This window comes from Hakea prostrata, chromosome 5 (genome assembly GCF_041222555.1).
Source record: "Hakea prostrata isolate BN-2017 chromosome 5, UWA_Hpros_2, whole genome shotgun sequence".
In the NCBI taxonomy this organism is placed as follows: domain Eukaryota; kingdom Viridiplantae; phylum Streptophyta; class Magnoliopsida; order Proteales; family Proteaceae; genus Hakea; species Hakea prostrata.
In genome coordinates this window covers 49,302,148-49,374,236 of record NC_142604.1, presented here as the reverse complement: position 1 = coordinate 49,374,236, position 72,089 = coordinate 49,302,148, and the positions used below count along the sequence as shown (strand labels likewise).

Here is a 72,089-nt window from a genome sequence, read left to right as displayed (position 1 = left end):
TATTTTAGATAAAATTACAATCAGATTGAAGTGTGCATATGATTGTGATAATTAAATTTATTCTAATCCGCAAATTATATATCTCTATTCAAAGTGAAAAGACAATTGGCTTCGTTGTTTCTTGGTTGAAATTGTCATGCTTCCCCATGTCCTCAACATCTCCATGAGTCCCTCCTTTGCTTCCCTTTATACTATACAACTTTCTCCGTTCCCAAGCAAACTTTCCTTCCCATCCTCCTCCTTTTGTTTGTAGTAAGTTCAAAGGTGGAAACATAAGTTATTGACTCAAGTAGGCCATGAACTCCTCATCAAATTGGTTGGATCAACTATGGCTACATATGTTGGGTCCATAATCCATTTCTCTCTCCCTTGTGGTGTGCTTGATAAAATCAAGAAGGATTTATATAATTTTTATTGGGTGGGCCCAATGAAGGCATGAAATGCATTGGCTTTCATGCACAAGATTGTGTAAATCTAAGGAACAAGGTGCGTTGTGCTTTTGAGACCTCCATTTGCATAATCAAGCATTATTTGTAAAGGGGGCTGGAGACTTTGGGAAATTCCTAGTGGTTATTGGGCCAATTTCATTAAGTCAATTTATTTCCCCAACTGGGCCTAATTACGAGAATAGCCAATGTGTTATTCAGTTGCCAAAGGTGTTCAATGCTTAGACTTGGGAAAGCAATTGGGTACCGATTTGCTCTGACTTGAGATGATAACAACGGGTGATGTGAGTTTGAAGGATGTTATTTTTGAGTTTGATTGTCTTCAGTTGGTAATCTCCTTTGCGAGGCTCTGAGCATAGGGCAAATTACGTATAGACCCCTTGTGTTTGCAAACAATTACATTTACCACCCCTAAAATAAAATCAATTACAAATACCCCCTACTATTAAGGATTGTAAGTTATAAATGGACAGCTCTGTTGTAGCAGCAAAGGGATATTTGTAATTGATTTTTGTCAGAGTAGTAAATGTAATTGATTGCAAACACAAGGGGTCTATATCTAATTTCCCTTGAGGTGGTGGCTGTTGTGGAGGATTGTAAGGCTTTTCTTTAGTATTCTTCGTGTTGGTCAGTTTCATATATTTCTATAGAATCCAATGGCATTGCTGATTCTTTAGCTAGGTAGACCTGTCTTTTGGAAAGTAAGACAAATTGGCCTTCTGTCACTCTATGGCTTGTTGATGCTTTTGATTTGCTCTCTTGCAGTTCTTTGCAATGAATTTTCTTTCAACTGGAAAACGAAAAATGAAAAAGGAAATTGTAATCATTTTTCGGCGCCTCAAGATGTTAAGTCATGCATCTTGTAACAACCCCCATTTTCTAACCCGAACCGAGCAGATCCAGACCCGGTCTACAATAATTTTGTGGTGTCCGAAGAGTCCATGATCCATATCCACCCTGGATCGGATTCTCTTGTTGAGATCCCTCTAGGAGTTGATCTCGTTGGCGGGTGTTGGAGGTCGATGGGTCTCCCCCTGTTTTCGGTGGTGGGTTCACCCCTTGGCCCCCTGTTTCTGGGGCTTGCGTGGTTTTCCCCCCCTCCCCCTTCGGTCCCTTTTTCCCCTTCGTTTTCTCCCTCCCCTTTCGCTTTTTGTTCGTTGTTTTTGGGCGTGCCGCGCGGTCGTCTTTGTCCCTTTTCTTCTTTCTTGGTGTTCATTGGTTTCTCCTCTTCTTTCTCTTCTTTTACCTCTTTGTATGACCCACCCCCTTTGTTGTGTTCTCTTGTTTGTTGTTCTCCCTTTTCTGTTCTTGTGGTCCTGTCCCTCCCCGCTTTGTTTTGGTGGTCCCTCGGGTGTTTGGGTTTCTTTGTTATTTTGGTTTCTTGTTCCCCCTTGTTCTGCCTATTGCTTGTTCGGCTGTCATCCCCGGTTGTCGGTGTGTCGTTTCGGGTTGCCGGCGGTCCTTGTGGGGTCGCTTCCCCGCGGTTTCCGCGTGTGGTTTGTTTTTGTTGTTTTGCTCTTGCTCTTATACTTCTTGTGACCCTATGCCTGGTGTTCTCTGTTTCTGTCTTATTGTTTTTGGATTGCGTTGGGACTTCTACTTTCGTGGCATGCTTCTTATTTATATGCTTACTTACTGTGATTCGCTGTTCTATTTACTATTCTTTGATCATGTACTTGGTTTGTTGCATGTGTCTTATTGTATCTTGCTGTTAGTGGTGTTCTTTGATGTCTTCATCTTTTTGTATTGCCCTGTTCTGGTATGTGGTGTTGTGTGTGTTGTGTGGGGGGTTTCCTTTGGGATATCTTGCTTGGGATATCGGGGTGTGGTGGGCCTGCTGCTGTGTCTCCACTATCATGATTCTTGGATGATATCTTGGGTGTCTGTTGCATGGCTGGTCCCCCTGCTTTCCCTTTCGGCGGGGGTTGCCGGGTGACCCGTGACTGGTGCGTGCTATGTTTCATCCACGGTCCGTCCGTGCGGGCTCGGTGGTCCCTTTGGTCTGTTGGTGGGTTGCATTGTTGGGTTGGGCTCATGGCGTCGGACGGACCGGGTGTCGTGGGGTCATGAGGCATCCGCCCCTTTGTGGATGACCATGGGTTGGGTGGAGTCCACGGCGGTGCCAATCCGTGAGGGTTCTCACTCCTGGTTCAGGATCTGACCGGTTGGTTGGTGCCATGGGGGTATCTGACTCCTTGTTGTTACCATTATGACCTTGCATTGGTTGCCCCGCTGCGCTGTACTCATTGCCAATGGTCGTGGTGGGGTGTTGCTTACCCCCGACCATGGTTTGGGCCGTGTGGACTTCCCCTTTGCCCGGTCCCTGGGTACCGTCCTTGCCGGTCGGTGATGGACTTACCCAAGGGGGCTGGTGTATCTCTTGCATGTCGTGTTAGGCTTGCTGTTAGTCTTAGTGCATTCATATTTCGCATATCATCCATATCATTTCATTGTGCATTCGTGGATTGTATTGCATATATTGAGTTGCTTGTTCCTTCGGTTCGTTGGAACTCATTCCTTTCTTGTTGTATTATTCGTCGGTGGTTGCACTGTCGGGTTGGAGTGATTCATATGGAGCCTTCTCGTTGGCGTGTGGCCGCGTGATCTGCTTGCGGCTGAGCCTCCGAGTGGTTATTTAGTTATTCTTTGCTTCCGCTGATCTCGTATTACTTTTGTTCTTGATCTTCCTTCTTTCGTTCGTTCTTGGATATTTTTGGGTATTTGGACTCTGTAACCTTTTATTGATTATTGTACTATTCTTGCTCTTGTTCATGTTTTGTATTTATTATTATTGATAGACTAAACCTGGTCCGTGCGGTCGCACCCACGGGTCGTCGGGCGGGTAACCGGGCCCGGCGGGCGGGGTGTGACACATCTGCCCCTATCCCTAAGATTTAGTTTTTCTCTTTTTGTTTTATTAAAAGTAGAATATATAAAAGATTCATTCAATGCAATTCCAGAGCTTAGAATCAAGCTGAATTGTTAATGGACTGTAGAACCCACATCAGGAAAAAGGCAGAACCAATATCTATAATTGAACTTCCTAATAAGTTCATCATACGCAACACTACCAATAATAATTATAAAACCCAAAAGATATTTTTGAAATCCATTAACTATTGCATAGAAAACAACGGGGATTACTTCACAATGTTTAAGGTTCTAATCGGATGCGTGATTAGTTTTCTTTTGTGGTACATTCTTGTAGCATATTCCTTCTTGATATGGTACACACCCCCATGCAAGGCTAGCTGTTTTTTTTTCCCCCTACTCAATCTTTCTCTCTTACGAGTTGAGATCAAGGATTATGATTACCACACATTCTTAAGTTCAAATCCACATGTTTATGGGTGAGATCCACCCTGCCCACCAATATTAGGGGATCACAATCTTCTACCACGACGCGTTAAGGATCCCAACTCTTCTTAAAGGCATAATGTTTTAAGTCCAAGGGGAATTTTTCTCTTTCTATTCACCCACTACTACTGATGAACTTATGCACAATAACAATGTGCTATTTATTCTTTGATTCGATCTTTCAAGAACTACTAGCAGCTAGCACTGAGAGCTCTTGTCTCAATGGTGTGGGCTCTTTTTCTCTCTGCTTCTAAAAAATCGAGAGAGCTTCAAAGAGCTACAAAAGAGTTGGATAGGGTAGTTGGGAGAGAAAGAGGTTGAAGAGAAAGACATCCCCAATCTACCATAGGTAACATCTCACCAGGCTCAAGAAGATCGCAATGTTACTTGTTATAATATTAGAACCGGAGATAGGGTACAAGTTAGCCAATGGACTATAGGGAAGGACCCGACACTACGGGAAACACCAAAGAATTCCACCCGAGGCGTTGGATAATAAGCAATTGACATAAAGGGGCATGATTTTGAGCTCTTTACCTTTGGATCAGGGAGGAGGATGTGCTTTGGCTATGGTCTTGGACGGTGGACTAAGATGATTCAATCATACTTGGCGAACCTCGTACTTGGGTTCCTTTAGAACTGCCAAGTGATATGCAACCCCGGAGTTGGACATGAATGACGTTTATGGTATCTCTACACTTAAAAGGATACCTCTTGTCACCATGGCTGAACCTCGACTTCCATGATTCCATCTCATCTCTAATGTAGTTGATATTATTTCAATTCCTATAACCTGCTGCCCATGTAAATTTAGACAACCACTTATAAAAATGTTCTCGTGCTAGCTATAATACAATAAGGTAGCTAGTGTCGTAAACTTCACCACCTTCATCCCCTCACCAACTTGGCTTTTGTGCAGGTTGATCGCAACGATGTTCTTGGTGTTCCAGGCATAGTTTGGTTCTTATCTTTCATCAAGAGCAGAGGCACAAGGCCTTACGAGTCTAGATTGATAATTTCCCACACCAAATTTCACTATTCAATTAGGATTTGAGAACTATGTAATAGAACCAGTGGATGAAAGACGACTGATTATAGTCACTGAGGACAGAAGTGAAGACGAACTCTTTGACCTTCTCCTTGGTTTTCAACTTTCTTCATAACCATCATCTTCTCAACAAAGGAGATGGAACACTCCACATTGGCACTCCATGCCATTTTAGACATATACTAGTTTTTTATGTTTCCTTTAATCAGAATAAATTGCTCCTCCTAACATTGACGTCTTAAGCCTTTGTTTCACATTGCAGAGCCACCTCAAACAACATTCTCAACTAGAATACACCGCATCTGCGGTACCACATTAAGTTTTCTTATACCTTTAAAAGATCACAATGATAGGTGATGTCCTTCTGCATATATCACATGGGGCAGCAATTAGGGTAAAGTTGGGTTCCAGCTTTTAAACACCATAACCTTGATACTAAGTATTGTAGCATTACCTTAAGCCTAACTAGGCCAACACAAAATCAAGCACTCAACCCTAACCACTCCTACTTGATCCAAGACCACCCTCAATCAACCTTGACCCATCCTTGAGCAAATTTTTTTTAGCCCAAACCTTGTTCAAGCTTAGGATAGCCCAATGTGGGTTTAATCCATCAAGGCCAAACATCCACCCCTACAATCAACAGTGTGCGTTAGATGGTCTCACGTCGCAAGACGAAGCAAACCAACAAGAATTCTTTAAAGGCTAGCAGCAAAATTTTAAAAATAAATAAATACATAAAAATTAGACCCACATCAATAGCTACAAAATGAGAGGGAGCGGCAAGTTCTAATACTATCAGTATAGAGATCACCAAAAAATCAGCCAGCAATGAAATTAGAAACTAATCTCCCAAGAATAAAATCTCAATAAAATTGATCTGAGGCCCCACAAATCTTCTATAGGATATTACCACTGAATCAAATCCGGGGCTGTGATACCGTTTCATGTGGCCAGTTTTTTGGGCCTATTTTTGGCCCTTTAAGAAGACTACTGGGTTGACCAGGTTGGCTTCAGCTGGCCTAGTCCAATGCTGGTCCATTTGATCATGGTTCAAATGACTTCTGTCTAGCCTTTGATTCTAAATCACTACCAAAAGGCTGATAAAGTACAAACATCTCACCTGGAGCACAGTAATACAACTGGCATGCTAAATCCATCTAGCACCATACAACCTGAACTGAAATTCAAAGTGTTGGTGCAAGAAATATGATCTTGTCCAAACGGTTCGCTCTTGATCCAGCCCCTACTCCTGAGACCAAAGGAAAGTGAAAGTGGGCCGCCTCTGAGGATGGGAAGCCACCTCCGACGATCGTGTTAGTCCAGGCCAAATAATCAGAGACTCCATGAGGAGTGAAGACCCCAAGAGATGGCAAAGATCATGATCTTGAAGGATTCGAAAGCTAAAGAAAGAGGTGACTGGAGTGTGTAGAGCTTACCCCATTCAAGCATGGTGAGGGATTATATAATTGAGCCATACCTAAAAAGATAGCATGGTTCATAGCCTTTGGATGTTGATTTGATCAGATGGAAGGTGGAGATGGCTTTTGCGGTTTAAGGGCTCCAGGCATGAGTAAGGGAGTCGTCATAGCCGCCAGAAGAGTTCCATCGAGGGCTACGTCTTAGTGACCTCTCAATTTGATGTGGTGGAAACCCACGAAAGGAGTTGGGTACGCTGCCATCCCAAAGCTCAAGAAGATTTTTACGTGTGTCAAGCTTCTGACAGGGGCAACTAGCTGTAGGATAACGGACAATGATTCTTGCCACGTAAGACGCTCTTGCCCTGCTAGGAGAGAAAATCGAGTTTGGGCCGAAAGGCCACTTCTCAGGAGGAGAAGCATTGGTGCTGCCGCTATTCATAGAGGAGCCCAGGCCCAGCAAACGGTTCTGGATTGGCCCATGAACTAGTTCTTTGGACCGAGGGAGTATGACAATAACATAAGCCCCCTAATCTTTATGACGGACCATTGTTGTGAAGATTATATACTTCCCGCTTTGATGTGCTTCTAATGCCTGAAAGAAACTTCTCGGGAGGACGAAACGATCCTCCACTAAGTTGCATTCTCTTTTAGTGAGTTTCAAAAAGTAGGTAATCACAGAATTTAATTCTGGCCAAAACCGCTGGTTGCTCCAACAACTCAGGTTGTCTTCGACGACGTGCACATTTTCCCAAGATCTTTGCCCAATCGCTTGGTGTTCATCTCCCATCATCAGAAACAAAGCATCGGAATGATGAGGTACGAATGTTCAGAAAATCCAGAACGTCGCTTTTGGCTCCAAAAAGGTGGGTTTATAAATCGGACGCCTACAACCCTTCCTTGTCACTGTTCATTCTGCAACCGTCATCATCATTTTCTGAAACTCTAGCGAACAAGATTGAGCAAATCCATTGCTCCCTGGGTAGGTCTATCTACTTCTTTTTGGGCGAAATAGGAAAGAAGAGTGCAAGAAGGATCAAACCCTACTCCAGTGCACCAAAAACCCACCGGAGCCTTCAATCAAAAAGGAGGAAGAAGAAGGAGAAGAAGAAGCCCTCACCCCGAAAACAAGTGGCCCCTCTTCAGGAGTTCCAATGGCTTCCCAACAGAATGCTCATGTCGATCATGCTGGTATGGTTGCTGAAGCCTACCTTCAACTTCTTTCTTTTATAGAGCGTCGTTCTACCGAACCCAAATTAGGACCTTTGGACTACCCCAACCTTCTTCATCCGTCCCATTTGACATTGATGAAGATTGTCTTTAGAATCCCTAAGGATTTTCAGGTGAGACTTCCCGGTCCCTATGAGAGGGCGAACCTACTCGCAAAAGGAGAGATCCCTCTATATTTTGATTCTTTACTGGGTGGCCTGAGATTTCCTCTCTGCCCTTTTGTCAAATAGACTTTGGAATTTTACGGGCTTAACCCTGGATGCTAGCACCCAACGGGTGGAGATACCTTTTCGGCTTCATGGGTGTTGCCATTGCTTCGGCGTAGAATGCAGCTTGGACCTCTTTAGATGTCTTTCTTCAGTCAGGGTTGTTGGCGGAGTTGGGTGGTACAGCTTTAGTAAGCGTGGTACTACCACTCGTAAGTTCATGGTCTTGGAAGAAGGAACTCTGCCACAGACCCACAAGAGATGGAAGGAGAGATACATAGCCTGCAAAGTCCCCTTAGGCTATATCTCATGCTCCTGGCCATCTATCTCCCCTTAAGATATTAGGAGGTTGGATGACAAATCCTCTTTAGGAAAGAAAGAGGAGCGTTTTTTCAATATTTTTCTGAAAGGAAAGGGGGGCCCCATTCATGGTTGTGAGATGGATTATGAAACTTCCCTCATTCGTGGGGGAGTGATGCCTGGTGAGCCCCCTTATCCTGCTTCTTTCCCAAAATAGATTTGAGGCCAAATATCCGCTTTCTGAGAAGTCTTTGTCCTTTGCAACTTCCAGCGTACAAGTTGATAGGGAGACTCTCTTTCAATGGTACAACCTTTCTCGTACAGCAGCCAGACTAGAGCAAGACAAATCTAAAGGATTGAAAAATGATTCTCCCACTCCTTCCTAAGTGCTCCCGCAACCAGTATCAAAGATTCCCGCTAACTCAGAACTGAAGACCCTAAAAGAGATTCTTCAAGAAGTGAAGAAAGAGACCGGTCTGCCGACCGCATGGGAAGAAGAGGACCCTATCAAAGTGACAGCAGACAACCTTCCTCTGCATATGTTATCCTCCAGATTGGCTGAGTAAGACCTCTGTTACTTTCAATTTTTAACCTCTCTCTCTCTCTCTCTCTCTCTCTCTCTCTCTCTCTCTCTCTTTCTTTATATATTTATTTTTATTTTTTATACCATTGCTCTCACATGTTTTTCTCTTTGCCCTTCAGGATTGCTTATGAGAATGCTTTCCTTACCGAGGGCATAATTTGCCGAAGCAACTTTCTGTCCTCTTAGATGAAGAACTTATTAGATCTCCAACATAAACACGCCACTCTAAAGGTCGAACATGCTACCGTCGTTGAAGAAAGAGATGTGCTTTTGAGGAAGTTTAACAATGTTAAGGAGCAAGTCCAGCAACTGATTAGTAGCAATGCCCTTTGCATAAAGTAGAGAGACAAGGCCGTGAAAGAAAAGGACGTAGCAGACAAGGTCAGTCAGCAATTGGTTGGAGAGAAGCTTTCTATTCAATCAGAGAGATTTAGGCTTCAAATGCGGAACCAAGAATTGGAGAGTCTTAAGGCCACCTTCCAGAGAGAAAGAGAAACCCTGACGACCAAGCTTTCCATCAACGAGAATCAGAACCCTGTTCTTCTAGCCGAAATCACGAAGTTGGTCAAAAGGCTGAAAGATGGAGGAAGAGAAGTTGTGGCGGCTTTTAAAAAGTCAGAGGAGTACTAGAGGGAGCTGACAGATACTGCAGTGCCGGGCTTTGAGCATGGTCTTAACCATGCCTTTAAGCTAATGACCGAAAAGCTCCCGAAGACATGCTTGAGGGAAGTCTGCAAAGATTCTCCTTTCAACGCAAATTCCTGCAGGCATCTGGAAATTCCGGCATTTAGTTGGATGTGCTCCTCTCCAGAGAATGTCGCACAGCCTCCATCAAGCTCCTCAGGTCCCCCCTTCAAAGCCAATGATCCTCCAAAGGAAATTGAGCCGGTTCCCCCCAACAAGTCAATCCGAATGGTACTATAGTAGTGACCGTCCTTGAAGATGCTTGAAAATTTAACCAGTAGACCCCTTTTTCTTTTCGTTTTGAGAACTGTTTCTTGTGGGATTCCGTTTTTGGGAATCTCTTTTTATGAACTTTTTGTACCTCCTTTGGCAATGAATAGAAGTCTATCTTTAGCCTTATTGGCCTAAACATGTGACCCTTGCGTTACCCTTGTGGCCTTTCATTTGTGCAATCTGCTAGGCCCATTCTAGGTTGGGCTCATTCTCCTCAGGGATTTGTATGTTTTTTGACAAGCCATAGTTTTTTTGCAATAATCTGGCCTGACTCGTTGGTCGACAACCATAGGGTTATTAGCCCCCTATTCTTCTTGACAAATCTTGTTATGAAGAATATCTTGCTATTGTTCAAGGCTTTGAGGGAGAGAATGGGAGTACCTTTTTTGAGAAGTTGCCAAAGTTGTAAAACACTTTTATCGAAATTGTAGACACTTTTTAGCGAAGCCGTGGATGCTTTTTGTGGAGCTGTGGAATACTTTCCTACAAAGTAGGAATGTTCTTCAGAAAGTGACTAGCTAGAGGAAAATTTCTTCGCTTCCACTTTTATCATCGTGTGAACAAGAGAGATGAACTCTCCAACTTCCTTAATACCCGAGAAGACCACAAGGGATTTTTCAGGTCGACAAGTCGCACACTTCCATAGATATAGTGGGCAAAGACACTTGTCAAATGGAGATTCATTTAGCTCAATCGGGTTGTGCTTCCTCTTTTAGGAATGGGATCTTTCGAAGAACAGTGTATAATGGTTGCCTTTGATGGTGATATTTCCTGGTAGGTCTGAAACAACATGAAAACATCCGGAGATGCGACGTTTGTTTATCGATTTGGTGCCCGTCAGAACTCTATCCATCCCATGGTTCAGCTCCCTAATCTTCTGATATGGCTGCCTTCTTTCCATGGGTATAGACATCCATGGGCTTCCTTTTTTGGCGAAAGGAATTTGGCCTCTTTTTTTCTTTTTGATCAAATCACACAATACAAGAAGTGAGTACTACCTGCTTTATTTGTAGGGGAATGAAGCTTTCACGAAGGCATGCAAGAATTCCTTGAGAAATCTTATCCTACGCAGGTTTGTAAAATGCAGTGGTCGTATTTCATCTCTTCGGGAGAGATTTGAAACGTAATCTTGCAAGAACCTAGCGATGGACGTTTTGTCAAAGATTCTTTTTCCTCGAAACTCAACTTTTATAGCCCTGCCGACTCCTCTCCTATTCTTGACAAGAGAAAACTAATAACGGAGACAGAACGGTGGTGTCATCCAGAGAATGTCAAGATCCATCTTAGCTTATAAAGAGTCACACAAACTCATATGGTTGCACCTATGGGAGAGCACTCAGAACCAAGAATCATCGGTCTACTCAGCGAGCCGAGTCCTCCCCCAAAAGGTGTCCTTAGTGCGTGTATGGAGACTTTGAGCGAGAACTTCTATTGCACAGTGTGTAGCTGAAGACTTCCTTCCACGACTAGCTACTGAGTATCAGTAGTTGTCAATACTTTGCGATTGAGGGAGCGATGAGCTATGCTAGCTCTTTTTTGAGCAAGAAGAATTGATGCTTGGGGAACAAGTGGCTCAGCTCTTAAGAAAGGGCTGCAACTCAGTATCCCACTACGATATTCTTTCTTGACTTTTAAGAGGTTCGTCGTAGGTAGACGTCTTTGGATGAACATCATACATTGTACACTTCTCTGTGACTTCATAAATGAAGTATGTTTGAAAATGATGCTATGAGAAGAAAAGCCATGAATAGTTTACATTGAACTTCAAATCCAGGAATCCCATCTGACTCGTCAGTCATTAGGTTAGCCTTAGATTTGGGAATCAACGACCTTCAAGCTCTCTTCCTTCTCATAGTTTATATCCAAGCAAAGGGAAAGCAACTGACTCTTCGTTGATAGTTCCCATAGACGGAGCCAAATGTTGGTGCAAGAAATATGATCTTGACCACAAGGTTCGCTCCTGATCCAGCCCCTACTCCTGAGACAAAAAGAAAGTGAAAGTGGGTCGCCTCTGAGGACAGGAAGCCACCTCCGACGATCGAGTTAGTCCAGGCCAAATAATCAGAGACTCCATTGAGGAGTGAAGACCCCAAGAGATGGCAAAGATCATGCTCTTGAAGGGTTAGAAAGCTAAAGAAAGAGGTGACTGGAGTGTGTAGAGCTTACCCCGTTCAAGCATGGTGAGGGATTATATAATTGAGCCACACCTAAAAAGATAGCATGGTTCATAGCCTTTGGATGTTGATTTGATCAGATGGAAGGTGGAGATGGCTTCAGCGGTTTAAGGGCTCCAGGCGTGAGTAAGGGAGTTGTCGTAGCCGCCAGGGAGTTTCATCAGAGGGCTACGTCTCAATGCCTCTCAATTTGATGTGGTGGAAACCCACGAAAGGAGCTGGGTACGCTGCCATCCCAAAGCTCGAGAAGATTTTTACATGTGTCAAGCTTCTGACAGGGGCAACTAGCTGCAAGATAACGGACCCACACACCATGTTCTTGCCATGTAAGATGCTATTGCCCTGCCAGGAGAGAAAATCGAGTTTGGGCCGAAAGGCCACTTCTTGGGAGGAGAAGCATTGGTGTTGCTGCTATTCGTAGAGGAGCCCAGGCCCAGCAGACGGTTCTGGACTGGCCCATGAACTAGTTCTTTGGACCGGGGGGTATGATGATAACACAAAGTAAACTACAAAACTGCAACAAATGGTGGACAACAAAGATTCAATTCATAGTAATGGAAAGCCTAGTAAAAAGATAGAAAGTATTAGGAAGGACCATATAATTGACAGCTTTCTTGATGATTCACTTACCCAAGTGTGAGGGTCTTTCATCACAAGAGGACTTCTTACTCAGATGGGGCTCCCTCCCAACAAAAGTACAAAGTTCACAAATCAAAACTATCTTCTCATATACAAAACTACAAACATATACACAGGATAAGGGAAAGATAGCCACTAGGGTTGCATTCAAGTCGTAGGAATCAAGATCACTTGGAATCTAGCACAAAAAAGGCACTAAAAACTCTAATTTGGCAGCATATGTGTATTATCCACAATGTGCATAATAATACTATAGCAAAGCTCATAACTCGGTCACTATCTACTTCTTAAGCCCCCCCCCCCTTTCTTTTTTCTTGTTAGAGATACCAACTAAGCTAATTTTGTGACCCTTGATAGTTGAGTCCTTGGATGAGAAGCTTGTGGGTTGATACATTTTTGAATTGGGAGGACTAAGAGATTTGGCTGTAGGCGAGACATGGTTTGTTCCAATTAACCACAACAATTTCTTGTTGACAATGTCTGTATCATAAAGTTTACTTCTTGATGTTGGATCAAATTTGGATAGCACAATATGAAACAAAAATAAACTAGAAAAATGTTGGAGAACAAAGACTAACTTTATATTAATAGAGAAGCAAGTACAAGGATAATTTGGATAAAAAATATCTTAACGCATATATACATATACAAGTACAAATATAGTTGCAAGGGAGCAGGGGAAGGGGGAAGAGAGAGCTATGTTGGAAGTGTCACATTCGAAAAACGCCTTTGGAGGGAAATACATTGGGAAGGTGTTTTGTGAGAGAGATGTTGGGGGGGGGGGGGGGGGTAGTGTGATGGGCAATAAATACTATGGGTGAGAAAGACATTCAAGTGAGGGAGGTTTGGAGAAAGAAGTTGGGATTTGAGAGGGAGCATAGTTCTCAGGTGACCAAGCCATTGGTGGGGTGCCTCGGTGCAGATAGGTGCACTATATGCAATATGGCAACGTGATGATTTTATATAACTACAGTCTACACTTGTATGCATCATAAAAACAGCATCCATTTGATTTGACATGGCTATGCTAGCGATGACGTAATATGAGAATGGTCTATTTTGCCTTCACGTGGAGATTTAGAAGGCTAGTTTACTTTCTAATATCAGAATTTGAAAGTAGGCTTCAGAAATATATTTTCAAATTTTTGAAAAGATCTCACCAAGTGTAAGTACGGGAATGCCCTTAGCATATGCTTTTTGTTGATGATATTGTTTTGAAGCATAAAACAAATGCAGGGATTAACGCTAAGTTAGAACTATGGATATCAACCTTGGAAACAAGAGGCCTAAAGATTGTTAGAACAAAAACAAAGTATAAGATGCATAATTTAGTTACAGCTACTACAAATGCTTACATGATGCAAATAGAGGAAAGAGGAATACCACAAAACATACGTACAGAATGATGTTTAGGTAGAATTAAAGTGGGAAGCAAGTGGAAAGGTAAGTCTAGAGTGTTGAGTGGTAGATGTATTCTTTTAATGCTCAAAGAGAAGTTCTGTGGAACTGCGATATGACTGGCTATGGTGTATGGTGCAAACTGTTGGGCTATTAAGAAAAGTCTTACTAAGATGCTGTGTATAGCAGAGAGTAGGATCTTGAGATGGATGTGTTGAAAAACTAGGAAGGATAAAGTAATGAGTAAATGTATTAGAGTAAAAAATATAACTAGCTATGCTTTTTCCTCTTACTTGTATCTGCCATTCTTTTATTTGTCATCATTCACCGGCCATTCCCCATTTGTCATTTCCTTTTTTGTTTTGGCTCTGTTTTTCCCTACTTTGTTTTTGTTTAAATCCATATAGCTAACCACACTGTGTTGGGATAAGGCTTAAATTATTGTTCTCGTAGAGAGATCTATATGAGAGTGTTAGGGAGTAATATGTAAATATTCCTTTTGTTACTATGTCCCTTGTCTTTTCCTTGTATTTACTTCTATATATGTAACCACAATAGTAACTACAATTCATGGAATTCATTCCATCGGTTATGATTTCCTTAACATGGTATCATGCGCTGGCTAATCCTACGGATTTTCTCTTTCCATTTTTCTTGTCTTTTGTGTGTTAGCTTTTGGAAACTGTTTCTTGGTTCCTTCGCTTTCTTTCTCAAATGTGCATCATTATCTCAGTGTGAAGCTTACTCCTTCCAACTATTTGATTTGGCGTTCACAATTTCAGCCTCTGTCACATGCCTCTGGTTTGCTAGGGTTTGTTGATGGCACACGATCCTGTCCTCCACCCTTTCTTGACTCTTCTTCTGCATCTCCCGAGTCAAATCCAGCGTTCTTTGCTTGGCAGATCAAGATCTTGGGGTTGTTATCTTGGATTTTGTCCTCCCTTACTAAATCTGTTCATGCTCAGATCATCGGAATGTCGTCATCTTTGTTGTTTGGTCTGTTTGGCTGCAGCGTTTGCATCTCCTTCTCAGGCTCGTGTGATGCAACTGTGAATGCAGTTACTGTCTGTCAAGAAAGGAGCCGATTCAATTGCTGATTATTTGCTTTGTGTGAAGCGTATCACTAATGCTCTGGCTCTTGCATCTCAGCCCGTTTCTAAGTCTGATATTGTTCACTATATTCTTGGTGGTCTCGGTACTGAGTACCAAGTTTTTGTCATGTCTATAAGTACACGGGAGACTTCCATCAAACTTGCTGATCTACATGGTTTGTTGCTTTGTGAAGAGATTCGTTTGCAATCTGCTCTTCAAGATATCACCAATGTTTCGGCTCAACTTGCTATGACTTCTCTTGGATCTCCATCTTCTTATGTGCCTTCAGTTAGATCCTTGAATGTTCACTCCTCTCGCCCTGGTCATGGTGGCAGATATAATTCTTTCAGATCTGGTGGTCGTGGCGGCAGATTTTCTGGCCGTGGTGGTGGTGCTCGTGGTTCAGATCAATCCTATTATTGTCACATTTGTGATCGTCCTGGTCATCTTGCTCGATTTTGTTATCACAGAACCTCTGCTGGCTCTAATTTGCAACATAGTTCTGGTGCTCCTGTTCAATATGATGGTACTCAAGCTCATGTTGTTATGCCGCAAGCGAATTTTGCTGGTGCTTCATCTTCTAGTGGTCTCACATCATGGATTCCAGACTTTGGGGCTTCCCATCACATTTCCCCTGAACTTGGAGTCATCAGTTCTTCATCTTCCTATCATGGTCTTGACTCTGTTCGCATTGGTGATGGCTCTGGTATGCCTATTCAGCATTCAGGTAATTCTACTCTTCAAATTGGCAATTCCAATTTTCTTCTTCGTAATATCCTTCATGTTCCTTCTTCTTCTCATCAATTGCTTTCTGTTCATCAATTTGCTACTGATAACAAAGTATTTTTTGAATTTCATCCAACCTGTTTTCATATTAAGGAGCAATCCTCGGGTCGCCTCCCCCTCACAGGTCCTTTTGAGAATGGTGTTTACATTTTGCCCTCTTGTTTTCGGTCTCCTTCTGCTCTTACTGCTGTTCGGGTATCTCCTGACATATGGCATTTACGTTTTGGACATGCTAGTCTTAAGACAGTTCGTCGGTTGATTTCCTCTTTTAATCTTCCTACTGTAAACACTATTAATGGAACTGTTTCTGGTACTGTTTGTTCTTCTTGTCAATTAGGTAAGTCACATAAACTTTCTTTTAATACTTGTACTAATCATTCCACTGCCCCACTTCAATTAGTCTTTTCTGATCTATGGGGTCCTGCTCATGTAGCTTCTCATACTGGTTTTCAGTATTACATTGCTTTTGGTTATGACTATACTCGTTTCACATGGATGTATACTATTACACACAAGTCTGATGCTCTTCATGTTTTTAAAATTTTCAAACAGTTTGTTGAAAATCAGTTCTCTACTACCATTAAATCTTTTCAGTCTGATTGGGGTGGAGAATTTCAAGGTTTTAAATCATACCTTTAATCTTGTGGGATATCCCATCGTGTGACTTGTCCTTATACTTCTGAACAAAATGGCCGAGTTGAAAGAAAACATCGGCAAATAGCTTAAATGGGTTTAGCAATGTTAGCTCATTCTGGGCTGCCCATGTCTTTTTGGTGTGATGCTTTTGGGGCTGCTATTTTTCCTTTAAACAGACTACCTATTGCTGCTCTTGCTTTTGAATATTCGTTATCATAAACTTTTTGCCAAGTATCCTGATTATTTGTTCCTTCGTGTCTTTGGTTGTTGTTGTTTTCCTAACATGCGACCTTTCAATCGTCCTAAACTTGATTTTCGTTATGTTCCTTGTGTTTTTATTGGGTATAGTGTTTCTCATCATGGGTACAAATGTTATAATCCTACCACTGGTAAGACCATTATTTCCCGTCATGTTGTTTTTTATGAACACTTATTTCCTTTTCGTTCTTCTTCTTCTCCTTCTATTTCTTCTTCTTCTTCTATGTTCATTCCATCCTCCTTGTCTTCTTCTCTATCTCCTGCTCCTTGCCCTTTGAGTTTTGGAATCCTTGGCTCTAATCCTTTATTAGAGAGATCTAATAATGGCTTTAGTATAGCTGGTGTTTCAGCTTCGTTTGATACAACACCTATAGCACCTGCTGGTCCAACTCTTGAACCTAATGCACCTGCTGTTTCAGCTCTTGATTCTAATGCATCTACTGGTCCAGCTCTCTCTTCTGCTCTGGTTTATGAAGGTTCTTCACCTACTACTGGTCGTTTGGTGCCACATGATGTTTTTGTGCCCTGTTTGCCTGATAATAGGCTCTCTAATACTTTGGTTGATCAAACTTCTGATTTCTTGGCTGCTAATGGGTCTCCAACAGTTTTAATGGATGATGGGCCTAATACAACAACTTTAAAACTTTAATGGATAATGGGCCTAATACAACAACTATAATGGATAATGGGCCTCCTTCAACCGTCTTCATAAAAAATGGGCTTATCACCACTGATTTTCTTACTAACGGGCTCTCATCAGAGTTACAGCCCCCATCATCATCAAATTTAATTGTACAGGCTAATGGGCCTACTTCACTTTGTTTAATTCATAATGGGCTTTCTACATCTGTTTTGGGTACTACTAATGAGTTGTCTGTGGATAAACATAATTCATCTGTTATTGGACCCTCTCGTGTTCATTCCATGACAACACGGTCTTAAGATGGGACTCGGATCCCAAGGGTCCCTAAGAGTCTTCTTGCTACTCGGTATCCCTTACCAATTGCCTTACTCTCTACTAGACCTCTAGAGAGTGAACCTACATGTTTTTCCCAGGCCTCCAAACATCATGAGTGGCGTCAAGCTATGGATGCCGAGTTTAATGCTTTATTGACTAATCAAACATGGGTTCTTACATCTCCTCCACCTGATCGTCATATTATTGGTTGTAGATGGCTTTATCGTATTAAGTTTTGTTCCGATGGCACTATTGAACGTTATAAGGCTCGTCTTGTTGCAAAAGGCTATACTCAAGAATATGGTCTTGATTATGATGAAACCTTTAGTCCGGTTGTCAAGCCTACCACTATTCGCATTTTGCTTTCCCTTGCGGTTTCTAGGCAATGGTTCATTCGCCAACTTGATGTCAATAATGCGTTTTTGCATGGCCATCTTTCAGAGGATGTTTATATGCATCAACCTCCTGGCTATACTGATTCTCAACACCCTGATTTTGTGTGCAAGCTTCAACGTTCTTTATATGGATTGAAACAAGCACCTCGTGCTTGGTTTCAACGCTTTAGTACATGCCTCATTCATCTCGGTTTTATGGGCTCCAAGACAGATTCGTCCTTATTTTATTGCCATCGCTCAAGTGGACCGCTGTTTCTTCTTGTCTATGTTGATGACATCCTCATCATTGGTCCTTCATCTTTGGATATCAAAACGCTATTGTCTACTTTATCCTCGGAATTTTCCCTCAAAGATTTAGGTCCTGCTTGATTTTTCCTTGGTATTGAGCTTATTCCAATGGGTGATGGTCTTCTTCTTTCCCAACAGCATTACATTAGTGATTTATTGGCTCGAGATTTGTCTACCGCCAAACCCATTGCAACTCCTATGGCCCCCTCTACTCATTTGTCTTTTGATGGGCCACATTTTCCTGATCCAACTATTTATAGAAGTCTTGTTGGGACACTTCAGTATGTGACACTTACTAGACCCGACCTCTCTTATTCTGTAAATAAGTTGTGTCAATTCATGGCTCAACCCACTGAGGCCCATTGGACTGCTTTAAAGGGTACAATTCTTTTTGGTTTACATCTTACACCGTCCACAACTTTTGTTCTTGAGGCATACTCGGATGCCGCTTGGGCTGGGTGTCCCATGGATCGCAAATCACAGGGTGGTTATCTTGTCTATCTTGGGGGTAATCTTGTTTCATGTCAATCTCACAAACAATCTAGTTGCACGCTCCAGTACGGAAAGTGAATATCGTGCCCTTGCTCTTGCCACTACGGAGTTAACTTGGATTCAATCTCTTCTTACTGAGTTGGGTCTTTCTTCTTCAAGCCCTCCTGTTCTATGGTGTGATAACATCGGCGCCACTTACTTATCGGCCAATCCGGTCTTTCATGCTCGCACAAAACATATTGAGGTTGATTTTCACTTTGTTTGTGATAAGGTTACTAAAGTGATTTGGTTGTTAGGTATGTTTCCACTGCTGAGCAACTTGCTGATATTCTCACCAAGGAACTTTCTACTCCTCGTTTTCGTTATCTTCACTCCAAACTCAAGGTTCATGAAGGACCCTTGACTTTGCGGGAGAGTGTTAGGGAGTAATATATAAATATTCCTTTTGTTACTATGTCCCTTGTCTTTTCCTTGTATTTACTTCTATATATGTAACCACAACAGTAAATACAATTCATGGAATTCATTCAATCGGTATGATTTCCTTAACAGAGAGTACTAACAAATGGCCAAGGAATGAAGAAAATACTGTTGAATTAAGCAAAACAAAATATATAACTTACTAAACTACAAGATCTATGGAAAATAAGCTCAAGGTTATGTCTTAAAGAATTAAGACCATACAAATAGAGTTTCCACCCACTAGAAGGAGAAATCATAATCAAGCAAAACAATGCACTCCAATTGCATGATAAACAATTATGAAACAGAAGAAATATAAAAGGTACAGCAAATACGCATGAACTGATCATCAAGATAGACGAGATTGATAGGTATAAACTTTATATGTAGACAAGCCGTATCATTACATATAGACCTCCATGCTGAAAAGCTTTTACTGGTGACACAGGGGACAGAAATTAAGCTTACAGTCACAATCTTTACACATACATAAATGCCTACAGGGCAACAAAAGCATGCATACTTCACTGAACCTACAAATCTTACGAGTCATCAACTCCTTTAAATCTTTGTTTTCCTTGGAGCCAAGGTTAAAATCAATAACCCCTCCGTTGCAGCAAGAAGCCGTATCATCAACCTCACCATCACCACACCCTTCCTTGCTGTCTCTGCTCTGTGCAAAGTCTTGTTGGAGATTAAACTTGAGAGTAGCGATCATGTTCTCATTAGATTGTGGTGCACATTTGTTTCAGTGCAATTATTTGTCTGTCTGTTGGTTTCTTGCACGACACTTGGCTTCTGTGTGGGTTGATTGCAGCAATATTCTTGGTACTTCAGTCATGGTTTGGTCCTGATCATTCTGAGTAGCGACACAAGGCCTCATGAGTCTAGACTGATATAATTTTCCGTACACCAAATTTTACTGTTCAACAGGATTTGAGAACTACGTAATAGAACCAGTGGATGAGAAGATGAAGAACATATTGATTATGGTCACTGAGAACAGAAGTGAAGAAGAACTCTTTGCCTTCTCCTTGGTTTTCAGCTTTCTTCATATCCAACACTCCACATCAGCACTCCATGCTATTTTAGACATAGACTAGTTTTTATTGTTTTCTTTTAATTAGAATCAGATTGCTCCTCCTAACACAGGCGTCTATCTGTTGCACATTGCAAAGCCACCTCAAACAACATTCTCAACTAAAATACACCCGCCTCTGCAATACTACATTCAAGTTTTCCTCGTATTCAGCTTTTTAACACCCGAACATTGATCCTAAGTAGTGTAGCATTACCCTAGGCCTAACTAGGTCAACACAAAATCAAGCACTCAAACCCAACCACTCCTTCTCTGACCACCCTCAATCAACCCTGACCCATCCTTGGGGCCAAATTTTTTTAGCCGAAATCTTGTTCAAGCATAAGATAGGCCAAGGTGGGTTTAGACCATCAAGGCCAAACTAACACCCCTATTATCAATGGTGTGTTAGATCAATGTAAAACTCTGTTAGGGCTAGCAGCAAAATTTAAAAAAAAATAATTTTAAATTACCCTGTCTTTCATCAACCCACATCAGTAACTACAAAACAAGGGGAAGCGGCAAGTTCTAATACTACCAATAAAGAGATCACCGCCACCCTTGATTGGTACCAAAATAAATATTTGTGGGTGGCAATATCTTTGAATAGGCTCACATTTCAAATAGAATGTGATTGGCCAGACATTAGGGCATTTGGTTATTCCATACTAGCAGCAAACAAAGATAATAGCTCTGTTCATAATCTCTTTCAAGATAAAAGGCTGAAGCTTAAGCTCGTTATAGATAAGTTATTGAACATCGACAATAGTATGTCAAATTACCTAGTTCTCTCAGCTAATTTCATGTTCTTTCATCATCTTCACTAATATATTTCTGGGCAATAGATCACATCATCAAAATAAAGGAACGATTTTATTAACAAAACCAAGAGATAATCTCATGTTGGGTACACAATTTATAGAATAGAAAGAAGACCAACTTTGCCAAAATCTAGACATGTTGAAACAACGAAGCTCCCAATGCTAAAATGTGAACATCTTTATTATTTCCTATTTGACCAAAAAAAAGGGATACAAATTTGAAAGAGATAGAAACAAACTTAGAAACTAAAGGAATGATGTATTCAACAACTATTGTAGAGGCTCATTCACTATTACAACCTAGTTTTGAGACGGCATTAATTACAAGAAGGCAAACAAAGAAAATTGAGAGAGTCCTTAAGTCCAAAGCATTAGCTAGAAGCAAAGCATTCATAATTGCTTCAGCTTCTACCACTTTAGTAGAACCAGAAACATAAGTACAACATGTAGCTACTAAGAAACAGCCTCTCAGATCAGTGAAAAGAACTCCTCTGCCACTGTTGTTGGTTTTAGCATTCAAGCACCATGAGTGAACAATTAACTTTGCATTGTTAAAAGATCACTGTCATTTATGCCATAACCACTCTATATTTCAAAAGCTTCATCAGTAGGACTTCTCCATAGTTAACCTAGAAAAGGTTCATTCACCTGATCATGTTGTATAGATAGTTGCTTATACAGCGGTTTCAATGAATCAAGGTCCTTTGCAACTTCCTTCATTGTTGGTCTATCTTCCCTCTTATCACTTAGACACTTTCTTGCAAGCTCAGCAACTGCCATCAATTGTTCAGTCTTCACTTCAGTCATTATTTGATCATCAATAATCTGAAAAAGATTACCATCTCTCATTGAAGACAAAATATATGCCACCAATGTTGAACATTCTCCGGATTCATCAAATAAAAGTGGTTTTTTCCTGTTAAAAGCTCCAATAGAACAAGTCCAAAACTATTGATAAGGATAAAATAACACCAAACCGGGTTTGACTACATTCGGGTCAATGACCCTAGTCGGACTAATTCGGAGGTTGAACCAACAAGTAGCGTAAGGGTGAAGGAACCCGATATTTATGGAAAGAGACGTGCTCCCATGAAATTCAGGATATACGATTGTGCCACACAAGGAAGCTACAACTAACTCGAAAAGAGGGGAGTACCCTAAAATCAGACGGCCACCAAGAAGGATCATGAATAAATCCAACAATCAAGAGTGAGAGGTAAACCTTATACAAACTAAAGGGTCGCACAAAGCAAAGGTATCTAAATTATTTCCCTCCATTATCGTTATTCAATTAAGCTCTACAACTAGCCAGAGCTCTATGGCGATCCATTGCTAACTAAACCTTTGAAAGTTGCTTCCCTACCGCTAAGTCAACCCACATATGACATCTATTTTCCAGGAATCTAAAGGTTGATCAATTTTTGGACACATCATTTGGTGCCGTTTGTGGGAAACACAATAGAAAGCCATGTAGACACCAAATCTACGATTTAGAGGCATCAAAGTCAGAATTTCCAACTTCCTTTGGATAGAAATCTTGCTCTCCCAAAGGGAAATCATATTCGAGAAGGAGAACTCCACGAAGAAGAAGAAATAGTAGGAGGAGCTTGTTTGAATGACCCAAACGGTGAGATCCAGATGATTCCGGTCATTCAGGAGCAGATAAATCAAAGCCAACAAAAATGAATCAACTGCAGGCTCAATTTCTCGAGATGCAGGCAATGCTCCGAACGATGGCTAGACGTCTGGGAACCCTAAGAAACCCGAACCCCCATGATCGTGAGGAAGCAAGAAGGCAAACCCGAAGGACTGAAAGGAGAAATTCTCCAGCAAGAGGATGTTCTCCCCGTAGAGAAAGAAACCCAACTGAGGGCCAAAACTTTCCTCAACCATTGGAAAGAAACTTAAGGCCTCAAGAAGTAGAGGGTGAACGGTTGGAAATAAGAAGAACATGCGAGTTACCAAGAAGCGACGATCCTGAGGTTCGGGATTGGTCTTAAGGAAGCCGAATGGGAACCCTAACCAAGATCGAGAGAGGGAGTACGAATGCACACTGCGCAACATCTCAAAGGTCGAACAAAGACAATGTTCGGATAACAAACACTCGGGCGGTACAGATTGATCGAGAATTGGCGATATAAAAATCAGAAGTAGGGACAACTCACGAAGGGCAAGCGGACAAATGACATATACTCAATCATCATAAATACTCCTTTCATTGAGGTGATAGCAACGTACGAATTCCCCCAAAATTTCAGGCTCCCAACCTTCTCTTCGCTCGATGGATGTGGGGATCCAATAGCCCATATGAGTTACTACCAACAAACAATGGTAGTAGTTGGGAATTTGGATGAGATCTTATGCAGAGTGTCTGGGTCTTCACTAACGGGAGCGGCTTATAAGTGGTTCTTGATCCTACCGTCAGGAAAGATAGCTGATTTTGATGAGCTTGTTCAAAAGTTCATCGATTGGTTCCAAAGTGGAATACATACTAAAAAGACCGAAAAGAATCTATTCAATGTCAAGCAAGCAAAGAACGAGTCTATTCGGGATTATTTGCAGAGGTTCAACAAAGCAACCATGGAGATTGAGGTCCTTGATGAACAAGTGGCCAAGACAACACTTTTTACTGGTCTTTCGAAAAGGCGACTCTTAGAATTGTTACTGCCGGACATGACATCCCCCTATGCTGAACTTGTCCAAAGATGCCAAAAGTAGGCAGAAGTAACGGAAATCCTTGACGCTCAGCAAGGAGAGGTGAAGGCAGCTAACAAGGAGCAGAAAGTTTCAGAAAAAGGCCAAGGCTCGAGAGTGCAGAACAACAATCGGGGAAACAAAGGACGATCGGGATGGAGACAATGCTCACCTAATCGTGCTGAGTATACTTCCTTGAATGCCCGACGACCATAGTACCTAATGCAAATTAAGGATCAAGATATCTTGAGATGGCCACCCAAGACAGCATCCAAGCTTGAAGAGAAAAATATAAACAAATATAGTCGTTTCCATAGAGATTATGGACACTACACCAATGAGTTTAGACTTTTGAAGGGGGGTATTGAAAGGTTAATATCCTAGGGGCATCTGGACAATTATATAAAGCATTGTGACTATGATCAAGAAAGAAGAACAATGGGAGAAAAGAAGAGAGAACGATCAAGAAGCAGAGACCATCGACCTAAAGCTTCCAACTCAAAGAAAGGGAAGGAGATAAAAGGGATCAGTCGTTCCCCAATCCTCACAATATTCGAAGGACCAACTACTGAGGAAAGCATCGTGTTTAGTGAGGAAGATGAAAGAGGCATATGTGCTCCGCATGGCGGTGTGATCGTGATCAAAATGGATATTGGCCATCGGGAGGTACATCGAGTGTTGGTAGATACAAGATCATCAGTAGATATTTTGTCTTATGAGGCATATCAAAAGTTAAAGATGGAGGAAGACTTGCTGAAGCCAACCTCGACCCACCTAAGTGGTTTTGCTCGATCCTTGACCGTGGCTGAAGGGTCGATATAGCTGGGTCTAACAATTGGAACTTTTCCAAAGGAGACCACCATTCGAGTGAACTTCCTAGTTGTTCAGGAACTCCCTACATATAACGTCATACTCGGGAGGCCATCCCTCACTAAGTTGGGAGTTGTAGTGTCAACCAAGCACATGAAGATCACATCTCTGACCAGCAACGGTGTTGGAGAGGTAACTTCTTATCAGAAAACCTATAGACAATGTTATGTTTCATATCTTAAAGATAAAGAAGGACCAAGGAAGGCTATGGCCTTACCGATCGAGGTTCATGATGATTGGAGAAGGAGATAATGCAAAGACTCAAACCTGTTGAAAAACTAGAGAATCCAATTGGATCCTTCTGAGGAGGAGAAAACACCCTTCATTAGGTCAGAGCAATCTAAAGACTTCATGAAAGAATTGAAAAAGTTCCTTTGGAAAAATGCGGATGTATTCGCATGGTCAGGCAGACACCTGTTGGGAATAGATCAAAGCATTGCAGAGCACAAGCTATGGATCAACCCAAAGGCCAAGCCAGTAATCCAAAAGAGATGGAACTTCTTGATCGAGAAGCATGAGGTGATAAGAACCGAAGTGGAAAAGCTAAAGGGTTCGGGATTCATCGAACCGATTGATTGCCCAACTTGGCTAGCCAATGTTGTAATGGTCAAAAAAGCAAACGGAAAGTGGAGGATGTGTACCGACTACACCGACCTAAACAAAGCGTGCTTGAAGGATTGCTACCCTCTACCCCGAATTGATCTCCTCATCGATACAATAGCTGGTTATGAGACTCTAAGTTTCATAGATGCATACTCGGAGTACAACCAAATTCTAATGAACAAGGAAGATGAGAAATTCACTGCATTCATGATCGACCGAGAAAGTTCTACTACAAGGTTATGCTATTCAAGTTGAAGAATGTTGGAGCAACATATCATAGAGCTGTGAACAAGATCTTCAAGGACTTGATTGGGAGAAATATGGAGGTGTACGTGGAGGATATACTCGTGAAAAGACTTCAACGTTTGAGTCATTTTGCAGACTTGGCAAAAGTTACTTTTTGTACTTAGGAAATATCAGATGAAACTCAACCCAAAGAACTGCGCCTTTTGAGTATTGTTAAGAAAATTCCTAGGATTCATGGTGTCCCAGAGAGGAATTGAGGCAAACCCAACCAAGATCTAGGACCTAATTGATATGGAGCCTCCAAAGACAGTTCGGGATGTGTAATGTTTAACGGGACGAGTAGCAGCTCTGAACAAATTTATTTCACAGTTAGGAGAACGATGTTTACCATTCTTCAAAGCTTTGAAGGATATGAGGGGCACCAAAGAGGCACGATGGACGGAGGAGTGCCAAAAGATGTTCGAGAACCTGAAATAAATGTTGGGAGAGCCACCTTTGTTATCCCGACCAGAGAAAGGTGAAACTCTAGACTTTTATTTAGCATCTTCAGCTTTTATAGGGAGTAAAATCCTTATTCGGGAAAAATATAAGAAATAATGGCTAATCTACTATGCCAATCACATGCTCCTTGATGCAGAAACCAAATATACAGAGATCGAGAAGCAAGCCTTGTCTCTCATGATGGCAATAAGAAAGTTAATGCCTTATTTCTACGCACACCCGATGGAGATATTAACTACTTTCCTTTGAAGAAAGTACTTTATAAGCAAGATCTTTCGGGGAGGATGGTGGCATGGCCCGTAGAGCTTGGCGAATACCAAGTAGATTTTAAGCCCCGAACAACTCATAAAAGCATAGGCCTTAGCTGATTTTGTGGTAAAAACCACAACTCTTGTAGAAAAAGTGACCAAACAGATAACCCCGACAATGTGGGACATTTACATAGATGGTTCAAGTAACAAACAAGGAGCTGGAGTTTTGCTGAAGAGCCTAGAAGGATTCAACATTCGGTATGCCTTGAAGTTCGGGTTCGAAGCAAACAATAATGTAGTCAAGTATGAAGCCTTCTTGGCGGGCCTTTGGTTAGCCAGATCCTAAGGCCAGTACACATTCGACACTTCCCGTTTGCCTTTTTAACCCCCCACAACGTTGGCTAACCAAGTTGGAGATTCAATTTGTTCAATGAATCCTGAACTCTTTAGCTTTTCTACTTTAGTTTTTATTGCCTCATGCTTCTCAATGGAGAAGTTCCTTCTCCTTTGAATGACAGGCTTGGCCTTCAATTCTATCCATAATTTGTGCTATGCAACACTTCAATCTAATCCTGACATGTCTGTCACTGACCATGCAACCTATAATATTTCGAAGGAACTTTTTCAATTCTTCCTTAAAGTCTGCAGATTGTTCTGACCCAATGAAGGTTGCTTTCTCCTCCTTGGAAAGATCCAATTGGATTCTCTCCAACTTTTCCACATGTTCGGGTCTTTGTATGATCTCCTCGTCTTGATCATCATGAACCTCAATTGGCATGATTGTAGCCTTCCTTGGTCCAGCTTTGTCTTTTAAATAAGTTACCTCTCCAATGCCATTGCTTGTCAAAAATTTTATCTTCATGTGCTTGGTTGACACCAATACTCTCAGCTTAGTGAGGGATGGCCTACCTAGTATGACGTTGTATGCAAGGAGTTCTCGAACAACCAAGAAATTTACTTGAATAGTTATCTCCTTTGAAAAAGTATCAACTATCAAATCTAGCTGCATCAATCCCTTAGCCACGGTTGACAATCCAACAAATCCATATAAATGAGTTGAGTTCACCAAATCCTCTTCCATCTTCAATTTTTGATACGTCTCATAAGACAAGAGATCTGCTAATGACCATGTGTCTACCAGCACTCGGTGTACCTCCCAACGGCCAATCTCTACATTTATCACGATCACATTGTCATGTGGAGCACACACACCTTTTTCATCTTCCTCGCTGAACATGATGGTTTCCTCGAGAATCAGTCTCTTTATTTTCTTCACAACCTCTCCCGATCCTACAAACTTTGATTTTGCCTTCAGTCTTCTGAGGGATCCGGGTTTTGATCATCCAAATATGGTGATGACCGGAGACCGACTAGACCCTGCAATCTCCTTTCCTTTCTTTGAGTTGGAAGCCTCAGGCCTATGGTCTCTGCTTCCCAATCTTTCTCGTCTTTTTTGACCAGTTGTTCTTCTTTCTCGATAGTCTTCTCTACTCTTTATATAATTTCCAAATGCCTTTGGGATATTAGCCTTTCAATATCTGCCTTCAAGTGCTTGCATTCATTGGTGTAATGTCCATAATCCCTATAGCAACGACAATACTTGTTAATGTTTCTTTCTTCAGGCTTAGATTCCATCTTGGGTGGCCATCTCAAGATATCTTGATCCTTAATTTGCATCAGAATCTCCGAGCATTGGGCATTCAACGGAGTGTACTCAGTATGGTTGGGTGAGTGTTGTCTCCATCCCGGTCGTCCCTTGTTTCCACGATCATTGTTTTGTGCTTTCAAGCCTTGGGCTTTTTTCAAAACTTCCTGCTCTTTATTTGCTGCCTTCACCTCCCCTTGCCAAGCATCAAAGATTTTTGTTACTCTTGCTTGCTTTTGGCATCTTTGAACAAGCTCAACATATGTGGTTGGCATGTCCTGCAATAACAACTCTAAGAGTCGTTTGTTGGAAAGACCAGTAAAGAGGGCTGTTTTGGCCACATGTTTATCAAGATTCTTGATCTCCTTGGTTGCTTTATTGAATCTTTGAAGATAGTCTCGAATAGACTCATTGTTTTCTAGTTTTACAGTGAAAAGAGTCTCTTCGATTTTCTTAGTTTGTATTCCACTATGGAATTGACCAATAAATTTCCAAGCAAGCTCATCGAAATCAGCTATCTTTCCTGATGGTAGGTTCAAAAACCACTTCTGTGTTGCTCCCGTTAGTGAGGACCTAAACACTTTGCTTAAAATCTCGTCCGAGTTGCCAGCAACTGCCATTGTTTGCTAGTAGTAACTCATATGGACCATTGGATCCCCACATCCATCGAACAAAGAGAAGGCTGGGAACCTAAAATTATGAGGGAATTCATACTTGGCTATGGCATCAACAAAAGGGGTCTTTCTAATGATTGAGTATATATCATCTGATTTCTTGCCCTTCATGAGCTATCCCAATTTCTGATTTATATCTACCAGCTTCTGATCAATTTGTACTTATCTAGTGTTTGGCGTTCAAACGCCATCTTTATCCCATCGTTGAGATGTTGTTGAGTGTATTTGTACTCCTCTCTTGATCCTTGTTAGAGTCCCCATTCAACTTCCTTGCGATCAATCTTGCAATTCTGGTTCTTTTCTTCTTGGTAACTCTCGTGTCCTTCTCATTCCTAAATGTTCTCCATATTCTTCCTGCAGCCTTAGGTTTCTTTCTAATGGTTGACGGAAGTTCTGGCCTTCAGTCGGGTTCCTTTCCCTTAGCGGAGAATGTGCCCTTACTGGAAAATTTCTCCTTTCAATCCTCCGGGCTTGCCTTCTTTTGCTTCCTCATGATCATGAAGATTTGGGTTCCTTGGGACTCCCAGACGCCTGGCCATCATTCGGAGCATGTTCTGCATCTCAAGAAACTGAATCTGCATTTGGTTCATTTGTTGCTAGCTTTGATTCATTTGCTCCTGAATGACTAGAATCATCTAGATCTCTCCGTTTGGATCATTTAGATGGGCTCCTCCAGCCAACTCCTCTTCTTCTTGCTATTCACCCTCACGAACACTTCCACTCTAGGGGAGCAAGATTTCCATCCAAAGGAGGTTGAAATTTCTGATTTTGATGCCTTTGAATTGTAGACCTAGTGTCTACCATGGCTTTTTGAAGTGTTTCCCACAAACGACACCAAATGATGCGTCCAAAAATTTATCAATCCTTAATGCTTTCCTATAAAACAAGGTTAGATGTGGGCCGACTCCACGGTCGGGAAGCCACCTCCGAAGGTTAAGTCAATAATGGATCACTACAAAGCTCTGGCTAGTTGTAGAGTTTAATTGAATGACGGTAATGGAGGGAAACAATTCAGGTACCTCTAATTTGTGTGATACAATAATACATATAGAATTCACCTCTTATTATCGATTCGTTGGATTCATTCATGATCTTTTTTTTTTTTTTTTTTTTTTTTTTTTTTTTTTTTTTTTGTTTGTTCTTCGCTCTCTTTCCCCCCCCCTTCCTTCCCTTTCTTCTCCCTTCTTCCTCCTTCCTCCTCCTCCCCCCCCCCCCCCCCCCCTCCCCCCCCCCCCGCTGCCTTGCCCCTTTTCTTTTTTTTTTTTTTTTTTTTTTTTTTTTTTCTTTTCTTTTTTTTTTTTTTTTTTTTTTTTTTTTTCCCTTTTTTTTGTTTGTTTGGAATTTATTAATTTGATTTAATTAAATGCCCAATATTGAACTCACTATTAGGCGGTTCAAATAGGTTTATATTTTGGTAACCACCGCATTAGTGAGTGCGAGTTTCATCCACCTCTCGCTCCATCTCTCTCTCCCTCTCTCTTAGAATCGGGCTTAGATTTTCTTCTTTGATAGTATTTGATCTTCATTCCATTAATCCACGGCATTTGGGTTGTGGATATCTTCCCTTCCCCGTGATTGAGGAATCTCCCGTATCTTTGGTGGTGGACGGGCGTGGTCTACTTCCGTGTGAATACTTAAGTAAGGAGCGATCGGTAAATTTTTTCCCATCAATTAATTGAATTGAATTACTTTTGATGTATTACCAACATTGGTATCGTAGCCATTGGTTCCCACGTTTATTGTTCCTCCCCATTGTTTAATTTTATTGTATGGATCCAATGGGAGGATCAAGGGTTTAATACGAAACCCATGGGAGAATTAATAGGGTTTTTGGAAACCTTTTAATTTTGATTCGATCCAGTGGGAGATCCTTGTGGATTTCCCTAATGGAGATTTGCATGAATTGATAATCCATGATGAGAATTTTTGTTTAAAATTTATTGTTGGATTTTTTTCATGTGTTTTTGGATGATTTTTGAGTGAAACGTGTTTTCCGTTTTTTCCGTTCAAGAAAATTGAAAATCGCCATTTTTGGGTCATCGCTGTGACGGCGCCCTCGCGTCCGTTCCGTCCCTCCTTCGTCCCTTTCGAGTGGTCCGGACCCGCGAATTTCCGTCCGGGAGCGGTCATCCGTCCTGGGCCGCGGTCTGTTGGGTCTCGCTGCCGACGGTTTCCTCTGGCGCGGTCATCCGTCTGGGCATGGCGTGGAATTCTTGGGGCGGTGGCGTCCGTCTGGGAGATGGATTTTTTGGAATTGGTCTCGTCCGTTCGAATGTGTTTCTAACTTATCGGACACCAATGGCCCGCGGTCTGTGTGATGTTTGGGCATTGAGGGCCTGTTGGGGCCTAGTGGGAGCTAATGAGGTAGAGTGTTCTGTGAACCACCTCATGCTTTAACATGATTGCATGTTTTATTTTAATAAAACTATTTTTTTATTTATGGGTCTATCAATCATGTTTCTTGCACGTAATGAAGTTAGTGTATAAGTCTATGTGGGTTTGCATGAGAATTTGATTGAATGTTTTTTTAGCATCTCTTTTGGTTTAAGTGCTTATCCCATAGGTTGACTATGCTAGTGTGATTTTTGTTGCATGAGTTGTGTTTTATGCTATATTTATTGAACTCATTCTTGTATGTAATATCTCTAGAAAATGGCTGCTACCAAGAGCATTGTTGCTGACCTCACTAAAGGAGATAAGTCGAATGAGAGGATTATGACCTCCGGCACCGAAAGGTGCAATATCTCCGAGGCGGATATGCTGAGACCATAAACCGGACCATGAACCCACCCGAGGAAGGTACCACCGCACGATCGCGGGACCTTGATATATACAATGCTTGGAAGAGGAAAGGCCGGGCCGGGATTACAATCCCGAGCTCCATGAGGATGACCCGATGCTTCGTTATGGAGCATGGGCTGCAAAGTCTTTGTGGGAGGCTGTGAAGTTCCGTGGAGGGACTTCCACCACAAGAGGCCGCCAGCTCGGACTCACTTTTGCGGTTATAAGATGCGCCAGGGTCACACCATGAGGCGATATAACCATCATGTCTAACATGATTAGTGAGTTGAGCGCATGTGGGCGCCGAAGACCGATGAGGAGCAAGTCTCCGCAGTCATCGTGTCATTGCCAAAGACTTGGGAGCATATGAAGATCTTCTTGACTCATGCCGATGAGGTCAAGACTTTCGATCAAGCCGCCAGCACCTTGAGCTTGATGAGGATCGGATGTTGGCCGATACCCCTCAACGATGTATTTGCTGCTGAAGCTAGCACTAGTAGGGTGCGGCTTCGCGCAAAAGCTCAACCTCGCGGTCCAAGCAAGTAACCGGGTGGAACAAAACAAGAGTGGGCCCGCGTTCAGGGGACTAGTGCGGCAGAAATCGCTTTGATTTGCTTCAGTGCCGAAGCCCGGTCATTTTGCTCGTGATTGCACCGGCAGAGGTATGTCTGTGTGTTATACCTCATCTTGTTATGTAACAAGTTCTACTATGCTTGCTGAACTAAATCCTTTGTGGATTGTTGATTCAGGCGACAAAACACATAACAAGGGAACGCTCGAGCTTCGTGGAATCCGTCGTATTCCAAGAGGAAGCAAAAGGATACGATGGGACAGCTCGCGTGGAGGTTCATGGCATGGCACATGCAAATTAGTTTTGCGAGGTGGCCGCGTTGTTACTCCATGATGTGTTGTATGCTCCGATATTCGGCAAATCTTGTTTCGTTATTTATCTTTTAAGACATGGTTTTAGAATTGTATTTGAAAACAATTCTTTGGTTTTGTATCTGGGTGATCAGTTTATGGTTATGGTTTTCTTGATAATGGTTTCATTGTATTGGATACAATTGATTATTCATTTAATTCTAGTAATGTTTTTGTTTGCCAAAATACTGTGTGTATTGATTCTAATTTGTGGCATGCTAGACTAGGACATATTGGCTTAGATAGGATGAACAGGTTGGCAAGAGAAGGTCTCTTAGGCCAAGGTTCACTATCTCGATTTGCCAACTCGTGAGTCATGTCTAGCAGAAAGCAACTAGAAAACCATTTAAAAGGCTTTGAGAGCCTCTTTTCCTTTAGAACTTATCCATTCGGATGTGTGTGGACCCATGAATGTGCATACTAGAAAGGACAGTCTTATTTCATCACATTCATAGATGACTATACAAGGTATGGTCACATTTATCTAATTTCTCATAAGTCGAAGCTCTAGAATGTTTTAAGAAATTCATGAGCTTGGTTGAGAATCGCTTAGATAAAGGATTAAAACTCTTAGAACGGATAGAGGAAGAGAGTATCTCTCCGATATGTTCAAAGGGTTATGTGACGAAGGGGATATCTAGACAACTTACTATTCCAAGGACTCCACAAGAAATGGGGTTGCTGAGAGGAGGAATAGAGCCTTGCTAGACATGGTGAGATCCATGATGGCGCAGGCAAATCTACCCATCTCTTATTGGGGAGATGCTTTGCCGATCGCGGCCTATATCCTCAACAGAGTTCCAACCAAATCGGTTCCTTCCACACCATATGAGTTGTGGACCGGAAGGAAGCCAAATTTGAGTTACTTGCGCCATGGGGATGTGCAGATATGTTCACTCTACTTCTCACCAATATGGAAAGCTTGGACCCAAAGGAAGAAAGTGTATCTTTGTGAGATATTCGAACCCTCAAAGGGCCATGTCTTCATTGGACTAGATGAGAGTGAGAGGAGAACGGAACTTGAGTCTAGGGATGCAACATTCTTGGAGAATGATTTTCCATCTCTTTCAGAGTTAACAAAGAATCATCGGAATTCTTTGAGATACAAGATAGTGGTCTTGTCACTCCGGGATTCAGATTCGGATAATGAACCCGGGGTTCATCCGAAGATCCTAGTGGGAGTGGGAGTGCAGATGTGATAGCTACCTTAGACGGTGAGCAATCTGACATGCACTTGCGCCGTAGTGGGCGCGGGCTAGTTCCTCGTCGACGTTTCGACATAGAGGATGAAGCCTACATGGTAACTCCCGAAGAGATCGACCGTGAGATGATTTCGTCGATGAGCTTGAACCAAAGAGCGTGCAAGAAGCTCTTGCGGGGTCAAGCTCAAAGGAATGGTTAAAAGCAATAAAGGAAGAGTTGGAGTCGATGAAAGTTAATCATGTCCTGGGACTTGGTTGACTTGCCGCCAGCCGAAAGGTGATTGGGAACAAGTGGGTTCTCAAGATCAAAAGAAAGGCGGATGGATCTATTGAGAGATTCAAGGCTCGTTTAGTGGCTAAGGGCTACACCCAACGAGAGGGCGTTGATTATGAGGAAACTTTTCCCCGTGGTTAGGTTTGCCTCACTTCGCCTCATACTAGCCATTGTTGCTCGATGGACTTGGAGCTTTATCGGATGGATGTAAAACGCTTTTCTCAATGGAGAACTTGAGGAAGAGATCTATATGGATCAACCTCAAGGCTTTGAAGCACATGGACTTGAGCGCAAAGTGTGCAAGCTTAAGAAGTCCATATATGGCTTAAAGCAAGCATCTAGACGGGAATGTGCGCTTCCACCAAGCTATGATGGAAAATGGTTTTTCCATGCTTGAGGAAGACCACCGTGTTTACACCAAGAGATCCGATAATAATTATGTCATTCGACACCGTCGTGATGACATACTTATGGCTAGCAATAGCAGGAGCTATTGGAAACCATTAAGAAATGGTTGTCCTCCGTATTTGATATGAAGGACATGGGTGAAGCAAGCTATGTGCTTGGTGTCAAGATTGTCGAAATAGGCAAAAGAGATTACCGGGTTTATCTCAAGAGACCTATATTGACAATGTCTTGACGAGATACCGATGCACAACCGCAAACCAATTGATACTCCGGGAGAAGGGTTTGCATTTGAGCCTTGATATGGGTCCTAAGACTCCAGAGGAGAAAACCAAGATGGAAAGAGTTCCATTTTCCCGTGCGGGTAGCCTTATGTCGCTATGATGTGTACTAGGCCGGATATTTGTTATGTAGTGGGTTTGGTTAGTCGATACCAATCAAACCCGGCATAGAGCACTGGAAAGCGTCAGGGATATTGAGATATCTCGAGGAACGAGTAACTACATGTTGTGTTACCAAGGATTGATTTGCGCTAGTTGGCTATAGTGTGCCAACTGGGCTGGAGACATCGATGAGTGCAAATCAACCTCTGGATATGCTTTCTTGCTGAATGGCGGGCCATTTCGTGGTGTGCAAGAGCAGCTTGTATATCCCTCTCACCATGGGCGGTTGTGGCATGCTCACTGCGGTTCAAGAGGCTGTTTGGTTGAGGAGATTCCTTCGACATCGGGATTGTGATGACATCCAAAGAGGCTGCCCTTGTCTCCGTGATAGTCGGTAGCTCTTAGCTATGTCAAGGACTCCAAGTATCATGGGAAGACCAAACATATACAGTTGAGATATCACTTTGTTAGAGACATTACATCAAGAAAGAAAGTTGTACTTAAGCACATATCTACTAGTTTGATGGTAGCCGACCCTCTTACCAAACCTATAGCCAAGGATGTTTTTATTTCTCATGTAAAATCCTTGGGCTTGCGAGTTGTGACTTATTTTTGTACCGAGACTTTCTTATTAATGAGTAATATGAGTTCATTCCAGCATTTTTTATTCACTTTCCGTGTGATTGTGTTTTGCTAGCATAAAACAAGATATGTCAATAGGCAAGAGAATGGCTCACTCACACGAGCATTCGCCTCTCGCGCCTTGGAGGCGAGCGAGATGAGCGTTGTGAATGACTTTGTGTAGGTCAATTCATAATCATGATGTCGCCTTGATTTGGAATCAAGATGAGTTTCTCTATTGTGAAGAGAATCGACATGAATATTCCCACTATTCATGTTGCCTATAGGAGCTGGTGCAGTACTTTATGTGCGCTAGGGTGGCGACAATAAAGAAACTCGTTGCGCAGAGGTTGCGACTAGACTAGCCCGTATGGTGTTGAGATGGACATACATTCTATTGTAGATAGAATGCTCCACCATAGCACGTATATCATACTATGTGTGCTTGCGATCTTGGAAATGAGAGGATGGATCCCCGCTCCTCTCATTGTGTGAGTCCCGGACCTTATGGTCCATTAGTGTTCTTAGTGACTTTCGACGACATCATGAACGAGGGTTGATGTGGCTACTTTGGGGTGTTACCTATGGTCATGATTGATTCGACCTAAAGGGGCACTCCAAAGGAGTCAATCCTAAGTATAGTGATGGTCTCGGGGCAAAGGAAAGGTTTTATTCACGCTCCCTAAAAGTGTTTCTGGCGCCAACTATATGTGTTCGAGTGAACATTTTAAGGACAAGAAGGTGATCTCTCGAGGGATCGGATACCTTTAGTCCGGTGGTTTGAATAAACCTAGGACACCGTGTTATACTAATGCTTATTTGATTTGTTTCTATGAGTGATGTGCCATTTTGGCCTTCGGAGGTTTCTGTTTGGGGCTCCGCGTGCATATATCACCGGTCGCACAACCCATTTTGCCGTATGTTGTGGATATTAGTGTCCGGACACGTGGTCTATGTATCTGGGATCTGGTGAAGAGATCAATATATATATGTATATCGGATATGCATGTGTGTCCTGGGACACGAGGTCTATGTTCCGGATACATAGCGAGAGATTGAATGTGTATATCCGGGATATACAAGTGTGTCCGGGACACATTGAAGTTAACACTTGCCCTTGTGCGTGGGAGCTGTTGGAATTTATTAACTTGATTAATAAATTAAATGCCCAAGGGCAATATTGGAAACTCACTATTAGGGCGGTTCAAATGGTTATATATTTGGTAACCACCGCATTAGTGGTAAGACGGGTAATTCAATCGCACGGCGAATCTCCGAGACGGCGGCTCCATCTCTCTCCCTCTCTCTTAGAATCGCAGCTTAGATTTTCTTCTTTGATAGTATTTGATCTTCATTCCATTAATCCACGGCATTTGGGTTGTGGATATCATTCCCTTTCCCTGTGATTGAGGAATCTCGCCGGTAAATCTTTGGTGGTGGCGGGCGTGGATCTAGACTTCCGCTGTGAATACTTAAAGTAAAGGAAAGCGCATTCAGGTAAGAAATTTTTTCCCCATCAATTAATTGAATTGAATTACTTTTGATGTATTACCAACACTTTGGAATTGAATTCACCGTTTTCTCTTATTGGGCAATTTTTTTTTTTTTTTTTAAGACTCTTATTGGGCATGTTTACAGCTTTGTTAATTTAATAATAGTACTAGTTCCTATTGAATCATGACTCAAATGGTTTATGACCTAGTCTTGTCGTTTTTAAATTAGACTTAGTCTACACGACTCAAAATTTTGATTTGACTTGGATGTTTCACAATGGTTAAAACTTGCTTTTCTTGATCCAATGTATGTTTATAAACTTGAAAGTGGTGATTCAAGCTGCCTTTCAATTATCATGGTGTTTCATTTGATAATATTTAGTGATGTAAATATATTATTTGATAATAAGTGTGGAAACTTAAAAATCTCAATTACCAATCATGGAGAATGATGGATTGTTTTGAGAAGTTAAGTATTGATATTTCATACATAACACAATAATTTTTTATTTCTATTATTTTTATTATTTTAAAAAAAAATCTTCAATTGAGTGTCTAAACATTAATTTTCACCTATGAAAAGAGAGCATTGGAGGGAAATTTTCAAAAAATATTGAAGGGAAAACTTCAAAAAATTGCTTTGCCTCTGAATGGGTTTTTATGGTCCCATAAATCGAGTCCTTAAACAAAAGAAAAGCATAACCATTTTTAAAAAAAAAAAACCAAAAGGAAAAGGAAAAGGAAAAGTCTTTTATTCGGCTCCAAGTTTCGATATTGAATATTGTATTATTCATATGATTTTAAGCGACACTATTTCATATTGTGTATTGTATCGTACAATCAATACATTTTTATGCAATTAATATCTACTTTTAAGATAAATAAATAAGAAAGAGAGATGTACGATAAGTATTGCATCGGTTGTGCCGTATCATTTCACGGAATAATTTAAAACTTTGCTTTCTCTCCACTATAATTGTTGTTGTGTGACAGTGTGAGAGCCGGAGTCAAGTTCAGAAGTCTGGTTTTACAAGAAAAGACTAGAAATTAAAGATATAAGTGTTGGAAACTTTTGTGGATTATTTCTGTATTTTTCTTGCCATGGTGGTGTCGGCAACCAAATTCCTTTTGATTTTTCTTTTCAATTTTAATATAATATAATATAATCACCGAATAATTAGCCAACTTTAATTATTTTTTTTAATCACAGAATATATTTACTCAACTTTTGTTTTTTTAACCAATTGAACCTTGTCCATGACACATGATCGTCGGTCTGGAGTTGAGATTTTGACCAAAACGTCTGTGGTACTAATTATTCAATGGAAGAACATATGATATGATGATATGAAAGGTCAGAAATACTTATTCAACTTTTGGTTTTTTTTTCAACGTTATAACAAAAAAAACCTTCTAATGACATGAAAGCTCCATGGTTATCTATAATTTCTTGGATAAGAAAATGGGATGTGAATCGAAAGTTCTCTAGGGGGACGAAATTTATACGAAACTAAGGATAGGATGTGTTTGTCAACGTTTTCCTTTAAATTTTTGTATTAAATATATTTTTGTGCTTAGAATAAGCTGTTTTGAAATGGGTGTGTTTCATACATGTTTTGATTTTTGTATAAATTAATTTTTTTATATATATATAGTTTTTTATTTTTGAAATGGTTGAGTGAAATATTTTTTTTCAAGAATGTCACCAAACCCATTCTAAATTGCCTTGCTCATTTTTGTAATTGATTTAGCAGAAGCAGTGGAGAACTAGCACCCGGTTTAAGCCAGAACAGGATTTGGTTTAAGCATTTCTGTAAAAGATCAGATGGAAATCATAAGCTTAGCCATCGTTCTGAATCTTTTGGTGTTGTTGCTATTTCTTTTTTCATTGGTAGAAATAGCCACCGCAGTTCCACCGCCAATAGCCTTGCCGGGTTGCGTTAGAAAATGTGGAGATGTAGACATACCCTACCCTTTTGGCATCGGGAAAGGTTGCTTTAGAGATTTTGAATACGAAATCATATGTGAGGACCGTAATGGTACCCTCAAACCCTACCATTATTCCAGGAATGAGGTTCTTGAGATATCACCTTCAGAAGCTCATATGGTTTTGCGTTACCCAGAGGTTTCTTATGAATGCTTCGATAGTAGAGGAAACCGAATAGACGCCGACCTATACGAATATGGTGTGGGAGATTCATTCAGGTTATCAGTCACCCGCAATAAGCTCATAGGCATAGGTTGCAACACGGTTGCCTTGTTAATTTCATCTTTTGTTGGTAGTGAAAATTTCACTACTGGGTGCATGTCATATTGTGATAAGTTGGATATTGTGGTCAGTGGGTCTTGTTTGGGGATTGGTTGCTGCCAGACCTCAATACCTTTGGGTCTGAGACTACTTTCTGTGAGTATTGACCATCAAGTTAAAAATAGTTCGAATTGGAAGTTCAACCCTTGCAGTTTTGCCTTCGTAGGTGATTATGAATCCTTCACCTTTAACTCATCACAACTTTCAACAAAGGAATTTAACACATCAAAGATCTCACTTGTGTTGGACTGGGCGATTAGCAATAAGACATGCGGGCCAAACAGCTATCCCTCTAATTCAACCAATGCCCCTGGCTACAATTGTACCTGCAATGGTGGTTTTGAAGGCAACCCTTATCTCCCTCATCAAGGATGCCAAGGTAAGTATCTTATCTTTTCTTGAGTCCTTAGTTTGTTGTTGTCAGTCATTCATCTAGTCTTCGTTACAGTAGCTAACAGCTTTTCGTTATTCTTGTGATGTGGTAATGGTTTTGATGAAGACATAAAATGAGTGTGAAAATGCTGACACTAACAACTGAGATACGAATGCTCTATGTAATAACACCTATGGGAACTATACCTGCCAATGTCGAGAAGGCTACCTTGGCGATGGTACGTTACGTGGTACTGGCTGTACTAAAGACATGAAAAGCATTTGGGTGATAGAAATCGTTGCAGGTAATTTTTTTTTAATTTTCTTGCACGGTTCTTTTATGAAATCCACATTTGCAAAGTAATACTTTTATCAGATAAGCTCAGCATGTAGGCCACCCAACTGTTTGATTTAATTACTAATTTATCGAGTAAACTCGGATTCATTTTTCAATTTACCATGACCTGAATTGGAAAATGTAAGAGATTCAAATCGTAAAATACCTAAGGAGGAAAGAGAGCCAATCAAAAGACCTGTTATTGCATTCAATCCCAATCCAAAATGGGTTATTATTTGTTTATAAATCCTCAAATGTTAAAGATTACTTATATATATCTAAATCTGACTTTATGCATGTAGGTACCGGTGCAGGTTTCCTGGGTTTATCTGCCTTTGTTTGGGTTTTGTACTGGGCAATTCAAAGAAAACATAGACAAAGAGAAAAATTCTTCAACCAAAATGGAGGTCAATTATTGCAGCAACAAATTGCTTCAAAGAAAGGGGGAAAAGATATTGCCAAAATTTTCTCTAGTAAAGCATTAAAGAAGGCAACTAATAACTTCCATGAGAGTCACATAATTGGCGAAGGTGGGTTTGGTAGAGTTTATAAGGGTACCTTATCAAGTGGCAAAGTAGTTGCCATTAAGAAATCAAAAATTGTGGACAGAGGACAGATTATACAGTTTATAAATGAGGTTGATATCCTCTCTCAAATCAATCATAGGCATGTGGTGAAGCTTATTGGGTTGTTGCTTAGATATTGAGGTTCCATTATTGGTTTATGAATTCATTTCTAATGGAACCCTCTCTGAACATATCCATAAGAAGAATCAAACACCTAGTCTTTCATGGGGAAATCGTTTAAGAATTGCTGCAGAAACAGCCGATGCTCTAGCGTATTTGCACTCTTCTCATGCAATACCTATCTTTCATAGAGATGTCAAGTCTTCAAATATATTACTGGATGATAAATATAGGGCTAAGGTATCTGATTTTGGAGCTTCTAGATTGGTTCCTTTGGATGAAACTCAAAAGATGACACAGATTCAAGGGACTCATGGATACTTAGACCCAGAATGTCTTTCTACAGGCCAGCTAACTGATAAAAGTGATGTTTATAGTTTTGGAGTTGTTCTATTAGAGCTTTTGATTGGAAATAAACCACTTTTATTTGAAAAATCTGGGGAATGTACAACACTAGTGTCATATTTTTTGTCTTCAATAAAAGATGGGAATCTTTTTCATATTATTGATGATAGAATTGATGCAAAGAGAGAACAATTATTGGCAGTCGCTGAACTTGCAAGAGATTGCCTAAAGGATAAAATGGAAGATAGGCCAACAATGAAGGAAGTTGCAAAAGAGCTTGATTCTTTGAAGATGTTCTACGAACAATCTTCAGCACAACATAATCAAGAGACTGAACCTTTTCTAGGTGAACCATCGACAAGTCCTACTGATGCAATTGTTGAAATAGAGATGAGTCATAGTGTAACTGATTATGAATTCAGCTTAGTGGCAAGGTAATCTTTTATTCACACAACATTAAACTCTATATTTATGGATTTTTAGTCAATTTATTCTTGGATTTCTTCTATGTGCAAGTGAGAGAAAGGCAAGTGGCAAGGTAATCTTTTATTGACATAGCATTATACTCTATGTTTACGGATTTTCGGTATCAATTTATTCTTGGATTTCTTCTATGTACAGGTGAGAGAAAGGCAAGTGCTAGTGAAATTCACCAAAGGTGTGTCCCACTTGATGGATTATATCCGGAGGCCTAATCTGTGTTGTTGTACGATTGAACATAACATTTCTCGATCATATATTAAGGAGTTCGTTGATTTGATAAAAACCAACACTGCGTAATTAAGTTGTCATAATTTTTTATTTTGATTATTTTAAATAAAATTACAAATTAGATTGAAGTATCCATATGACTGTGATAATCAAATATGTTCTAATCCTCAAACTATATATCTCTATTCGACATGAAAAGAAAATTGGCTTCACTGTTTCGTTTTTGAAACTATCATGCTTCCCTATTTCCTCAACATCTCCATCAGTCCCTCCTTTGCCTCCCCTCCACCTTTTCTTCATAGTTAATTCAAAAGTGAAAACATAAGTAATTGACTCAAGTAGGCCATGAACTCCTCATCAAATTGGTTGGGTCAACTATGGCTACATATGCTGGGTCCATTTCTCTCCCTTGTGGTGTGGTTGATAAAATCAAGAAGGATTTATCTAATTTTTATTGGGGTGGACCCAATGAAGGAATGAAGGCATGAAATGCCTTGGATTTCATTGAAAAGGTTGTATAAATCTAAGGAACAAAGTGGATTGGGTTTTTGAGACATTCATTTGCATAATCAGGCTGTCCGGCTCGCTTTACCTGTAAAGGGGGCTAGAGGCTTTGGGAAAATCCTAATAGTTGTTGGGGCAATTTCATTAAGTCAATTTATTTCCCCAGCTCTTTTCCTGGAGGCCCATAAAGGATCTTTGTCATCGTGGACTTGATAAATTATATTGAAGGGGAGGGAAGTTTTAAAACTAGGCCTGATTACCAGAATTGCCAATGAGTTCAATACTCAAATTTGGAAAAGCAAGTGGGCACCGATTTGCTCGGACTTGGGATGATAGCAACTGGTGACGTGAGTTTGAAGGATGTTATTTTTTAGTCTAATTTTTTTAAGTTGGTGAATCTCCTTTGCAATGCTCCAAGCATTGGAAAAATTACATATAAACCCCATGTGTTTGCAATCACTTACATCTACCACCCTTAGAAAAGAAAAGGAAAAAAATCAATTATGGATGCTCCCTACCATTAATAATTGAAAGTTGAAAATGAACAGCTCTGCGAAAGTAGTAAAGGTACATTTGTAATTGATTTTTTTCAGAGATAATAGATGTAATTAATTGGAAACACTAGGGTCTATATGTAATTTGCCCTCGAGGTGGTGGCTATTGTGGAGGACTGTAAGGCTTTTCTTTAGTATTCTTCGTGTTGGTCAATTTCATATATTTCTAGAGAATCCAATGGCATTGCTGATTCTTTAGCTAGATAGACTATCTTTTGGCAAATAAGATATATTGGTCTTCTGTCACTCTATGACTTCTTGATGCTTGTGATTGTGCTCTCTTGTCGTTTTTCGCAATAGATTTGCTTTCAACCGGAAAACGGAAGGAAAAAAAATTTGTAATCATTTTTCGGCCCTTCCATGTGTTAAGTCATGGACCCCATCCATAAGATTTAGGTTTTCTCTTTCTATTTTATTAAAATTAGAATATATATCATGGAAACTGGATTCACTGAATGCAATTGCAAAGCTTAGAATCCATCTGAATTGTGGATGGATTGTAGAACCCCTATCAAGAAAAAGAGAGAACCAGTTCTATAATCGAACTTCCTAATAAGTTCATCATACTCAATACTGCCAACAATAATTATAAAACCCAAAAGATATTTTTGAAACAATCCATTAACTATCGCATAAAAGACAACCGGATTACTTCATGATATTTAAGGTTCTAATCGGATGCATGATTAGTTTTCTTTTGTGGTACATTATGGTAGCATATTGCTTCTTGATATGGTACGCTACACCCCCATGCAAGGCTGGTAGTTTTTTGGCATTTGTCGCACTCAATCTCTCTCTCTTACAAGTTGAGATCGAGGATTATGATTGCCACATACTCCTAAGTTTAGATCCACCATTCTGATGAACAAAGAATTGTGCTCTCCTCACATTTCACCACATGTTTAAAGGTGAGACCCACCTTTGCCCACTGATATTAAGGAGCACGATCCTCTAGCTTTACACGTAGAAGATCCCAACTCTTTTAAAGGCATAACTGTAAGTCCAAGGGGAGTTTTTCTCTTTCTATTCACCCACTACTCCTACTGATGAACTTATACACAATAACAATGTGTGCTATTTGTTCTTTGATTTGATCTTTCAAGAACTACCAGCAACTAGCACTGAGAGCTCCAGTGTCTCAGTGGAGTGAGCTCTCTTTCTCTCTGCTTCTGAAGAACCGAGAGCTACAAAAGAGTTGGATAGGGCAGTTGGGAGAGAGATGGGTTGAAGAGAAAAACATGCCACAGCTACCACAGCTAACACCTCACCAAGCTCACGAAGATTGCGATATTGCCTGTTATAATATTAGAGAGACAAAGTACAAGTTAGTCAATGGACTATAGGGAAGGACCCAAGTCACCCAACACTGTGGGAAACACCGGAGAAACATGGGTTCCTTTAGAACTTGCCAAGTGATATGCAACCCCAGGACTTGGATATGAATGATGTTTATGATCTCTCTACACTTAAAAAGATACCTCTTGTCACCATGGCTAAACCTCGACTTTCCATGATTCCATCTCATCTCTATGGTAGTTGATATTATTTTAATTCCAATAACCTCCTGCCCATGTAAATTTACACAACCACTAGCTACACACAATAAGGTAGCTAGTGCCGTAAACTTCACCACCTTCACCAACTTGGCTTGCGTGTGGGTTGATCGCAACAATGTTCTTGGTGCTTCAGTCATGGTTTGATTCTAATCTTTCATCGAGAGCAGGGGCACAAGGCCTTAGGAGTCTAGATTGATAATTTTCACACACCAAATTTCACTCTTCAATTAGGATTTGAGAACTACGTAATAAAACTAGTGGATGAGAAGACGATTGATTATAGTCACCGAGAACAGAAGTGAAGACGAACTCTTTGACCTTCTCCTTGGTTTTCAATTTTCTCCCTATCCATCATCTTCTCAACGAAGGAGATGGAACATTCCACATCGGCACTCCATGCCATTTTATACATATACTAGTTTTTATTGTCTTCCTTTAATCAAAATCAGATTGCTCCTCCTAACACAGATGTCTTAAGCCTCTGTTTCACATTGCAGAGCCACCTCAAACAACATTCTCAACAAGAATACACCCACATCTACGGTACCACATTAAGTTTTCTTAGACCTTTGTAAGATCAATATGATAGGTGAAGTTCTCCTCCATATATCATATGGGGCTGCAATTAGGGTAAGGTTGGGTTCCAGCTTTTAAAACACCCTAACCTTGATCCTAAGTATTGTAGCATTACCCTAAGCCTAACTAGGCCAACACAGAATCAAGCACTCAACCCTAACCACTCCTACTCTGATCCAAGACCACCCTCAATCAATGCTGACCCATCCTCGGGCCAAAAAATATTTAGCCCAAACCTTGTTCAAGCTTAAGATAGGCCAAGGTGGGTTTAGGTCATCAAGGCCAAACTTACACCCATTAGTGTGCATCAGATCAATGTAAAACTCTTGCAAGTCTCACGTCACAAGACGAAGCAAACCAACATGAACTCTGTAACGCTAGCAGCAGAATTAAGAAAAATAATTTTAAATCCACATAAATAGCTACAAAACAAGAGGGAGCGGCAAGTTCTAATACTCCATATTGGCAATGTCTTTGAATAGGCGCACATTTCGAAATAAAATGTGATTGGCCTGACATTGTGGTATTTGGTTACTCATACTGGCGACAAACAAATATACTAGCTCTATTCATAATCTCTTTCAAGATAAAAGGCTGAAGCTTAAGTTTGTTCTAGATATGTTATTGAACATGGACAGTAGTATGTCAAATTACCCAGTTCTCTCAGCTAATTTCATGTTCTTCCATCATCTTCACAAAGATATTTCTGGGCAGTAGATCACATCATCAAAATAAAGGAACGATTCTCATAGGAATATAATTTTTTGATGCTCCTATTTGATTCTTAATATGAAAGTTGCAGTAAGTAGACACAAAATCTAAGCACAACAATGGATGTACAAGCACTGAAAAGCAATGCAGCTCACTGTATTATTTAATCAAGAACCTATTCTGGTTTGGGCATCACAAAAAGAGGGGGGGGTGTTGGAGTGAGGAAGCAAAACAAATTTAAAAAAGCGATAGTCTAAAAGAAAGAGCTAGATATCGGGCAAGGAAGGTGGTGGACAGGGAAGTTTCAGATCTTAGAAGCTAGCCCCATACCAAAGTCAATCCCAGAACCACCCCAACTATTTGAGAAATCACTTCCATAGCAACAAAGGAAGAAAAATGAAATTACTCTTGCAAGAATTATGGATTAGAAGATAAAGTTTGCCACTGGCCAAGGAATATGATGCACAGAGAATTTTCAGATAAAAGAAGCTAGTCCATCACCAACAACATCAGTCACCTCCCAGTATTTGGGTAATTACTTTTTAACATCCCGGGGAGAGTGGGATTGGGTTGGGTTTAGGGGTGGTTTCGAATCATTAACTTACGGAGAGCCCGAGATCCTCTGCCTTCACCAAATAGATACAAAGGAAAATTTTAAATGACCAAGCAGATGACAGACAAGCAAACACAACAAAACTACACAACACCAGTTGTTAGTCAACTTAGATATTCGCATAACCAGTCATAACGCACCTACAGCGTGGTGTCTGAGGAATCATAATATATCACAGCCTTACATCCCAATTTGTGGAGAGGCTCTTTTCGAACATGAACTTGTGACTATGTCACAATGTAGCAACCTCAATGTTGCACTGCCATTCCCAACCTCACAATTTTTTAATCTTAAATACCACACAATATCTATTGCAAATTAAACCCAACTAAGCATCCAAACATGCTTTACACACCAAATCCTAACAAGTTTGTCCACCACTTGCCTCAAACCTAGAGAGAGAGAGACAGAGACAGAGACAGAGACAGAGAGAGAATATTGCAGTGGACCTCACTAAGTAAAACTTCATGACATTGACTAGCAAAACATCTCCAGCCAGTGGCTATTTGCACAATTTATGTCATAAGCTGCCCTATTGCACCTAACACAGTCTAAAGAAAAGGGTTGCAACAGATAAGAAAGAATTTATGTTGTCATCTTATATGAAAGATGGTGTTATTTTTCCCTTTCTACTTCCACTGGAGCTAGATTTCCAATCCTGCAGCATACACAGATAAAACATCTGTAACACAAGGAAAAACTTCAGCAAGGATCACTTCCATCACCATTTTTCCAGTTTTTGGGTGCATCACCAAAGTTTTTGTCACCTCCTGAGAATGTTGCTTGTGAGTTTGTGATTTTCATTGCATTTCAAAATCTAGTAGAACTATCACAAAAATTCCTATAGGGCATATACAGTATGGTAGACTCCCAGCACCAGTCTGGGGAGGGTCATAGTGTATGCAACCTCACTCCTGCCTCATGGAGAGGTTGTTTCTTGACTCAAATCCACAACTACTAGGTCGCAATTGAAAAATCCCATTGCTCCAGGTAGGTCACTATATTCCAATAAAGCTCCAAACCTAAATAGAAAAAGAAGGTAACATTTTACCTGTTCTATCATCCAATTACTGCCATGCACCTCTGAAAAGCAATGACCCACAACATGAAGTCAGCCTTATCGCAACAATATGGATTCAGTTACCGGATACTTGCCCTAGAATCAACTCAATTCAAGGTCAGCTCATAACCCATCATTCCAAGTTTTTTAAAAGTTCACTTCTGGCCCCTTCAACAATTTCAAGATCAGACTCAACAAAGATTCATATCAGAGACTCTTTCATTAAGAAAATTTTCTTAATCATTAGCCAGCCATTTCAAAACTTGAATACGATATCCATTAGAAATATTCTAAACATAATCTTATTGATTTTCTTTCACATTCTCAATTCATTAATACCACCAAGACACGGTGTAATTCAGCATTTATTTGAAGTGCGCTGATCTATCTTAAGAGAATAGACTTGCAAGTCGCTAAAAGAATAAGCCATATTCTATAAACCAATGAGGAAGACTCCACTCCACAAGTTCTAAACTACTTAGAACGTTGAAAAACAAGTGACGCTGATTACACAACACAATGAAATCCTGTTCCACAGGAATACTACCTAGTGTAAGACTATTAACCTAACTAATGTGATAGGCCCACAAAAGCAAGACTTGTGGAGGAAGGGAGGTTAACATAACAAACTGCTGCGAATGAGGGACAAAAAGGGGTGAAGTTATTAGGAAGGGGTATGGGTTATTTTGTGCGAGTTTTGGGCAGCCTGTGGCTTTATTTCCCTATTTTCTTGCTCTGTAATTGTTACTGAGTTCATCCATGATTATTACATAAATACAAACTTAGTCCAAATAGGAGGCTCCTATCAAATTGGTACCAAAGCCTCTTCAATCCGAGGAAGAAAGATGGAAATTGGATCATCCATGTTTTCCGATAAAGGGCGCATGGATGGCTTGCAAAAACTATACTTTTTGGTTGGGAACATCAGATTGAGTATGAAGATCAGTTGGGTGTAGCTCTCCAACACCTGGAAGGAGAAGCCTCGGAGTGGGTCTATCATAAAAGCTGGCCAAAATTTAACTTGTCAAGCTTCAAGGAAGCTCCAAAACTTAATTCAAATGTTGAACAAGCTGCTGAAGTACTGAGAGAGAGAGAGAGAGAGAAGACACAGGAATTGAGCAGGTTTGACGGTATTTATTACATCACTGTGGATAAAAAATCAATTTTCATATCCATTGAAGTGAAAACTGATGTTGGAGAAAAACAAAATGTCACAATGGAACAGATCAGCAAAGCAGTTGCAGAAGGTAAATATATTCTAGATCAGTTTTCAAACTTTGTAACTAGCAACAAATCTCTTAGAATGAGAAGAATAAGGTTTCAACTGGGGAGTTTCATAAAGATAAACATAATGTTGAGGTCGACAGGAATGGAAAGTTGGAGAAGCACCATCTGATCAAAGAGAAGGTTGATTGGGCGGGATGATCTCCAGTGAAACCCCCTTGGGTGAGAGTGAAGGTGAAGGAAGTATTGTCTGGTTGCAACACCAGCAATGGAGGGACCCTTTTCTCAGATTTTTTTTTATTTTTTTTTTTTTTTTTTTGGGGGGTGGGGGGGGCAGTTAAGGAGTGAGTTCCAGCTTCGTTTTGCCCATGATCAATTGCCAACATCTCAAGAAGAGTCATAATATAAAGATCAATAACAAAATTTTGGGAGACATTTTTTGGGTATTGATTGCAGTTGTGAACCCACAGGTGGCAAGACGTTACACAGTTCCTCGCTGGACCAGCGGCCGAGATCCAAGCAGCAATTCAGCTGATCGCACCCCTAACCCTAGGCCGGTTGATGCATTTCTCGCGGCATATTAAAACAAGGAACTAGGCCATAAGGGGCCCAACTAAAGCGTACCCCGTAAAGAAGCTAAATTTGGCCCAATCAATAGATTCCTGCAACAAGGCTCTAAAGAACAATGCTAGGCTTAGCCCAATGGGTGGGCTAGAAAGCAAGCACCCAGGGGCCCAAGAAGCATTTGGACCATTAGTAAGGAGTTATGACGAGGGATATTTTCGGAAAAAAATCCTATTCACACATCCCCTACCTCCATCGTTTCAACCAAACCTGCATGCCAGAAAGCAGTCAAAGGAGGCAGAGATCTGTCACTCGAAGCTAGCAGGAGGGGCCTTGTTTCTTCGACAGAACTCCAGCAGGATTCAGGCATAACTGATTTCTGGGATTTTCCTCTCTTCTTGATCTCTTTCATGGTACCTTTTTTGTAAGGGGCAGCAATGAACTTCCTGAAGACCTAATTTTGAATCTAACAACCTCACATTTAGAGGCTTGTGAGTTTGTGTTGATGGACCATACAGTGCAGCAAAGTCTTTGGATTGTTCACTGGCCAGCATTTGAAACCCTTAGTTGGAGAACAAGGCTCAAGGATGTCATGTTGGTTCCTATCTACCCAGCTCTGGTGTTCAGCCTAATACTCAAAGGTTGCTACAGAGAGGCATCTTTGCTCCAACCGTTGTTATGGACTTGACGCCCCAACACGTGAAATGGTTCAACATGTCCACAAGGCAGCTAATGTAACCTAGGGTCTGGGCCAGTCTTCAGGATCCTCTCAAATTGAACCAGCAGCAAATTTTAAAACCATGCTATTTAGGTTGAAATCTCAGCGGACAACAACTGTATTTAACTAAATATGACCAGTTTGTAGATGAGCCTATTCAACTTCCCAAACCTTGGCTCCAGGGTTAAGAGGGGAATAGCCTGGAGGGAAAGATATGGTTCAGCCAAGCTGTATTAAGGCTGAAACTTGAGAGAATTAATTATGTTTTATTATTCAGGAACTTCACAATTAATTCCTTAAGGCTAGGCTTCAAACTATGTTTCCTACTTGGCTTGGGACTCTTTGTTAGGGTTAGGGTTTGAAGGGGAGGTAGTGAATGTGCAGGGGAAGGTAATCTAAAAGGGTTTAGGGTTTTGTTGAGGGGTTTGGGAGTTGTGAGAGTTCTAGTGAAACTAGGATTAGGATTAGACTAGGGTTTGGGTTGGTCCAACTGGGCTGAAATTGGGAGGAAAGGTCACCAGGGTTAGGGGAATGATGTTTTAAAAGTTTAGGACAGATTTAACAGTTAAGACTGCCATAGATCCGACCTTGAAATTAGGTCTAAGAAAAATTCCAGAAAGATAGGAAAAAAAGGTGATAGGAGCATCCTGGTCATGGCTTTAGGGTTTAGGATGGTGCCTAAGGGTAGGGAAGGATGGCAGGGGTTGGGGAATGCCTATAATTACTTGTAGAGGATGTTGCTTGAAAAAGTTGCAGAAATTCAGAAGCTTCAATGGCTGCTGCAGACTTAGAGAAGAAGAAACACAATTGCAGAAAATAAGAACTCTCAAAACCCAAGTTGTGGGGCTCTCCCCCAGGACTCTTTAAGTCTTCCTTGAATGTTGGTTTTTTATTCATTCAAGTCTGATTTTTACACAAGGGGGTGGCTCTCTTTATAGCCTTACGCTGAAGGAAAACTAAACTAGGACTCTCTACCTTGACTCCAACTAGGAAGCATACTTGGACTCAACTAAGGGATTCACTTTGAATTGGGATACCCTTTACAACTCATTAGCTTAAATGAAACAACTAAACTCCTAATCAAAAGTAACTTGCAAAAATAAGGCAGCCAACTTCAAGAAGGAATCCTACTTGAAAATTGGATTCCAGTGGGCTCTTACCTAGCCATCATTCCAACAAGAACTCTATCATAACTCATAAAGGACTGATCCAAATTATAAAATAAAAGTAGATCTAGAATCCTTGGAAGTAGTAGATTCTAAGTGAATTCCTCTCTAATTGAGACTCCTACCCATACTGGGACTTTTCAATAACTTTGACTAAAACCAAACCAAACCCAACAATAAAAGTAGACAAGGACTCCTAACAGTAGTCTGCATTTGACCAACCCTACTAAGGTTCCAAAGAGTAAGAGGGGTAAAATGACCAAAATACCTCTGGACAGAATTCAGCCAGACCCTTGGTGTGGCAATAAGGCCTGGTTTGTGGTCTAAACCTCCAGGGATTATATGCAGGCTAGGCCTGGTTATATCAGCAGCTATGGAGGGTGGAAACTCTACCTCCATTTGGAGGGTTCGATCACTTTCCTTCAATTGAGGCTTTGCTGAAGAATGAAAAGAATAGAACACTACAAGCCATTAAACTGGAAAGTGCCATTGGACAGCAGTTGCGTCTTTGGAAATGGGCCTGCCATTGGGACTTTGAGAGAATTGCTGAGTAAGATGTGAAGAATATAAGGGCAGCCATTTATGCAGCCCAGTGCAGTACTTAGGAATGCTTGCTTCCTATGTCCACATATAGGAGGACTGGTTTGTTTTTGAGGACACTAGATTAGCATGGCTATATGGCAAGAAAGTGAAGACCAAGATTCTGCCCTTACCTCACCATGAGAACAAGAGGAATTTCAACAGGGCTGTAGTGATAGGCCCCTAGATGCACAAAATCTAGAGGAAATATGTTGTTGAGAGAGGGTGGGTACCATAACCAACTGTTGCTGATGAGGGATAAAAAGGGGGAAAGTCATGAGGAAGGGTATGAGTTATTTTGTGGGAGTTAGGGGCAGTGTGTTGCTATTAGGGGGATTAGCTCCATCAAAACTAGGTTTATTTTTCTATTTTTTGCTCTGTTATCGTTACTGTGTTCATCCTTGATTGTTTCAACAATACAAACTTTGTCCAAATAGAAGATTCCTATCATAATGCAAGAGTTGACCTCAAACTAGGGATGGAATTAGGATCAATATAATATTGGAGACCAAATTAAATAACTAGAACTCTTAATTTTCTTTCTTCCCTCCCTTCTGCTATTTTTATTTTTTGTTGTTTATATATAAAAGACTAACAGAAAGAAAGATGAAAATAAGAAGAAGAGAAAGAGTAGGGGAAAAGGCGTTCTCAGCCCTGGGTCTTTCACCCGCAGCTATCTCAGCTGTTCAACATGGATTTGATTCCATAACTGAAGCTAATGCCACAAATTCAATTTCTCCAAGTCTTTTTTTTTTTTCTTTTCTCCCCCCTCCCCTAATTGCAGCGAAAAGGGCCTATTTAAAGCTTGGCTGCAGCTTTACATAATAGAAAATCTCAAAAAACAGAAGCTTGTTATAAACATTAAGGAACTCCTAGAATGGTAACAAACTGAAATTAGAAACTACCTGAGACCCTAATGCAATAAGATAAAAATAATTCCTGAAACTAGAAATAGAAACTAAACTAAGTCAGCATTAGGCATTACAAAATAGGGGATATGTTGGCTTTCACACCCATCATGTGAACAGTTACAAAAACAGTATTTTGGTCTTCTTCTTCGTTCATGCTTATATTTGGAGTGGGGCTGCCTTATGTTATGCTCAACTAAAGCAACAAAAACTTGTCACATCATCAGGCCAGGCTGCCTCTCACAGCAGTTGCATCCCACTGCCTCACCGGGCTAATTTGGAGCTTGTTCTTATGCTACATATGGGCTTGTGACCTACGTTGCTAAGGATAATGGCTCCAAGTATGATGTTCAAGCTTTCAATAAAATCAGTACTAGACTCAGGTGTAAAGCCACAATAAAAGGAAACCAGTGAGAATCTAGACTTCAAAATCGAGTTCCACATGGAGTTCCTCGCATTTTGGGTCAGTCCCAAGAATCTCTACGGATCAGAGTTTTTATTGCTGAGAAAGTGGAGAATAAGGTTCCAGGAGAAAATTAAGGCCGGAGCAGATCTGCAGGGTGCAAGAGGTCTCTCATTGATTGATTGCAGCAACAGCAGTGTATTTCTTAAATGGTGGCTCTGTTCTGATCACTTAAGGGCCGGTTTGGTTAAATGAATCTAGAGATTTCAAATCTCGGATCAGAACGAAATTAACCTGTGGGTAAATCCGATTAGAAACTGAGCCCACTACGGACTGGTTGGGGGGTGACGGTGCTTCATTTGCCTTCCACGATCATGCTTATAGATAAATCCCGTTTCATTCCACACCAAACTCTTTTTTTTTCTCCTTGTTTGTTTGTTTGTATCTCTGTTTTGTTTTCGCTCTGCCCAGGCCCTAAGAGGGTCTCACCAGCAGCTTGTAATAAAATAGGGGATCAATTAGACTAGGGAAGGGAAAAGAAGATCAACAAAGAAAGGAGAAGAGGGATACCCTATCTCAGCTGTTGAAGGGGGATGGTCCATAAGCAATGGCAACATGGACTGCAAATTTGATTTCTCTCAAAGTCTAATTTCATTATGACAAAACGGTGGTTAATAAGTGGCCCTAAGCTTAAGAAAATACAAAAAAACTAATCTCAAAATTTGAAACTGCTTTGTTGACACTTGACAGATGGATCTTCTCAACAATAACACTAACTAAAACAGAAAATAAACTGAGATTACAAATTAGTTCTCTAAAATCAGCCAATAATGGAATTAGAAACTAATCTCCCAAGAATAAAATCTCCATGAAATTGATCTGAGGCCCCACAAATCTTCTATAGGATATCACCACGGAATCAAATCTGGGGCTGTGGTACCGTTTCATGTGGCCAGTTTTTTGGGCCTATTTTGGCCCTTTAAGAAGACTGCTGGGCTGACCAGGCTGGCTTCAGCTGGCCTGGTCCAATGCTGGTCCATTTGATCCTGGTTCAAACTTCTTCTGTCCAGCCTTTGATTCTAAATCACTACCAGAAGACTGATGAAGTACAAACATCTCACCTGGAGTACAATAATACAACTGGCATGCTAATATCCATCTAGCACCATACAGCCTGAACTGAAATTCAAAGTAAACTACAAAACAGGGACAAATGGTGGACAACAAAGATTCAATTCATAGTAATGGAAAGCCTAGTAAAAAGATAGAAAGTATCAGGAAGGACCATATAATTGACAGCTTTCTTGATGATTCACTTACCCAAGTATGAGGCTCTTTCACCACAAGAGGACTTCTTACTCAGATGGGGCTCCGTCCCAACCAAAATACAAAGTTTACAAATCAAAACACTATCTTCTCACATACAAAACTACAAATATAAACACAGGATAAGGGAAAGATAACCACTAGGGTTGCATTAAGTCATAGGAATCAAGATCACTTGGCATCTAACACAAAAAGGCACTAAAAACTCTAATTTGGCAGCATATGTGTATTGTCCACAATGTGCATAATAATACTATAGCAAAGCTCATAACTCGGTCACTATTTACTTCTTAAGCCCCCCCCCTCTTCTTTTTTCTTGTTAGAGATACCAACTAAGCTAATTATGTGACCCTTGATAGTTGAGTCCTTGGATGAGAAGCTTGTGGGTTGATGCATTTTTGAATTGGGAGGACTAAGAGACTTGGCAGAAGGCGAGACAAGGTTTGTTCCAATTAACCATGACAGTTTCTTGTTGACAATGTCTGTATCATCAAGTTTACTTCTTGATGTTGGATCAAATTTGGATAGCACAATATGAAACAAAAATAAACTAGAAAAATGTTGGAGAACAAAGACTAACTTTATATTAATAGAGAAGCAAGTACAAGGATAATTTGGATAAAAAATATCTTAATTCATATATACATATACAAGTACAAATATAGTTGCAAGGGAGCAGGGGAAGGGGGAAGAGAGAGCTCAGTTGGAAGTGTCACATTCAAAAAACGCCTTTGGAGGGAAATACATTGGGAAGGTGTCTTGTGAGAGAGATGTTGGGGGGGGGGGGGGAGGGTAATGTGATGGGCAATAAATACTATGGGTGAGAAAAACATTCAAGCGAGGGAGGTTTGGAGAAAGAAGTTGGGACTTGAGAGGGAGCATAGTTCTCAGGTGACCAAGCCATTCGTGGGGTCCCTCGGTGCAGATAGGTGCACAGTGCACTATATGCAATATAGTAACGTGATGATTTTATATAACTACACTTGTATGCATCATAAAAACAGCATCCATTTGATTTGACATGGCTATGCTAGCGATGACCTAATATGAGAATGGTCTATTTTGCCTTCACGTGGAGATTTAGAAGGCTAGTTTACTTTCTAATATCAGAATTTGAAAGTAGGCTTAAGTTTCTCTTTTCAATCAAACTTAGTTTCCAATTTAGAAAATATATTTTCAAAATTTTGACAAGATCTCACCAAGTGTAAGTATGGGAATGCCCTTAGTATATGCTCTTTGCTGATGATATTGTTTTGGAGCATAAGACAAATGCAAGGATTAACGCTAAGTTTGAACTATGGATATCAACCTTGGAAACAAGAGGCCTAAAGATTGTCAAAACGAAAACAAAGTATATGATGCATAATTTAGTTACATTTACGACGGATGCTTACATGATGCAAATAGAGGAAAGAGGAATACCACAAAGTGACTATATTAGATATCCAGAGTTAATCATGAATAAAAACATACACAATGATGTTTAGGTAGAATTAAAGTGGGAAGCAATTGGAAAGGTAAGTCTGGAGTGTTGAGTGGTAGATGTATTCTTTTAATGCTCAAAGAGAAGTTCTGTGGACCTGCTATATGACTGGCTATGGTGTATGGTGCAAACTGTTGGGCTATTAAGAAAAGTCTTACTAAGAAGCTGTGTGTAGCATAGAGTAGGATGTTGAGATGGATGTGTTGAAAAACTAGGAAGGATAAAGTAATGAGTAAATGTATTAGAGTCAAAAATATAACTAGCAATGCTTCTTTCCTCTTACTTGTATCTACCATTCTTTTATTTTTCATCATTCACCGGCCATTCCCCATTTGTCATTTCCTTTTTTGTTTTGAATCTGTTTTTCCCTACTTTGTTTTTGTTTAAATCCATATAGCTAACCACACTATGTGGGATGGCTGTTTTGGGAGTCTTTGAGAGTCTAACAAATGGCCAATGGGCCCGGCCGCATTCCCCTTTGTCTTTCTGTTTTTCCCTACTTTGTTTTTGTTTAAATCCATATAGCTAACCACACTATGTTGGGATAAGGCTTAGATTATTGTTGTCGTAGAGAGATCTATATGAGAGTACTAACAAATGGCCAATGAATGAAAAGAGCACTCATGTCAAAAATACTGCCAGATTAAGCAAATATATAACTTACTAAACTACAAGACCTATGGAAAATAAGCTCAAGGTTATGTCTTAAAGATTTAAGACCATACAAATAGAGTTTCCACCCACTAGAAGGAGAAATCATAATCAAGAAAAACAATGCACTCCGATTGCATGATAAACAATTATGAAAGAGAAGAAATATAAAAGGTAAAGCAAATAAGCATGAACTGATCATCAAGATAGACGAGATTGATAGGTATAAACTTTAAATGTATACAAGCCGTATCATTACATATAGACCTCCATGCTGAAAAGCTTTGACTGGTGACACAGGGGACAGAAATTAAGCTTACAGTCACAATCTTTACACATACATAAATGCCTACAGGGCAACAAAAGCATGCATACCTCATTGAGCCTACAAATCTTACAAGTCATCAACTCCTTTAAATCTTTGTTTTCCTTGGAGCCAAGGTTGAAATCAATAACCCCTCCGTTGCAGCAAGAAGCCGTATCATCAACCTCACTATCACCACACCCTTCCTTGCTGTCTCTGCTCTGTGCAAAGACTTGCTGGAGATTAAACTTGAGAGTAGCGATCATGTTCTCATTGGACTTGGCTCGTTGTTGCCAAGCACCGGCTTCTACACTCAACTGTTTCATTCTCTCCTCAAGTTCCATATTCTTCCTATTGATGTCTTCCACTTCTGCTTCTTTCTGACGGAGTTTCTGAAGTATCCTTTCTTCGGCAATGGAAAGAGTCTGGAGTTGATTGGCATAAAGCTTCTCTAAGATCGCTTGTCTCATCCGCTCTCCCTGTAGTCGTGAAAATCAATGACAAACATGTCAGACAATGCGACTAGCAAAATACCAAATCAAGGTGGCCCAAGCGAAAATTCTACTTGAGAAACACTAGAATCTACCAAAAAGATATGAAACGCAAGTTCTACAAGAAGCCAAACCTGAAGTTTGACGAATCGATCCAACTCCGCATCCTGTCTTCGCAACTCCTGATTGATCTCATTATCGAAGAGGGAGAAACCCGGCGAGTCTGCCGAAGAAGCCATACGCCTGTCATCGAGGGATAACCCTAACCCAGTCGAAACCGATCGTGTTTGCAGAAAATCAACAGATGTTATTTGCGAGTTGTTCTCCAAAAAGTCTTGTTCTTTCAATTTTTTTTTCGTAGGTTCGGAACCATCATTCCACATCAGATCGTTCCCACCGCAGTCCATCGAAGGGACTGCACCAGGAGCGAATCCGACAACATGAACTACAAAAAAAGTAAAATAAGTGTTCCACAAAATCAGCAAAATTCCACAATAAATTAACACAATTTTTGGAATAAAAAGAAAAAATGTTAGAAGACGTTACAGGGAGGAACGTATTGTGGATGAGATTGGTCGGCGAAATTTGAAGGATTGAAGAAGCCGATCGGTGTGGACATCTGACTATCGATCCGCAATAAGTTCCTGGAAAGAGCAAACAAATAAGTCGTTTGAAGATACCAAGATATCAAATTGAAGAGGAAGGGATGGATGAAAAGCTTTCTCAGCGAAGATTGAAGAACAGAAATGGAAGACACTGCAAAAAAAAAATTCAAAAAAGAAAAGAGGTTCGTAAGAGGATGGATTATGTTCTTCTGGTTAGCTTAGCGGAAACGTAACTATTAGCGCTATTGTTGTTACTGCTGCTGTTGGAATTGATGCTTGAGGTGTATGCCCATGGGAAACAATGGATGTGAAGTTCTACAAGACGACGAAGAATCAAATTCCTCTCCGGAAACATCACATGATGAACATATTTTCCTATTAGTACACCGTTTCCTCAAAGTTACCATAAAATCACGATACAACAAAAAACCAGTTGCCCGTTTCCTACTGGATTCTCGGGTTATCGGGTTTAGTCTCCAACTCTCAATTGCTTGTGTCCTTTATTTATTATATAATAGTAATGATGCACGTGTATATGAACATCTGATGTAGCAGTGTCAATTTATAGTCCAAACCGTTAAACCGAACCTCACCAGCCCGTTATAGCCGGAAACCGCGCCCCGTTATAAACCGTTTACAACCCATTTTATAATTTTACATTAAATAGTATTTGAATTAATCATTGCTTCTTTTAAGTATGCAAAGCTTTCAAAATAAATTGCCTACTCAGAAAATTCACAATATAACCAATTCAGTAAGTTTCATCCAAAAAGACATAAAATTGACAACCATGGTTGAGAACTTTCTCAAACATCAAAATTTCATATCAACTTAACAAAAAACCTTAGCTGTTGGCTGAATTTATGCAAGACTGAGCATTGGAATAGGAACAAAAGGTATCAGGCTCATGGACTACTCAAAATCTAAAACAGCTAAGCATAATAAGCTCTCAAGCAACGGAATTCTCAGAACCAAAAGGCTGCTTGTTTGTAGAAGAAGACAACTTCCATGGAACTGAAAATGCTTTAATCACCCAAACTTTGTTCAACATGAGAAAATGTGGCAGAGGGCCATGGAGCACACACTAGCTGAATTGAAGCTTCATAAGTAGAGTTGAGGATCACAAGACGACATCAGGTAGATAAATTTAATAAAGGGAACATTTAACTTACCCTAGATAGATTTAATCAATGTGTAGTGACTATTTGACTTATAATAGCTTGTTGTTCTAATTTGATCAATCAAGTTATTTGAAGCAAAGGTTGGTCCAACATTCCCAAATATCAATTATGTTGAGTTCAATTTAGAACATGAATTTGGTAATAGATTAATAGCCAGCTCTTTTACCATTTCCAAGAGCAACAATTCTCAACCTTTGAGAAATCAAAAAAAAAAAAAAATTTCTCAAGCTTGATACTTTTCATACCCAACGTCACATGCATCTAAAAGTTGAGTTAAACTCAATAACCTGTTAGAAAGTGTAGGAAACCTTCTCCTTCCTTCTCCTTCACATCCCTAGATCCATATGAATGCCTTCTTGAATAATGGCTCTCCTCATATGATGAGCACAACTCCTCATGACCTTGAAATGATTCAGACATACCAGTAGTTTGAACTAAACCATCATCTCCATTCAGGCTCTCACAATCTAAACAGCTCTGCCATTTTGATTCATTCTTGATTTCAACGACTGGCATTACAGATGCACATCCACATGCTTCAAAATGAGCAAAACCAACATTGAGAGTGAAAACCCCATGAGATTCTGTCTTTTAATATTTACTGGTGTTAGAGAGTCCTCTACTCAGTCCCAACTAGTGACTCAGCGAGTGACTCAATAGCATGTATTTTTGTACTTTCTATCTCTCTGTACTATAAATACCTATACTCACTATTAATAAAATATATGAGATATTCACGTTATAATGGTATCATGAACTACTTGGGTTTGATGCTGTTTATTTTCTTTCGGTTCAAAGAACCGACTCTTCTTGAATCTTCTTGATATCTCAGATCTGAAGCTTGTTTCTTGAGATCTCTGTTCCTTCTCTCTTGAAACTAGTTCGTGTCTTTTAGTTCTATTTCTCAGATCTGCTTCTACTTGAACATTCAGATCAGCTTACAGTATTGGAGATCTTCTAATTTGAAGATCAGCTTACATTATTGAAGATCTTCTGATTTGTAGGTCAGCTTTCCTCTTCTTCTTAAAACAGCGTTTTCTTGTTTCATGGTGGCGGTTTCTGTTGTGTTTTCAAGATCAGTGGTTTCAAGATTCTTTGCCCCCTGTTTCGGTTTGATCCTGGCTATGGAGTCCACCACCTCTGCTTCATCTTAGGTTTCGGTGACATCGCTTGTGGTGCTGCTGAATGTTGCTGCTTCTCTTCCCATAAAACTCAACGCCACCAATTTTCCTCTCCGGAGAGCACAGTTTTTATCCTTTTCTTTGAGGATATGATCTCTTAGGGTATGTTGATGGCTCGTTTTCATGTCCGATTCTTCCTGAATCTTCCTCTTCTGAAAATATGGCTGCGATTTCCTCCTCTGTTATGCTATGGAATCGTCAAGATCAACTAATTCTTGGTTGGTTGATTTCTTCTCTGTTTGAGAGGACCTGACCACATATAGTGTTTGCGACGTCGTCTCGTTTCCATGATTAACACGTTTTTGAGAATTAAGATATTAAATAACATAGAAATGCAGGTAAAAAGGATTTGAGGAGATTGAAAGTGCAGAGTCTTTGAGATGAATATACCTTCTAATTCAAATCTTTAGAAAATAGCCTGAATACTTTCTTCACTGTCATGAACCAGATATCCTTTTCTCCGACTCATCTTAACAAACAAAGACAGATTGGCCACGACTCTTGATATTTATAAATTGAAATCAATAAAGCACTTAAATGTTAGACAATAGGTTAGAACACATGCAAACCATAAACTTGCCCATATTTCTGACGGAATTAGTCACCTTATAATGAGACAGCTGGATTATCTGCGGTTGCTCAACAATAATGCCAATTAGATCCAACCTTTCAGCAACAGACGAGGCCTCAATGATCTGCTAAGCGGATCACTCACTGGCTTCCCCAGAGAAAGCCCAACTGTTATTGATCGTGTAATGCATGACCCTAATTGTTTCTCCAAAATTAAATATGACTTGTGACCCAACTGGTTCGTTCCAAGATCAAACCTAGTTCTTGGTTCCTGGAAAAACAAGAAAAGTGAGAGTGGGCTGTCTCTGAGGACAGAAAGCCACCTCCAATGATTAAGTCATATATTGTTGAACATAAATCATCATATGGAGGAGTAAATGCTCCTAGAAGACGAAGAGGGAATATCTTCTTGAGTAGTTGCCGGAGAGTAATAACCAGAGTTAAAGTTCATGAATCTTACCCCATTTGTGAAGAGTGTTAGTATATATATTGTTCCCATACCTCTGGGGTGATGGAAACCCTACTTTGTGACCATTGGATGCTTAGATCCCGGATGGAGGTGGTGATTATCAGAGAAGTGTAGTTTGGTCCGTAAGCCAAGTTTCAATCTTCTCCAAGAAGCTTGAGCATAGCTGTACATAATCCCATTGAATAAGGTGATCAGATTATCACTGACATAGATGTGACAGCAGGTCCAATCTTCGGCAGACAAAACGGTAGGGTGCAGTACTCAAGTAAACAGTAGGCAAATGAGAAGCTTCCTAACTGTCAATGAACATTTAATGAATCTCAATGCATTCAATGTAGAAATTAATGTGTCAATTGACGTTTGAGAGATATGCGTAGAGTCTTCTAGCAGTGTTGCTTTATTTGAGAAGTAGCTTGTCGGGTGCCTACTGAGAGGTTAGCGGAGAAGCTTCTCGGGATAGCTGGCTATCACAAGGAGCACTCTTCTCAGCAAACTTTTTTGCTGAGAAATGTCTAGCCGAAAAATGTCTTACGAGGCCAACGAACCAGGATTTAATGAACCATGACCGAACTAAAGCATTAGTTTGGTTGGTTTACCTGGGTCCAGAGGTCTAAGCCAAACATCCATAACAAATACTATGGCAACATACCTCTACAATAGATTAGGAGTTCAGTTTGGAAAATATCCTTAATGAGAAGAAGAATGCAACAGATTTAGAGTTAAGTTCGGTTGAAGATAATGAGAAATTAGAAGAATTGAAGGGAAGATCAACATACATCTGCAATTCGAAAAATATCCTTAATGTGAAGAAGAACGCAGCAATGACTAAGAGTTTAGTTTAGAGAATATCCTTAATGGAGAGAAAAGAGAAGAATGCAAGAGAGACTAAGAGTTCAGGTCGTGAAATATCCTTTGTAGCCTTTTTTTGGTTTGGTGGGGGGCAGGGGGTTGGGAATATATTGTGTTAGTTGTAAATGAGGAGCAGTTGCATGTAAAGGACATTTTAGGAAAACGTCTACTATTTTCTAGGTGTATTTGAACCATGATGGTTTTTTGGAAACTTACATTTTGAACTGTTTTCATAGGTTCATAGGCACTTTTCGCCCTTTGATATGTTTTTAATTATTAGAACCATCCTCAATGTGTGAATGGGTAGGGGTTTTTTGGGAAACTAATGTTTATTTTTACCATATTGACCATGTCTTTTTGGAAAATTTTCATGTTCAGCCGTCCTTCATCTGTGACTGAAAACAGATAAGGGTAAATGTGTGAATCAATGATTTTTTGAAGTTCAAAAGGGTCACTATCCTGGGTAGGAGTCGAAGAAGAATGATTTGTAGAAGAGTCCTTACCCAAAACCAACACCTCATTAAGCATAAACCCCTTGATTTAAAAAAGAATTAACAAAATTCCCATTGGCTAACGGAGAGTCCACCAGCCTTGCCTCCACTAAAGCCGCATGAACCACTTGAGAGGACGAATTACTCTCACCCTCAAACTCCAGGGTCTTTGCAATCCTAATAGAATTAGGACCTTCATTCAGAATAGCATCTTCATGCGCCAAGTGTTGAGGAACAAACTTCTCTTTAGCCGAAGGAATATTAACATTGCAATTTTTGCTCAAATGACCTTCTTGATTGCATCGAAAAAATCTTTGAATTCCATCCTCATAGATCACCTTTTGAATGAAGCTGAAAACACGTGTAGAACCAGCAACCAGGTTCAAGGCGCTCTACTTGAACTTCAAACACTCGCTCAGCTTCCAATTCTAATTCCACCATAATTCTTGCGTAATGTCCCACAGAACCTAGACGACTACGACAGTCTATTGAAGCAGGACGACCTACCATCTTAGCAATAGAAAGTAATACCTTGGCATGTCAGTATTCAAGAGGAAGATCAAGGAATCGAATCCAAACCAATTTGGCAGATGGTTGAGGAGCATGAATGTTAAAAATCCGGACGCCAACGTTGGAATCGAATCAGTTGATTGCCAATATTCCAGACACCTCTTCTCCAAACTTCAGACAAATCTTCCTCACATCTAAATTGAAAAATCACGAAAGCCTTCCCCAAGGAATGTAAAGAAACTCCTTGTTTTAGTTTCCATGATTTAGAAGCTAGATCACATAAAGCATCCATTGTTGTTTGACGAAAGTTGGCCCTCCCAAACAAGGAGAAACGAAATTGAGTACGCTGCAATTCGTACTCAGTTTGAGGAATAACAATATGCCGATAAGATCCAGCCTGCATAGGGGATGGGAGGGAATCAATCTCAGGCATAATGGAAGTCCCTACCACCCCAGCGAAAGAATTCCCATCGTCCATCTTCTGAGAGAAGCCATTACTAGCCCTTTCCGAAGACCTATGTGCACCAGCTTTCTCCAAAGCTTCTTTCTCCAGAGTTTCACTCTCTTCCATCTCTCCTCAATCTTACTCGAACTTCTCTATTCTGTTCAGTTTATAATCATTACCATATGCTGACTTCAATATTCCTACACTTCCATTTCAATCTGAATTGTGGTTTACCAATTCAACCTTTATCCTTGACAGATCCAACCTTTGAATCAAGTTGGGTTATTTCAGCAAAATTAACACCCCTTCAAAGAGCAACTCAACTAGGAGTTGTAGCCTTATCTGGGAATTTGACATCTCTGTTTTCGATTTTGTTTTTGCGTTGTTTTAACTGTTTCTCTTAACATCAAGTCTTATTTGTGTTCATGATTCTGTAGTCTGATGAAGAGCCTGATTGTAGTTTTGACAATTTCGATCCTGTCCAAGTGTCGCTTGCAATCCTCTTATTTGTTGCATTCAGTAATGATCATGGATTTTCTTGGTTATTATCCTAGTAAGAAATGAGAAAACAATAACCAAACTTTAATCTTGTAATAATAAAATGTGGGTCAACAAGAATCCCAATAAATATTCTCATGACAAGAAAATTAGAACTAGTTTTATCATATTATGTTAGAATCAAAACATTGTTTTATTCAAGTTTAGTTGTATTGAAAAACTTGGGAACTTGGGACTATGGCTAAAAGCTTCTCTTTCTGGCTTAATCAGCAAGATGGTTCTTTTGTGAACATTGAAATGGAGTTGGAGAAGCTGAAGTTTGATTTCAAAAGATCAATAGAAATGGTCCAAAGATGGAAGAAATATGAAAAAAGAGCATAGTTATAACCACAATTTCCATGGCCAAACTTCTATATTTTTTGGAATATCACTTAATGATAGCTCGATGGGAGGAGGATATAAGAAGAAAGAAGTACACGTCACCAACATTTCCCAATAAGAATACCTCATATGCTAGGCCAATGCACTACAAGAAAAGTGGGCAGATGCGACACTTTTTTTTACCACAGTAACAAATTACAGTATTAATGAATAACCATATAGAACGGATATTGACAACCATGGTATAAGAGTTACAATCACGGCCCCAGTTTTCACAGGCTTGGTGGGGCCCACATCATGTACATTCCACTAGGGCACGTGATAGCTCCTCTTCATTATCATCTCTTTATAATCAATAAAAACAAATTGCTAAACAAACCATTTTTTCCGGCAAAAGAATATATAGCTGCATAGTCTAGTTATACAAACATCAAACGTAACGAAAGGAATATAAGATTACATCTTCAACTTTAAAGGCATTGACAGGTGGCAACACCTTGCTTTTATCATGAATCTGTGTACCTATCAACATTTACAATAATGAGTTTTGCGGCCTAGTAAGCGATAAAGACAACCATGTAAGTAAGTCAGACAGTTCATTATGCATCAATTATCACATCAAGATCATATAACATCATTCATTCCAAACTTTCCTTTCATTTTCCTTTTCTTTTATCCTTTATCCTTTATCCTTTTCTTTTCCTTTTTCTTTTTTTCTTTTTCATTAAACTAGACCTAAGCGCTACCTGTAGAGAGAGCACCATCAATCTAAACCACACAAGTTGCATCAGTCTCAACCACACAAGTGGCATCAGTCTCAACCACACAAGTGGCATCAGTCTCAACCACACAAGTGGCATCAGTCTCTTGGCTCAAGGCCAGGTGTTCTCTACAGGAGGCCATCATCAGTCTAGTACATCTTTTCACTTTTCAGTCTCGCTTCATGCCCTCCCATTTGGGTACATAAGTACCAGGACTTACAGAAGCCATTACATTTTATTCCTTTTACTCTTTCTTATATTCATTTTCATAATTGCCTTACCATGCTTTGTCTTTTCCATAAACATTTTTCAATCCAATCCTCATTCAGTCTCATCTGAACGCAATTCATACAATTTAATCATTTAAATATGAGTGCATGACAAGTCCATATCTGATAAGCATAATCATCATTTCAAATTTATAATTAACAGTTCAAGTCAAGTAGTTCAATCAAATCATTAGGCTGTCATCCAATCCAGGCATTTTGTTCAATACACAAACACACATATATCATGTACTTTCCATATATTGGATCAATGAATAAATAAAATAGACTTTATGTTATCATGTGCATGTTATATGTCTACTAAAAGGAATCATCCACTTAACATTTACAGGTTGGTCATTATTATTTACCTGTCTCTGTCCCATGCGTGTGTGTTTTTGACCCTGGTTCCGATAAAATCTGCTTTCCCTCCGGTATCCCGAACAATTAACAACTATGCCGAATACGCGGAACCAACCGGAGATTTTTCCCTTTTTTTTTTAATATTATTTTCTCTTCATTTTCTCTCTCCTCCTTTCTCTCTCCTCTCTTGTCTTTTCTTCTCTTTTTCCACTTTTTCTCCCCTCCTCTCTCTCTCCACTTCCTCTCCACTCATTCTCTCTCCTTTCTCCTATTATTCATCTTCTCTTTCCTTCTTCACCGTTCTGCAATTCTGCAACTGCATTTATTTTTTCTTTTCTTTTCTTTTCTTTTCTCTATCCTTCGTACCTCTCATCTTGCTTCCTCTCATGGTTTCTTCTCCCTCTCTTACGTCTTCACTTCTTCTCTCCCCACCTTGATCCTCTTCTCTTTCCTCTCCTGTCTCTGCTGTTTGCTTTTACCGGTCTCTGCATCTCCACTCCATTCTTCTATCTTCTCTCCTCTGCTGATCTATTCTCTCAACTTATCTCTCTGTTTCCACGCAAATACCCCATTTTTCTCAACTCTCTCTCTCCCTCTTCAATTTTCTGCAGGCTGCAGCTTTTCCTTATTCTCCACTAGTCCACTTCAATCTTCTCTCTCCTCTCCCTCTCTCTCCTCTCCTCTTTCTCGTTTATTTCTCCCCTGCAACTCTCTCTCTTCTATTCCTCCTCTTTCCTCCTCAATTTCTGCAACTTCTCTATTCTGCACTTCACTCTTCTTTCTCCTCTCCTTTCTCCTCTCCTTTCTCCTCTACAAGCATGCCATGACTTGTCTCTCCCTTTCATCCCTTTCTCTCGCATGCCATGACTTGTCTCTCCCTTTCATCCCTTTCTCTTACTTCCGTTTTACTCACTTCTTCACCCCACACGTAACATAACCCACCTTTATGAAAACAAACTCAGCCACGCACGTGGGAGAGAGAGGGAGGTGTCACCGCCTCCCTCTCTCTCTTCTACTCACCGCCTTTGCCTCATTTCTCTTATTTTACAAATAAATAATATATATTACATATATGATCTATATATTTACTTACCTAATGGCTTCTTTATTGGCTCGTGGGCCCGCTCTGCTACTTACATAGGGCCCACTTTGGGGTGTGAATATTCATACTTTCGGGTTCAGAAATTTATGCTGATCATTTCCTTGCTTTCAGTTCAGCTTAATTCCACTGTTGTGGGACCCACAAGCAATATCTGACCTTAACTGAAAATGACACGTTCACCCACAATAATAAAATAATAATAGAAAAAGATGCGGGGCATTAGAGTTACTATTTGCGACTTTGCCTGTTTCCATAGCATATAGTCATGCTTAACTGTAGTAAAAGTGCAGTTGTCATTAACCGTGGTAAAAGCTTCACTATCTTAATTGTGGTAAAAGCTTCGCTGTTTACCAAAGTTATCCATAAAAGTGGTAAATAGTTGCCTTTACTTTAAAAGGTGGTTTTTTTTACAATGGATAGTTTGAGCCATGTACAAGTTTCACTATTTGCCCACTCAAGCCCACAAATCTCTTTTCGACTTTCTCCCTCTCACAAAGTTAAGCTCTTTCGAAAAGATAAGCCTTTCTTCAGCACATCATCGACTTTGCCCGAACCTCATCTCTTGATCCACGATGCTCTGCTTTTTCTTAAGTTCCTCCCTTGAGCCCCATGTCTTCCAGGTATACTCTTCTTTCTTACTGATTTGGTTGATTTTTCAACAAGTTTGATGGATTTCAATTGGATCTTTTTCCGGGGTTCATGTTTAGGAATTAGGGTTTTTGTTGGGGAGTTAATTCCGTGCTTTGACTGATTTTTTAACAAGTTTGATGGATTTCAATTGGCCGGGTTCTTGTTCGGGAATAGGGTTTTTGTGGGGAGTTAACCTTGTTTACGTTTGATGGTTTCGGTGGTCTTTTCCGGGGGTTCTTGGTTTTGTGGGGGTTTCCGGCTGTGTTTTTAACAAGTTTGATGGTTTCGGTTGGATATTTTTCCAAGGGTTCTTGTTCGGAATTAGGGTGTTTGTGGGGGTTCGTTTTCGTTTGATGGTGGTTTTTTCTAGGGGTTCTTGTCGGGATAGGTTTTTGTGGGGGAGTTAATTCGGTGCTTTGATTGATTTCTAAACAAGTTTGATGAATTTCAGTTGGATCTTTTTCCAGGGGTTCTTGGTTTTTGTGGGGGAGTTAATTCCATGCTTCGATTGATTTTTTAATAAGTTTGATGGATTTCAGTTGGATCTTTTTCCAGGGGTTCTTGATCAGGAATTAGGGTTTTTGTGGGGGAGTTAATTCCGTACTTCGATTGATTTTTTAACAAGTTTGATGGATTTCAGTTGGATATTTTTCTAGAGGTTCTTGTTCAGGAATTAGGGTTTTTGTGGGGGAGTTAATTCTGTGCTATTGAATGTTTGTCATTTGATTCAAGTGTTCTTTAATTGAAGAATTTTATAAACTTTTTACTTAGATTTTATTCAGAAAAATCCCAAATATAGTGTGTTGATCATCTATTGGTTAGTTATTGCGCCGGAAGTTAACCGCTTGGTTCAAGGACTGAACTGTGGCAAACCTCTTAAGAGTCTTACTCTTCCAGATCCTGTGACTACATCTTCTTGGGGAGTTAGTCCAGTAGGTGCTTTTATCATTTCCTCGGAAAACATTCTCTTTTAACCAAGCGTCATATTACAGCTGTTCATCTTCGTGCAACTTCTTCCATCTTGTGTTATGGTAATTTTCTTTTTCTTTCTTTTTTATTCCTGAGTTTTCTCTAAAGTAAACCTAATGGCTACTTTCTCTTTAGAGCATTTCGTTTTCCAATGGTACATTACACTTATGGCAACACCATTATTGTAATTCTTTTCCCCCTGTTTTTCAGCCTCTTCTCCTTTAGATTCTTCTTCTCTGTTGTATCCCCACCCCCTCTCTTTTCTGGTTCCTCTATTTGGAAGTGATGCAATTAGATAGGACTGACTATTTGAAAAACAATCATATTTTCTCGACAGAACACAGAATTAGTTTACAATCATATTTTCTCATTATCATTATCTTAGTTCTTTTTTCTTGGGTTTGCATAAAATTTAGAATTTGTAATTCAAGGTAATCATAATAGAATTAAAAAAAATAAAAAAATAACTCAGAAAAAGAGAGGAATGTTGGGGGCAAACCAAATAGGAAGTAATCAAAGCTTTTGTTGGGTGCAAACTCATAGATAATAATCTTTTCTTCTCCTTCCAAGCAAAATCCTAATAGCTTAACTAAATTGCGGTGTTGAAGCTTTACCACTACCGAAACCTCATTCTTGAATTCTTTTGCACTCTGCCCTGAGTTTCTTGAGAGTCTCTTGATAGCAATTTCTTGTCCATTAGGAAGTGTACCCTAATGACATAATTAGAGAGGGATTTATAAAATTTTGTAGCTTCATGATTAGATGAAAGTCGCTTTCAATATTTCTAAACTCATGATTAATCAGAAATTTTTATTATTTTTTTCACAAAGAAATTTGACACAAGACTTCTATTTAATTTACTATAGTTTTGAAACTTCTTACCTCGTAAACATCACCAAGTTGATGAGATAAGAAAAAGTTATAAAGCTATAGTAAATTAGTTAGAATTCTTGGGTATCAAATTTCATTATGATAGAAAATAAGAATTCTGATTAGTCATGAATTTCAAATGACTGAAAGTTCCTTTCATTTAATTCTATGGAAGTTTATAAGCCACTTTCTAATTATGTCATTAAGGTGAACTTCCTAATGCACAAGAAATTGCTGTCAAGGGATTCTCAAAAAACTTCGAGCAAGGTGCAGAAGAATTCAAGAATGAGGTTCTGCTGGTGACAAAGCTTCAGCACTACAATTTGGTTAGGCTGTTGGGACTTTGCTTGGAAGGAAAAGAAAAAGATCCTTATCCATGAATTTGTACCCAACAAACACTTTGATTACTTTCTATTTGGTTTGTCCCCCTCACATCTCTCTCTTTCTAAGTCATTTTTTATTTTTCTTATTCTACTATGATTTCCTTGAATTAGAGATTCTTAATTCTATGCAAATGCAAGGGGAAAAAAACTAAGCCTATGACAATTCCTGATAAGTTCATTGCTGTTGGGATCCTCCAGGTAACTCAAATAATGCTTCCTTTTATGTGTCCTAATATCGAATTTGCTAGTTCTGGATATTTCATAAGCATTAATTTGAATTCTTTGTGCTGGAAAATTTTGCAAATTGATGAAGGTACAAATTTTTTTATTGTTATTTTTGGGGCATAGTCCAATATAACTGAAATTGTGTCAGTAACTTAGAGAATATTTGAATCTTGATGAGAGTTGCATTACATCTATAAGAAAATCTTGAAGTACATCCTAAGGGTTGTCAGATAATGTAACTTGGTGTTTTATAATATTAATGTGCTTCAGTCCCTATTCGTTTAATCTGGATTTACTCTGGTGTGTAATGAGAAAAATGATCTGGATCATCAATGGGCATTTCAAGGAAAATTCTGGGGAAGAGTATTTGATGCAGCAGATCAGCATTAATTTGAATTCTATAGTTTTGGGTTGTGAGATGGAAAGGCACATATTGATCATAATTCAGTCCTTGTGTCGTCTGTTCCATAAGGCAAAGCTGTACTTATCTAAGAGCCAAATGTTAAAGGTCCAAATGGGCTCCTGTTTTCTTTTTCTCCTTGTTGGATCTGTTCTTTTTTATTCAGTGCATGTTTGTTTGAGATGTAAATTTCAATTATTAGAAGAGTTTGGTTGTTGCTTAAATATTGAAAGTTGGAATTGTGGATAAATCTTGTTCAAAGATGATTAGTTGTTTAGTTGAAAATGACTGGTTTTGATAGTTATTTAAAATGTTAGCAGCTCTGTGTTTAATTACAGGTATGTTGCAAATATTGAGAATGATATTGTCCAAACAGGTATCTTGAAAATTTAATACTTGGACTGTTGGTATTTTGATTCCACTCTCTAAATTAAATTTTTTATGTCGGTCAGATGATGGAACAATCAAATTTTCTGTATCCTTTTTTAGTGTCTGCTTCACTTTTATCTGTAGTACCCTTCATATTTTGATGGAGGCCAACCTAGCAGATTTGTGTTGCATGGGGATTAGGATGGCAACTGGGATTTTGTATTATGGATTCCTTGTGTTTCGCCTGTGGGTGAGCCTTGGGGCAACGGCTAATTTATGCTTTTTTGAACTGTTGGTCGTGGGTCCAGAACTTGGAAATTGAAGCTGCATGCAGTTGGTCCTCCCAGTCTCTGTAGAAGCTGGAAGTCCATGCACTGGGACACTTACTTTCATGCTGTTTACTACAATACACTTCTTAATTTGTTTTTGTCTTTCTTTTATGTTATTACATGTGGTAATGATATTATTAAAGAATAGTCTGATCACAATAAATATAGTTCCCAAATTATTAACTTCTTGAATTTGCATTTTCTGTTTCAGCCCCCTGTATGGCTGGATTTCTTATTAAGAGTTTCGCATGGATTTCTGAGTCAAGAATTTCTTGACCATTTTGGTATACATATTGGAGGATGAAAATTTAGTTCACAAAGTATTGGCTTGCACTTCTTGTCTCCTTTTTCTTTTCTAATTTGTTTTAGACTATCTCAGGACTAAAGAGTCCTAAAGAATTGCAGGGAGGATATTTTTTATATGCCATAAGGAAGACTGCTATGAGATATTGACTATTGTTGCAGTGTCCCCTCTTCTTCCTGCAATCCTCTTCTTATCTCTTCTTCAGTTGTTGCAGTTATATGTTTTTAGTAACATCACATTATATCTGAAACTCTTGGTCAGCAATTACAATCACTAACTCACTGTTTTGAGTGTGTGTGTATGCAGTGACTACAGACGGGCAGCCTTCAGTCAGCATCTCAGGACAGCGTGGAAGTGCCAAGATTAGCCAAACACTTATCTGGATGGGTATGTGCTTTAGAAGACAAGCACATGGGCATGCTATACCAATTCCCTTTGTGTTATGTATTCTGTTTTGATTGCTTCTGCTTTTTAGTGATCCTCTCTGATATTCTCTCATTCCAAACGCATAATGACCATTTTAGATGTATAAAAGGCATGACCTGCTGCCCTAGAGAGGCAATGAGAATTATCAAGTTTCTCTAATCTGATCTCTATCTCTGGTCTCTATCTCCTCTTTTTTTTCTAACTTCTGGCTTCTTCGCGTCTGTTCTTATCTCCTCTAATTGAAGATCACAGCAGTGTGTGCGTCATCAAGCAACACACATAATTAAACAGACAGACCTTGAGTTTCATCTCATCTGAATATAAATATTCTAGATATTCTAGATATTCTAGATATTCTATTCATTGCTGTCTGTAACATATTGTGCAGCATGCACTGCGTGGGTCTATGCTTCACTGTATACACATACCTTTGCAATGATCATCTCTCTCTTGTTGATTATACTTGCTATGGTGAGAGTATTTATTGGTTTTACTGTTGCAGACTTGCAGCTAATTAGTATGTGATGCTAGATGTTTAATCCTGTACAGAAAAGAACCTGAGAAAGGAGTTGTCTTTTGTAATTAAGGCAGGATGGAGTGGAGATGGCTAGGGAAATTGAATAGAAACCATCCTACCCAATTTTGTGGCCATTAGAATCATGGGTTGAGTTGATTCCTGCCTTCGGCGTGTGTACAACAGTGTAGAGCTACTTTCACTGAACCTTGGTGAGTAAATCTTAGCAACTGTGATGTAGTTGGAACTTAAAATTCATTAG

The 72,089-nt window shown here is 40.0% G+C and overlaps 4 protein-coding genes and 1 pseudogene across 4 annotated transcripts in view; 3 read left to right on the top strand and 2 right to left on the bottom strand.

Annotated features, from left to right (window-relative positions):
• Nucleotides 1–64, top strand: part of LOC149016331 (wall-associated receptor kinase 2-like) — a 3,101-nt gene extending 3,037 nt beyond the window's left edge. The window contains 1 exon segment of the mRNA XM_089155805.1: nucleotides 1–64. This exon segment is cut by the window's left edge and continues 186 nt beyond it. The gene's annotated coding sequence lies outside the window, so the exon portion shown is untranslated.
• A 23,286-nt stretch (nucleotides 65–23,350) lies between these two features.
• LOC149016330 (uncharacterized) lies at nucleotides 23,351–23,740 on the top strand. The gene has a single exon (XM_089156730.1). It carries the CDS (start codon nucleotides 23,351–23,353, stop codon nucleotides 23,738–23,740), a length of 390 nt encoding a protein of 129 aa, XP_089012856.1.
• A 3,941-nt stretch (nucleotides 23,741–27,681) lies between these two features.
• Nucleotides 27,682–28,452, bottom strand: LOC149016329 (uncharacterized). Its single transcript, XM_089156729.1, has one exon. It carries the CDS (start codon nucleotides 28,450–28,452, stop codon nucleotides 27,682–27,684), a length of 771 nt encoding a protein of 256 aa, XP_089012855.1.
• A 9,959-nt stretch (nucleotides 28,453–38,411) lies between these two features.
• LOC149016328 (wall-associated receptor kinase 5 pseudogene) lies at nucleotides 38,412–41,072 on the top strand (annotated as a pseudogene).
• Nucleotides 41,073–55,781: 14,709 nt separating this feature from the next.
• LOC149016327 (putative BOI-related E3 ubiquitin-protein ligase 2) lies at nucleotides 55,782–57,712 on the bottom strand. Its single transcript, XM_089157480.1, has 4 exons — nucleotides 57,576–57,712; nucleotides 57,283–57,380; nucleotides 56,871–57,181; nucleotides 55,782–56,724 (listed from the first exon to the last, which is right to left on the bottom strand). Exons 2-4 carry the CDS (start codon nucleotides 57,353–57,355, stop codon nucleotides 56,197–56,199), a joined length of 912 nt encoding a protein of 303 aa, XP_089013606.1. The 5' UTR covers nucleotides 57,356–57,380; nucleotides 57,576–57,712; the 3' UTR covers nucleotides 55,782–56,196.
• Nucleotides 57,713–72,089: the final 14,377 nt, after the last annotated feature.

Bases quoted from the DNA above. Each gene is read 5' to 3' on its own strand.
- LOC149016329 (XM_089156729.1), bottom strand. From the start codon at position 28,452: ATGGCAGTTGCTGGCAACTCGGACGAGATTTTAAGCAAAGTGTTTAGG.
- LOC149016327 (XM_089157480.1), bottom strand. From the start codon at position 57,355: ATGTCCACACCGATCGGCTTCTTCAATCCTTCAAATTTCGCCGACCAA. The intron at 57,182-57,282 runs GTAACGTCTTCT...CTTTTTTTGTAG, and splicing joins TCCACAATACGTTCCTCCCT to TTCATGTTGTCGGATTCGCT. The intron at 56,725-56,870 runs GTTTGGCTTCTT...TCACGACTACAG, and splicing joins ATCGATTCGTCAAACTTCAG to GGAGAGCGGATGAGACAAGC.
- LOC149016330 (XM_089156730.1), top strand. From the start codon at position 23,351: ATGGTAGTAGTTGGGAATTTGGATGAGATCTTATGCAGAGTGTCTGGG.